The sequence below is a fragment of the Amblyomma mixtum genome, chromosome 1 (genome assembly GCF_055824585.1).
Source record: "Amblyomma mixtum isolate Tamu chromosome 1, ASM5582458v1, whole genome shotgun sequence".
Lineage (NCBI taxonomy): Eukaryota > Metazoa > Arthropoda > Arachnida > Ixodida > Ixodidae > Amblyomma > Amblyomma mixtum.
Window position 1 is genome coordinate 213,591,224 of NC_143012.1, and position 72,089 is coordinate 213,663,312.

Below are 72,089 nucleotides of genomic sequence, written 5' to 3' on the forward strand. Positions count from 1 at the left end.
AATCCCTTGTCATCGTCCTTTTCTTTGCTGGAATTTCTACTTACTACTTACAGTTGCTCGACAGAAGTCATCTTGGGCTCCGTGCAGAACTTGGGACCGTTGTTTAGGGCATTTTGCACTTCCCTGGGTACCGACGTACCTAGGCACAACACTTCCTCTTGCTGGCATCCCTTCTTTTGTTGGCGTCTCTTCCATGTACAAAGTTGTGATACACATTTTCCCCAAAAGGTGCTCTGTCTTAGGAGATGCTTCACGGTTCTACGACTTGATTATATCTTCTCTTGCTTCTGGGTATAGATCCAAAGCAAAGGACGATGACGAGGGATGGTGCATTTTTGAAACACTCGAATGCCTTATGAGGCAAAAAGGAACTCGGAAAAGTGTGAGTGAACCCGTCAAAGATGCTATATAGTATCTGAGCACTAACAGTCTTAAGCTACTAGTTGCGCATAAGGAGGAAGGATTTGTGGTGATGTCAAACAGTGTGTACAAAGAAAAGGTCTAGCGTCTGTCCTGTGTATTTGTGTTCTTGTCCCGTGTGTTCACTAAGCGCAAGCAATTATGATTCCAAACGCTTTCCAACTAGCCCAAGTTTTCGCCCTAATAAGTGTCATTTCTAGTACAGTCGGCCCTTTCTTTCATCCTGTCCTACCTCTGAATTTCTCACCTGTGCTCATCAACCACATCGCAGTAGCAACGTGCCGCGCAAGAATGTGTTCTTTCGCGCTCAAGAATCGGCTTATTCTTCCAGAGGTTTGGCCCTCCTTCTACCCGGCAACACCATCCACAAGACATGCGGTTAAGATTATGAAGATCATGCGAGGGGAATTGTGGAGGCAAGTACGTCACCTACAAGGTATTCTGCGAATGCAGGCGACAACAAAGCATATATACCCAGGAGCAAGAGAAGATATATTCAAGTAGTGGAACCGTGAAGAATCTACTAAGACAAAGCACCTTTGGGGAAAATGTGTAGCACAACCATGTGAATGGAAGAGACGCCAACAAAAGAAGGGATGCCAGCAAAGGCAGATGTTGTGCCTATGTACGTTGGCACCCAGGGAAGTGCAAAAGGTCCTAAACAACGGTTCTAAGTTCTGCACAGAGCCCAAGATGACTTCTGTCGAGCAACTGTCAGTAGTAAGTAGAATTTCTAGCAAAGCAAAGGACGATGACAAGGGATGGTGCATTTTTGAAGGCCAAGAATGCCTTATGAGGCAAAAAGGAACTCGGAAAAGTGCGAGTTAACCCGTGAAAGATGCTATTCAGTATCTGAGAACTAACAGTCTTAAGCTACTAGTTGCGGATAAGGAGGGAGGATTTGTGGTGTTGCCAAACAGTGTGTACAAAGAAAAGGTCTAGCGTCGGTCCTGTGTATTTGTGTTCCAAACGCTTTCCAACTAGCCCAAGTTTCCGCCTTAATAAGTGACATAGTTAGAGATTGTTGCAATTTCTTTTCGGCGCTTTATGTCGAAGGTTTGTTGCGAGCTTCCATCTCTGTTCTTTTCGACAACCGCCGGGCGCGCTTGTTTTTACAACTCCCGTGATGTTCAGTTACTTGTGGGCGTAACTCCACTTTATAAAGAGTTTGAATTTAAAAACACTCTGCTCGTCCATTGTCCACGGTGTAGACACCACTATTTGGCATCAGATGCAGGTGCTGTGTGGGCGCTCAATGTTCAGGACGCAACCTTCAAGAGATGAACGCAGGACGCAACCTTTAACATCTATGATGGCCCTGCCTATAGCGTCGAATGCCACCCATTTTTCACGGCACCCCACGAGATGGTGAAAAAGTTTGGTTGGACCAAGAGGGGTGAGTAGCTGCCTTCGACAATTACGACGATGGTTTGAAGCTCCAGAACACCTTTTCTGCACTCTATGAGGTTGCTCCTACGTGGTACGATAACCAGGCGACTTTCCTATCCAGGTGCGGCAGATTGAAGAGTGAGCTCCTGAGGACGTTCTTAAGAATCTCGCGAAAGTAAAGGGCTCAATGCCTGCTCCAGACTGGCAGTCAGCACCCAAACTGTGCGTCGAAGAAATCGGATGCTTGTGGAGAAACGATGCCAACAAGTGAAACCTCGGACTCAATACTCGACATCAACTCGATCCTAACACAGCACAGAAAGCTTTTATAGAACCTCTTACGAAAATAAGGCGACAGCTTTTCGTCCTGGAAATTGGGTAAACGCGCTAGAAAAGTACGAACAGAACCAGAAGCGAACAAGATGCGCCCAGCCTGAGCACTTCTGTTTCTATTGTCCGTGTTTTTTCTCGCACAGTTACTCCATTTTTAAGATGAACATCCACCACCTGGCCCAGCTTGCCGCTTTATTACAGACTTCTTTTCTGCCTCGTCAAAGGTCCGGAGAACGTCCGTCGCCAAACATTGAATTACATCATAGGACAAAGCCGCTTCCTTTTGTCGACACGCGGACGCCAAGCGACCATGACGAAGTCCAAGTAATGCTGCGCCGACGCAGTCAGTAAGCTTTTGAAGAGCCCCTGGGCAGTACCGGTCATCCTGGTGGAATAGAAAGACTGAAGTCCGGTTCAGCGTCGACTACCATGGACTTAACAGCATAACTAAACAGCACTCTGCCCTTTTACCCGGATCAACGTAATCATGCACCATCTTAGCGACGCGAAGTACTTCTCGTTGATGGATCTAAGGAGCGTATATAGGCAAATCGAAGTAAATAAAAGGGATCGAGAGATTACGGCATTCATCCCGCTGGTTGGGCTGGTCACGCTGCAAAATGTAAAGCGCGTCGCATAAATGAAGTATTCATATAATTGTTGGGGATGAGCCTTTCGTGCAAACATCGTCACAAATACAAAGAGTTCATATCTGAGTCTTTTTTCAAGACGCAGAGCTATATTGCTTTCCCAATTTGCAGAAAAGCACAACAGCTTTTTTAAGTTCCCACTTGCTACGGGGAACAGCGGCTGTGCAAGAACTATGTTGTAAAGTGCACAATTGCGAAACTAACTCGAAAACAAGATTTCCTTCCTCCGTATGCAAAGAGCAGTGAAAAGAGCAAAATAGAAGCCAGAAAAACATCTTTGTATCAAGTATACAGTTACGGTGTGATTGCATAGAGTGAAATTCCCTGAAAGTTCTCCGGCACCTCTTTTCAACCTTTTACAAATGAACTTGGAGGAGTGCATCGGAAACAACCGTAAGATGTTAAAACGCTGAAAGAAGACTGAGTGGTTCAATTTCAGTGATACAAATCAATAGTTTTCATCTGCTTTTTTCCGGCACGCAGGCACTTTGCGAGTTTCGAAAGCTAAGAATAAATGCTTGGTTTTTATTTCTGATGTGCTCTTTCAATATATATTCGCATCATTTACTGCGCACATTCACATCTTGCCTTTTCGCTTACTGACATTTCAATCGGTTGGTTGCAGCATGGCCGTTCATAAAATCCATAGGTCTCTATGAAGTGAGCGGTAGCCTCTAATATATGCTAACCCGTGTTCCTGCGCTAAGTGTACTAAAGGCTAAAAGAAAAGGGCTGCAAAACACAACGTAGAGGGGAACTTCAAATCAGAATCAACCACCTAGAAGCATATTTTTTTGTGTAGGAAGGTCTGCATGCATGTTTCTTTTTATTGTGCTCTGATTGAAACTGGACTACTACTGCTAATAACCAGGAGCGGGCGGTGTTAGTAGTTCACAACTCCGCCATAATTAAAAAAAAAAGATCACGAGACAAGTCAGAATGCATGACAGTTGGAAGCGTTGGAATTGTTACTAGGAGTTGCGGGTAAATAAAACCAATTAAATATAAGATAGGGGCGTGAATTACGACGATTACACTCCGCAGAACCAAAATGATAACAATGGAGGAAAGCCAACTAGGTATGGTCGGAAAGTAATCTCACGGCATCCACAGATATCAATTAAAAGTGTCTGGACCGAGAAATCTAAATCTCCACAGCGGATGTAAGAGCAGTTGATGTAAATGCCTACGTGAGGGCGCCCCGTGTGTCCTGATTAAGAGTCTATAGGCCATAAATTTTTCTTTCGCTGTTTTCCGGGGAAAAAAACGTTAACTGCAGAAATTTAGATGCATGAGCGAAGTACGACATTTTTCACTGGTCATTTAGAAACATTTTCTTCTTCGGACATTTATCACGTTACAAGTTTACCGGAAATGACTGGTTTCGAAAACTGGATATTGCCAGTTCTGCCGTATATCTAGTTTAATTATCGATCTGAGAAACATGTAATGGTGGAAAACGTGCGCCTAAAAAACGAACCTTTTCACAATTCTGTGGAAATGACAGTAGTCTACGCATCATCATCATCATCAGCCTGACTACGCCCACTGCAGTGCAAACGCCTCTCCCATGTCTCCGCAATTAACTCTGTTCATTGCCAGTTGCGGCCCCCGTATCCTCGCAAACTTCTTAATCTCATCCACCCACCTAACTTTCTGCCGCCCCCTGCTACGCTTGCCTTCTCTTGAAATCCACTTCGTTACCCTTAAAGAGCAGCGGTTATCTTGTTTTCACATTACATGCCTTGCCCAAGCCCATTTCTTCCTCTTGATTTCGATTAGGATGTCATTAACCCGCGTTTGTTCCCTCACCCACTCCTCCCGCTTACGATCTCTTAACGTTACACCTATCATTTTTCTTTCCATAGCTCGCTGCGTTCTCCTTAACTTAAACTGAGCCTTCTTTGTTAGCCCTTTAGGTGACTGCCGGTAAGATACAGCTGTTGTATTTATTTCTGTTCAGGGTTATTGGTAAACTGCCATTCATGATCTGAGAGAACCTGCCATATGCGCTCCACCCAATTCTTATTCTTCTAGTTATTTCCCTCTCATGATCCGGACCAGCGGTCACTACCTGCCCCAAAATAGACATATTCTCTTACTACTTCCAGCACGTTGCCACCAATTGCGAACTGCTGTTTCCTTGCTAAAGTGTTGAACCTTACTTTGGCTTTCTGCATGTTAATTTTTAGCCTCACGTTTCTGCTCTCCCTGTCTAAGTCATTGATCATGCTTTGCAGTTCATGTCTTGAGTGACTTAGCAAGGCAATCTCATCACCAAAATCATAGATTACTAAGGTATTCTCCATTATGTCTTGTCCCCAACTGTTCCAAATTTAGGCCCCGGAATACCTCCTGTAAACAGGTGGTGATTAACATTGGCGAGATCATGTCTCCTTGCCTGACATCTTTCTTTATTGGAATTTTATTGCTGACTTCATGGAGAGCTATGGTAGCTTTGCAATCGTTATAAATATCTTCCAATATTTTCACATAACACTCTGCTACACACTGATTTTGCAGTGCCTGCATGACAGCTGAGGTTTCCACTTTTTCAGATGCTTTCTCGTAATCAATGAAGGCTATTTATAGCAGTAGGTTATATTCTGCGCATTTCTCTATCAGCTGATTGACAGTGTGAATATGATCGATCGTTGAGTATCCTTTACGAAAACGTGGCTGATGATTTGGCTGATTGAAGTCAATGGTTGTTGTGACCCTATTAGCGATTACATTAGTAAATAACTTGTTGTCAACAGAAAGCAAGCTGATCGGTGTGTAATTGTTCAAGGCCCTGACGTCTCCTTTCTTAAGAATTAACCTAATGTTAGCGTCCTTCCATGCTCTTGGTGCGCTCTAGGTCACAAGCCATTGCGTATACAGGGTGGCTAGTTTTTCTAATACAATCTCTACTCCGCCCTTCAACAAATCTGCTGTTATCTGATCCTCACCAGCTGCTTTCCCCCGTTGCATTGCTCCTAAGGCTTTCTTTAATTTCTCCTTCGATACTGGCAGGATGTCCCATTGCTATGCTCTTTTGTGTAGATTTGTGTAGAACTCTTCGCCTACTTTACTAATACTATTATTAATATATCACTAATGACATTTCCCTCGATACTCTGCATTGTATTAAATAGTTTTAAAGCGGAGGGAGGCAGCTAGGCTGGCGATGCTACCCGATGGTACAGACCTCATTGTATCTTGTCCCCTTGCACATAACGGCGAAATCTTTTCACTGTTAACGACCACTACATAAAAAAATACACACATGGTCGGTCACTAGTCGCTCCAGCAAAGCTGTACAGAGGCTACGCCTCTATTTTTGCTTACACGTGCCAATCCTGGCAGGAATGTTTAAGTTCAGTTCATGCCGTCCGAGCAAGATCGATCACTTGTGCGCCTGTTTCTCCTTAGCTGGTGTCACAACGGAAATAGTTCGACAACAACGTAAACTTTTCAAATGCAGCTTTGCCTATCTGACTATTTCAGTAGAATTATCTGTGCTTTCCACAAGACAACTTCCCCTCTTTCTTGAATGCCTCCTTCCCTCTATTGTGGGAGATCTCTTTCGCCTTTTATCTTCTTTTTTTGTGCTTCCAAAGTCAACAACTAGCCTGCCTTTCTTTGTTTTATTGTCACGTAGCAGTTGGTACAGGTAGCGCCGCGTCTAGACTACAGAGGAACGCCAACACCGAGAAGATGCGACAGCACACCGAGACGGCCAGGGTGGAACGTCTAGTTTCGTCTTCTTCAGCAGCGAACAGCGTGGCGCACGAGCTGCGTGCCGAACAGCCGCCGAGTGGCTATTGTTGTACACGCGGCAATACGTGCTGGAGATGTATTTAAGGGCGAAGACCTCGATGTTTCCAGCCGCACTCCGCGCTTCAAAACCCGATTCACTATAATCTCTCATTTCTCTAATATATATAAGCCCGATGGCATAAATACGATGCCGAACATCCCGAAACTTTCAATGCTCAAGTAATACCAGTCCATTCTGACCCTCCTTCCAACCAGCTGCAGTGTGCATTATAAGCCATAGTATCTATATTGAGCACATAGTGAACTAGGGCAACAGTAAAATTTGTGGGATGATATTTCTTCCAAAAATGAGGATGTTGCTCAGCGTGCTAACGAACCAGAAAATACCCCAGTAAAAAACAAAAAAAACGAAAGGGGGCACGTAAGTCTGCTTACGTGCTATCGATGGGAAAACATTGTGCTCTACTGCTATTTTCGTTGTTGCGTTCGTGGTTTGTGCATTTCAGTAACTTAGCGGGCGCTGCACACCAAACCGCTCACTATTCAGAGCTCCATGGGTTAATGCCCATATATACAGAATTAGTCATTCCCTACTTGACATTCACAGATGGCGGCGAGTCCTAATGAAGTCCTAATGGGATATTTAATGAAGCGATCAAATAAACAGGTTGCGTTCGTTTTAAGAGAGACTTCATAGCCGGCTCTCCTCTCCCTCATATCATTGCTTCCCGATGTTTTTCTTTAAAAATTCAGTGTAAGTTGTTCACGGGTTAGCGCCATGTTTTAGAATTTAGTCTTTAGCCTAGGGGTTGAGACTCACTTAGAAAGGCCGACGAGCCAACATTTGCTTAGGATCACGGCTAGAGCTTGTCCAGAGCGTTTACTCTAGAGAGAGCGTTTACTGCAGCTGGAATGAACTGCATTTAGTGTTTTCAAACGCAGGGTTGCTTTGTTCACCAATTTCGCGCAAGAGGATTATGTTGAGTGAGATGCTGGGTTACATATAAGGTAAAAAGCTCTACATCTCTACATGGGTTGCACTTAATTGTGTCGGTGCAGATGGTTATTTTCTTTGTAAATTACTTGACTTTACTTACTTAGCTCTACTTATTTAGCAAGCCACCGCGGTGGGTCAGTGGTTAGGTTGCTCGGCTGCTCACCTGAAAGACGCGGGTTCGATCCCGACCGCTGCACTCGAATTTCGATGGAGGCGAAATTTTAGAGGCCCCTGTACTCTGCTATATCAGTTTCCTAAAAGAACTAACTCCAGGTGGTCGAAATTTCCGGAGCCCTTCACAACGACGTTCCTCATAGCCTGAGTCGCTTTGAGAAGTTAAACCCCCATAAACCATAAACCAAACTAATTATTTAGCTAACTAGGGCCTCGATTCTGGCAGTCTTCACGTCATAAGGAGCATAAAAGCGTTCTAGCAGTGCTTCCGCCCTCGCCATTCGATCGCGCTCCCACGCACCACATACGGTAACATAGGACGTACTATGTGCGTCGCTATAAATCAGGGTGACGATGGTGAGAGCTCTCGAGGTTTGGGTACACTAATCATAAATATCGCCGAAAGCAGGAGACTGGACAGCAGTCGTCGTAGCTCAGTTGGTGGAGAACCGGACGAGAAATTAGGAGGCCATGGGTTTGGACCCTACCCATTAATATGGTTATTTCTGTGCCTCCTAATCAATTACCCTTAAATAATTACCCTATTAATCGCGCATTGATGAACATACCATTCTAAGAATCTAACATCTCTATGCTCTTTGGTTACGGTGACTATTAGGTTCCGTCATGTTATTTCAACAAACACACAAAGTAAAAAAGCTGGTTGGTTGGTTTATGGGGTTTAACGTCCCAAAGCAACTAAGGCTATGAGAGACGCCGTAGTGGAGGGCTCCGGAAATTTCGACCACCTGGGGTTTTTTAACGTGCACTGACATCGCACAGTACACGGGCCTCGAATTTCTCCTCCAAAGAAATTCAGCCACCGCGGCCGGGATCGAACCCGCGTCTTTCGGGCCAGCAGCCGAGCACCATAGCCACTGAGCCACCACGGCGGAATAAAGTAAAAAAGCTAAGCCTGTGGCAATACGCATATACAATGTTTTCAGGAATAGATCCATGAGCAACGCAAGTTCATGTGGTAAATGCCTGTTACAAATGGAGCGTCAATGCTCTGTCTAGTGGGAACAGTAACATGGCTGCGACTGTGACACGGAAACCCCTGCTCAGTGCGCAAGCTTTGTAGACACTTGTTAAATTATGACGTTCATAACGTCGAGAAACTTGCAGCCCTTCTTCACAAAGACCGCGGCACATAACCTTCTCAGCAATAGAAGTAAGAATGCTACTTGCCCGTTCGTATGTAAGATTTAGATGAAGGGGAGGAATAAGTTCTCACAGTTCTACGCTTGCACCGCATAGCGTCGCTTCTTCCAAGGTAGTGCAAGACAGCGACTGCAAGATAACCACTGGAAAAAACTGTTATCCCTCTAAAGGTCGAGTCTTGTATAATTTTGACAGGTCTCAGTTAATACTCGAAATTTACAACTCAGTTAGCCATCACGTAAGGTCTAACGTAAAGGTAGTTTTTCTACTACGGCAACCTGCTAAGATTTTTGCTTTAAAGCATCGTACACGTGGGGAAAGCCCACTGGTCAAAAGACAAAAGTTTGCCAAAATTCGAGATCTTCCACAGCTCAAGGGATCCAAACACAAGGTCAGTTTCTCAATATCTCTCTCGAATCCCCGTTATGCCGGCTGCGTCGCGCATGACTGACTTTGTCGAATTGGGTCGTTAAGGCGGCTGATAAGCAGAGCTTTCGTAACACTCCACTTGAAGTACAAAGCCTCAGCTGAGCCTTTTAGACACGCGTCTTTTGAAGTGTGCTTTTTGTTTTTCGTATCCCTTTACGCAATATCGACATTTAGTTCACCTGACAGTCTGGTTTCCCTACCCCCCAAAAATGCTGTAATCCACGGGCGGCAGCACCAAGGAAACAGTTGGCCAAAAAAGCGTTGCAAGAAGGGGCGCCGCCACGATACGCGCTTTTAATTCTTAAAATCCATGCGGAAAAGCCCTCGCAACTACAGAACAGACCAGGAGTGAGTGTCTTACAAGATTTAGAACTGGAATCCTTGAAAGCACACTCGTCTTGAGATGGACACAGAAATACGCCATCCACTACACTGCTCCCCTTTTTAGCTTTTACAGTTCTTGATATTCAGACCGTTATTAGCGGTACTGAGCCGTGTATTATCCTATCTTCCAATCAGCCTGGTTTTCCATTAGTTTAGTGGGGTAACTTGTCTTCTTTCAGAACTATTTCCCGAGTTCACTACTTTCCCGTTTTGTACGGATGCAGCCAAGTCTCAAATAGCCTCATATTACTCTCGTTAAGTTGTTGTAGCATTTGAGTTGCAGTTGAGAGCATTTGAGTTGCAGCTAGAGATCAAAACCGTGTTTAGAAATGTAGCGATCGCTCGCGTCTATCGGAGATGGCTGGAGGTATCGTCTGCGCAGTTGCCAGCTGCATGAACGGTTCTTTTGTTGCTCAATAATCATGCCTTTCGAGAACTCTTTTCCATGGAGAGCTGTTTATTTTGAACGAGTTTATTAGTGTGCAAATGCAGCACATATCGACGAAATGTAACTCCGCTTGAAGCTTGTGCAGTTAAAAAGAACGCTCTCCTCATAGACGGCCTTATGGTATAAGCCCGGCTTCAAAACACACATTTATCCTTAGGCTTCAAAAATATAGCGTCAAATCGACATTGTATACTTAGTCACACTCTTCAAAGCACTCGGCAACTTCTCAGAAACGGTCGCCTCTATGTGTGCATGGTGAAAAGGAAAAAATATTTCTTAGTTTTGTGTTCATAAACGTGTGTAGATAGCGCTCCCTCGCGGTGACTTCAGCCCGGGTTCACTACAAAACGCACGTATCACACTGTTTAAAGTGTGTGTGTGTACATATATATATATATATATATATATATATATATATATATATATATATATATATATATATATATATATATATATATATATGCAGCACAGAAAGATAAACCTACTTGGCTGCTAGAGGAAAAATGCCAATTTGAGGAACGCTTCATTCAGCTAACTATTTATTAAGAGTCGACGTTTCGGACAGAGCCTGTCCCTTTTCAAGTCTGAGGACTTGAAAAAACAGTCTCTGTCCGAAACGTCCACTCGTAATCAATGTTTAGCTAAATGAAGTGTTTCTCTTTCTCTCTCTCTCTCTCTATATATATATATATATATATATATATATATATACACCCGAAGCACAGCACAGAAACCCACCGAAAGCAGCGCGAGGACTCCAGCAAGCCCCGGCGCAGCCTCAGGCCATTCAGACCAAGCACAGCGACAATTGCTCGAAACCGGAAATACCCAGCACTCCTCTGCCTCGCTACGATCTCCGAAAGCGCTATAGTTCCACACAACGGGTTCGTGAACACTGACAATCAGGCCGCGTGAGTACGCCAACTCTCTCTTTCTCAGCCTACCGACCGCCTTCCTCATATAACTCCAAATTTTTAAAGTTGAGAAAAATTGCGGATAAACGAATAAGGCACGAACTCCATATCCATAGTCTAAAGATCTATATGCAATCCAAAATCGCAACCAAAGGTTTAAAAATTTTACTAACACCATCAATGGGTAACCTGTGCGATGAGCAAAATGATAATTGGAATCGTGTACTAGAATCTGCCTCTTTGGATTTGCTTGGAGTTACGATTGGCCATTTTGAGACGAATTTGGCGTCTGTGAGAAAAGAACAGGGTCGGGCTCGTCAACACATTCCCCTAACCGCGCCTGAGGCCTTCGAACTTACGCTCTTTGAGGAAAAAAGAACCAGTGAGGTACGCGAGATAAAACGCAAGAAATTCATTAGGGACGGGATTCGACACCTCGCGTGGAAAAATCCAGCACCACGCGAAGAATCCGAAACGGAGGTAGCTACTAATAACAACCCCATTGTTACGCCAAGCTCCAGCAATAAATTCAACGCAATAACACAAACGACATTAATACCGAAAACACAAGCAAAACGATCTGGAACGGGAGCAGCCACTAATGATATTCCCGCTGCTACAAGCTGCGGCTCTGGCTTCCAGGGTACCATTATTAATCTATAATCCAGCGTCTTAACGACTGACGAAAGATCCGTCCTTTGTCGAGGCCTTACGTTCTGCCCCACGACAAGTAGATACAATGAATTCTCAGTTTTAAAAGATTTGGACAATTTTGCACGAACGCTGCGACTCAAAGAATACTTTTGCGATAGGCTCCAACTTACTGCGGACAGCAGAGAATTCTGTGTTAGAAACCAACACTGGGCTTTTAACAAGGAAAGAGACAAACACTTTGACATGTATATTAATGCGGTCCAGAACGACATAATTCACGCTTACAAAAGCCACAGTCCTGGGAGACCGAACCTGTCCAAAAAAGAAAGGGATGCATTGAAGGCTCTCAGCAGACGGACAGATGCAATCTTAAAGCCAGCAGATGAAGGAGGCGGCATAGTAGTCATGAATAGTGAAACATACATTGAGGAAGGCATGAGAAAACTCTCGAACACTTCCTTCTATCAACTTCTTGAAGGAGACCCAACTCCACAATACCAACAATATGTAGCAGAGACTCTGGATCAGCTTGCGAAAAATGGGGACATAACCCTGCGGTTATCTAAAGCCCACAGAGCACCACACCCGTCGCCAGGTCGATTCTACTTCCTACCGAAAATCCACAAATAGGATAATCCTGGCCGCCCTATAGTCTCTGGCATTGGCACGATTACGGAACAAATTTCCAGTTACATTGACACATTAATCAGGCATGTTCCAACAACACACCCATCCTACATACGAGACACAAACCAATTCCTTCTCGAAATAGCAGGCCTTATACTTCCGGGAGCAGCCATTCTGGTAACATTAGATGTAGTCTCGCTCTACAATAACATTCCTCATTCCGATGGCAAAAGCGCAGGTCTTTTACATAAAGCCCGGTACACTTGGCTCACGAGAGCTTGTAGAGGTCGATGTCGAGGTCACCTAGGAGGCCATCAGGGCCACGCTTATTTGAGGGCTCCTGGAGAAGAGATAGGGGCAGAACGGCGGCGGCAGCGTCCGGTCGAGACTTAGCTAAAAGCATTCTCCCTAGCGCGTGCTAACCGCTTCGTCTAAATTGCGCGTGCCGAAACGGTGCGCTACAGGGTGAATTGAAAAGCTCTCTAAGTAAACTGCGAGTTAATAAACAGAGTGGAAAAGCAAGACGTAAAAATCGTCGCTTATTGACTATGACTAAAACTAAAAACGAAAGGTGCACAGTTTTCTCATGCCTGCATTCCCGGGAGGTTTACTGTAAGATGGTAAAAACACTATATACTCCATGAGGCCGCAACCCGTGCTATATAACATTCTTAAACGTACAAATGAATGAAGAGAACGGACCGCTCCCGCATCGCTGTATGCCCTGCCGTTTTAATGAGCCGTAATCATGATCAGCCTAACTACGCTCACTGCATTACAAAGGCATTACCCATATCTCTCTAATTAACACTGTTTCATTGCCTGCGACAGCCCCCTTAACCCAGCAAGCACCTTTGTCTCATTCACTCAACCACCCTTCTGCCATCCGCTGCTGCGCTTGGCTTCCCTTGGAATCTAGTCCGTTACAGTGACAGACCGTCAGTTATCGAGCCTTCGGATTATGTGCGCAGCCCATGCTCGCTTCTTGATTTCGACTAGGATATTAACTCGCGTTGATTCCCTCTGACCAATTCTGCTCTATCTTCTTTCGGACAGCTCGCTGCGTGTCCCCAATTGTATACCGATCCTTTTTCTTAGCCCCATGTTTCTGCCCCATTCGCGAGTACCGGTAAGATTAGAGGCTCTACATTTTTCTGCAGACAGCAATCAACGCTAAACACGAGCAAATTCAGTGGATTCATGTCCAAGAATTCTCCTTAATCGTACACCTGCCGCAGAGTCTCTCCCGCGGCCGTGCGACTTTCCCTTCGCGCCTGTTGTAGCAGTTCAACTTTAGCATCGCGACTCTTACTTGCCTTCCATGGCTGACATTCCAATGTGCGAATAGATGAGATGCACGAAAAGCGTGGAGCGTGGTTATTACCTTATTAACCTTCATTTTTCCCCAACTGGAATACGCATGCGCTGTTTGAGACCCCTATCAAAGTCACCTAATTTTAACTTACTAGAAGCAACACAAAACCGCTCAGCAAGATTCTTCCACTTGGCCTACACTTATAACTTAAGTCCACGGAACTAAAACGTAAAGCTCATCTTACAGACTTAGCAGTCCGCCGTACTATAGCAATACTATGCCTATTTCATAAATTTTACTATCGTACCATGACCAAGTCCGTTATCAGCCCTGTCTACCGCATCTCCAGCCGCACTAGCCGCCAGAAGGCTGTTTACCCTCCCGCTTCCCGGACATGTGCTCATCTGTCGTCATTTTTTGTCCGTACTGCAAAGAACTGGAATGACTTGGCCAACGCCGTCGTACTTCATTCGGACCAACCATCATTCACATCATCCATCAAATCGCCTGTGTGCCCTCAACTCCACTCCCTCATGTAACACCCCTTTAATGTAGCCTTTGAGGCTGTAATGAATAATAAATAAATTTGTGTGTCCTCACCACGGAAGCTGCCTTCGGGAGTGCACCTCGTTTTTTTTAGGCTTAGTCCCGACTGCGCACAAAGCTGGAAAGTACCGTATATAAACCCCGAGCGGGCAAGTATCGGCCTCTAGAAGCGTAGTCGGGGGCGTCCTTCTAATCTCAACGTTGAATAGGATTTCGATGTACTCTGCTGGAGAATAGCGGTCAGGAAGCGAATTCAACTCCACAGCAGCATGCACGTGTTCCACGGGAAACTCTTGCGCAAGGATGTAGAGAACTGTGTCGCCCCCTCACGTAATCATGCTTTCATAACTTTGTGAAGCTTCAGATGGGAAGAGACAAAGTTGTTTTCCTGCAGAGCAGCACAAAATAGCGTGAGGGAACTTCTCTTTGCACAACGCTATGGCAGACCCGGCTTTCATTAGTCACTAATAGGTCGTTTGCCCACTCCGAGATCACGAGTGACATTCATCAGATCCGCAACTCTTGTGTGCGTGTTGAAACACCGGATCTGTCGGCCACCCTCTCTCATGCAGCCCACGGAGCCATGCATGTGTTTTTATTTCCCCCAGGTCTGAAAAAGGCCTTCCGGAGGTTATACTGAGAGCCTGTGGATAACCTCGTTGCGGCGCCGGAGGGCATGCACGCAACTCAGAACGCCTACGTTGCTTCGTTTTAGGCCTTCGTTTTTGGTAGGACATTCCATGGACTTCTTTCTTTTTGTGACTCCCGCTGCTGAGCATCAGCAGAGTTCCGATCGATCGCATTGGAGATGTAATAACTTGCGTGTTCTGGCGAAAAAGCCTCGTTAGCCTTGATCGCTGCTTTCTCGCGTCTTTAGAAGTAATCTCAATTAGAGACTAAGGAGGAAACGGACAATAACAACGTAGACTTGGTAACGATCACAAAAACAACCTAAATTGAAGAACATAAATATACTTAGGCGTGCTGTTGGTAAGCAGTTCAGGTTTATAGCGTCTGGAGTATTAGCGCAGAGATGGTGGTGGTGGTAGTGGTTTATTTAAACATAAAAAGTGAAGCAAAAGAGTGTTGCCGGCTGCGGCAATTGCTATCTAATATCTTAAGCACCCGAGCTGCAGCCGGCGGAAATGAAAGGGAAAGGGAGAGGGCAGTGAGGAGAAGTATAGACGGGAGCGACAGCAAGAAAGGACAGGGGAGAGATTTGTACACTATTTACAAAATACAAAAGTAATCAAGTTCGCGCCGCTCGCGCGCTAATGTCCAAGCATTGTCCGAAAGCATAAAATAAGTCGGTGATCGCACATAAAGCCTGTCTATACACAACTTGTTATACCTAAGACTGTACATAATATTTAAAAATAGACTTTTTGAGTAGAATAGCGCCCTTTTTGGCATAGCTTTGTCAGCGATGTAGTACATCAGAGACTTGACAAGGCGTCCTAACTAGCAGGCTGCTTAACTCGCAATAAATAGTAAACTTTTTAACTATTACTTCTAGGCTCTTAATTTTTGATAGGCGTGTAGCCATCGTAATATCCATATCAGTTTTTATAATTCAGAAAACGCGGTTACTCTCCACGCTGTGGCCCAACATATTTTGGCTACATCCCTCCAAAAGACACGTGCTTTCGAGAAGCTTGCATGCAAATAAACCCCTGCAGTGCACGTAAATCAGCGAAATAGCCCAAACTTGCTGCGTAGAAGCGCAGATGGTAGCCTCGTTTTTGAAATTCTGCAAACTTATATCAATGCTACTTACGATGGACTACGTGCGTTTAAATAATTAAGAGCCTAACAACAATAGTTAAAAGTAACTATTCGATATAAGCAAACCAGCCTACTACTTAGCATGTCTTATCTTCTTTCTAATGTACTGAACCGCTGACAGTGCTATGCTCAAAAAAGCGGTCTTAAAACTCAAAAAGCCTATGTTTAAAAATTGTGTGACATCTTAGGAGAGAACATGCCGCATATTTATGCGGCACGTGCACTGTTTTACCCGTGTTGCAAAGGTTCTTCCGGCCTTTGCATGTCACCTTCACTTGCTAATGACGGCGAGTTTTAAGGCTGAATGGCTCCATTTCTTATTTTCTATTTGTTCGGCTTGCTTCACAGTGAAAGAATTTCAGAATAGCGCTGTCTTAGTATTGTGAACGCAATAGCGGCGGAGCACCAGGTTGCGCTGGATTGTTTCCCTTTTAAGAATTTAGCCTCGCCTGACCTGAAATCCCACACACCTGAAATAAGACGCTTATCATGGCTCCTATGCAGACATAGATTTTGTTTTGTTTTCTTTATTTCTGTCAAACTCCAATTCTTTTAATTTTGCTTGTTACATGGTACACATTATTTGACGTCGCTACTTCCAAGCAAATGCTTCCTTTCGAGTGCACAGAAATCTTTAATCCGCTCTCATGGCCCGCGCCACATGTGTACCCTATTGAAAAAACTCTGCGTGAGTTTGCACGAGAACAGTGATTTTTGTACGATCACGTTCATTTTGCACACGAATGCGCAGAAATTGTGCGTTACCTGTACGCATTCTGTGCGTCCTGTGTGTACATATGCGCGTACTGTGAGCTGATAGACGTTCACGCACACTCTTTGCGTGTAAAAAATCGTGGACTCTCGTGGAGAACTCTCTGTACGTGGACATCTGCGTGCTGAGAGGGGCTTGCCGAAGCTGTGCGTGCTTATGTGCATACTGAGCAAGCTCAGTGAGGCTGCGTGTGGCCATGTGTGCGTTTGCTTGCTTAGTAGCAACTTGTCGAGACTGTAAAGGCCCATTTAGGTTGAAAACAAAAAAAGTTCGAGCATTAAGTTAATGATTACTTCTCAATAATGAGCAATAAGCTCACGTTTTGCTGTTTTATAATTTTCGTCTTGGCGTAAGTACCCATTAATCATTTTCAACTTCAGGAAACAAATAACCAAAAAATTATCTTTTAGTGCAAAATGGTTCCCTTCGATACTGCAGGGACCTGTACATGACAACATGCACACTGAGCAAGAACTTGTCAACATTGCAAGTTCATTGTAAAATAATGTAAAAAACAAGCTGCTAATGACTCTTACAGCATCCTTCAGTTCTTCCTTTAACCAATTCTGAAAGTTACAGATATCTTATAGATGCATGATGAAAGCCATCCAGAGCACTTATGTTGTTGCCCGTCATGCAGACAGCCATATTTCGAAATCAGAAGCAACACAACCATTTGTTGCTTGCACTCAAAAGGAGTCAATCAATGGAATAACTCTGAAAGGACAACAGTGTTTGTTAGGTGCAACAAACAAGCTTGGGGATATAATCAGGTTCAATCAAACATGACGTGCAGAAAGCGAATTGTGAGCTGTAACAGGAATGTTACGAGGCAATTTCCAAAACCATTTCCAAAGCAATTTCCAAAGTCATTAGCATAAATTTACATACACGTAAAAAGGCCATGTAAGCCTACACGAAAAGACAGTTTTGAATTCACAGTTGGTGTCAAAAGTTCAGAAATTAGTGCCCTCTTTCAATTTCAGTGACAAATCACAGATCGATTAATTAATTCCCAGTATGGCTCCAGAACAAATCCAATGAATCTCAAATGTGCGAAGTATATATACCACACATGTTGCCTCATTAGCACCAGCATTGCATGATGCATGACGAAGTATCACACTCTTCATTCTTCTTCAATCTGTTTTGAAATTTGCACTACCACAAAGACCATCTGGATGGACTATGATTCCATCATATTGCTGAGAGCACATTCGGAGACCAAGAGCAACACAACAGTGTGCTGCACATGAGTGGATATAATGCACTGGGACAACTGTGCACAGTAAGGAACGCTTGTAAGGCGTCAGGTATTTGCTTGGGGAATGTAATCAAGTTCAGTCATGTTTCATGTGTAGAAAGGAAGATAAAAGTTGTAGCAGAACTATGAAATCCAACATCCAATACTGAACTTCCCCAGGTGATCTACACACACATAAAAAGCACGAAAGGATAAGCTCAGGGGTACTGTTAAGTTTGATGCCCTTTGAGGTTTGACTTGCGCGTCTGTATGCAACCATCAGATACCATCTTGAAGTTACCAGAATGCCCAAAACAACTTTGTTGAACTGTTCTACTCTAAACTGAAATACTTTTCCTTAAAACATTTTTTTTGCGACATGCTGTGTAGCTAATTATAAAATAAAGAAAAGAAGCTGATAAAATTTTCTCATCTCAAACGTACTGATAAGTACACAAATCTGAGTGCTTTCAAGAGAGGTGACGCACCCGGTATTCAGTGTCCAGAAGCATACATAATGCTGCAGAATCCTATAGCAAGAACATTTCTTTTAGTTGACAGATGGCTATGTCTGGTTACAAAGTCAATACCATGTAAGGCGCATATCCTAACCTGCAATTACATGAAGCTGCACGTGCTTCATAGGCTGTAACTCCGCCAATAACTGCTACATATTTCCCACCTCTAGCACGAGTGCGGAATCAATATACAGCATGGAAACAGCAGTTTTATTGCTTTAGCTTCTTTACTATGCTGTTTAGGCAAGAGACGAGTTGAAATATTTGCATGGGCAGTTCTCGATTGAAGTAACGTAAAAAACATCCGCACTCCTTTCTGCTGAAGCGACTGGTGGACCACTTTTGCATGTCGCATCTCGTATGACTTGCTAAGGGTCCAGACTGACACACGCACTTCGTCAAACCTTCACACAAAACACTCTTCGCTTTTGCTATAAGCTCCGGCCACAGGCAGTAAGTGTCCCGACACCGTTCACATCGCAAAAGAAGGCAGCGCTCGCAGGCGGTCAGTTTGAGCTGACAGCGATAGGCGTTGCAGGCACACCGCCGAATAAGTTTCCAAGGAAGCCACACTGTAGAAGGGCGCCGTCTTGTAATCGAAACACACCACAGAAACAATGGCCACTGTCGCTGCTTATGAGCCAGGCATTTTTGCAACGAAGTTAGCAGTGCAATAGGCCGAAAGGTTCGACTCATCAAACGACGGCACCGCACTGCTGACCTCATTACCGTTGTCGACCAGACATCCATAACACATATGCCCCGACGGATCGCTTAATTGGGAGCTGCTACCACTCTTGGATGAGAGCGCGCCCACCGGCAGCACACACCGGTAATCCTTCTTCTTTTGCGATTCCAGCACAGTAACAGCGGCGCGCAAGACCGCCCAGCAGCAGCACAAGAAAACAAGCGAAGCTCACGGCGGTGATCTCAGAAACCATGCAGCATGTCGGATAGGCTTTGGATTTGACGCGCTAGACCATGCCCACTCACGCACGCACGCACGAACGCACGCACGAATGTACCGACACGCATATTAATGCGTCCATGCGTCACAAATTTCTCAAGTTTTTAATGCTAATATGTGCACAAGAACTTAATTATTTTTGTAACGAAAGTTTCATTTGGTTTTAGTCCTTTGCTATCGCACTGCCCAAAAGCATAGAGCCCGAAAGAGACGACCTGGAGGAATGCCTGGAGGCGATGCCTTTCTAAACGGGCCGAAGGAAGCCGGAACTGGCCGAAGCGCTAGCCAACGAACGCAGCGTCTGGGGAGGGACAGCATTATAGACAGCATGGCGGTCAGCGTTACTACGTTTGTCGTGGTCCTTTGTGGTGCCGAGGGCATGAACCATCGCTGGAATGAGCATTTGTCACTCTTCCGATATGTGATGTGCCGACAGCAGTGAAATTCGCTGGTGCGATGTACGAAAACGTGGTAAGGTGCTGAGTAAACCTGTGTTTATAGCGGGCTTGACGGATAGCGCGTCGTCCTTTGCGCGCCTTCACTGGAAACGCTATGCTGACGGTGGGGCTCATTTCCTCCATGGCGGAGCAGCTGGTGGGAGACCACTACCCGGATAACATCTCGCATCTTGGGGGTAAGTTAATTTTCTTCGAACCTGTTCATTATTTTAAAGCCTTTGCGCACAACTGGCCACGTCAACACAGCTAGTACAGAGACGCGAAGACGCAGTGCCTATCGCGGCAGCACGCAGCGCTGAAAGGTTGTTTGCTGGCGGCACACGGGCATGAATGCGCGTGTAGTGTCAGTGGTCACACGGTCATGGTCAGTATGCCATGCAAATATGCACAGCTGATCCGATCGCGGGGTGCACGATATCGGCGCCGTACTGCCATTCATCTCTCGCCGAGAATGGAATATGTGCCCACCAATAGATCTTCGGCCCAGGCTTTACATTCTCGCCGCATGTTACGCTGTAATTGAAGTAACAGCGCTCGAGCAGTTTAACTACGTAGACTGCGATTCAGCTGTATGCGTTAGGATTGAGCTTCCTCCTCTTTCACTTGTATTTCACTTGTACTTTTATAAATTGTGTATTTAAGGTACGAAGCTGCATATGATCCAGCTGCGTTCGTACTTATAGTCGAGCCTTGAATAGCAGAACGGTGAGATAAAAACAAATTGCTCTGAAGTTTTCCGCCTCTATTTTGGCATTCGCTTTTTCATACTTTGGCTCGGAGCTGAAATGGTACAAACAACTGCAAAATGCACACAGGTGCCCTAGCTCCATTTGCCCTAAATCCCGAAGTTGCAGTGAAATTTAAGGGTAATTGAGCCTTTAACAGGTACGAAGAATAAACTTGATTGTTTCATGATTATAACCAATGGCGCAAATAAATCTGACTTTGACTTAAATATGCTGAGGTACCTCTCCAATACCTTATTTGATGTTAAAGGAAAAAGTGTGGTTTTTCTGCAATTGGCACTATTAATTCATCATACCTGTGAGAATGTGAAATCAGTGCTAATCATGCCAGATTTCAAATTGAGGGACGCATGCAGAATTTGAAGCAAACCAGCCTTCTACTGAAAATATCGTTCTGCTGTGGTCTGTTCTTTTGAATGGTGGCATGTATTGTAGAAACGATGCTGGATATCGATATGCAAGTGATGTCTCGTCTGAGGCTAGCTTGTGAATGACTGCCGTGGTTATGAATTTCTTGTTGCCTGGCCCACTTCGAAATGTGGTTAAACAGTTGTGTTCCATTCTGCGACCGGCTCCTTTTTGTGCCTTGCATTTTGCCTTACATGCTTGATTCTAGTCCATTTTTTGCACTGTGCTGCTGTTAAATGTGTCTTTTTACCTTGCAGCAATCTCCACATAGCTTTACCAGCAATGCCTCTTCCAAGCTCTCCAGTATGGCTGTGCCAGCCTTTCACTTGGTGCTAGGATGCCCAGCAAGCAAGCAGGCTTTTGAGGTAAGCACTGAAGACATCTTCTGACACAAGTAGCTTTTATTTTCCTAGTCCACTGCTACTAGTGTGACCCCTCGTTATGTTGATTTTCGCAAGTTAGGTTGCCTATTAAGGGCTCTCTTTTGTTTTTCACCTGCTGCTGTGGCCTACTGCATTGGTGTTCGGCTACTGAGCCCAAAGACGCGGGATTGAATTGTGGTGGCTTCGTTTCGACAAGGCGAAATGCATATTTGCTCGTGTGTTATGCAATGTCAGTGCATGTTAAAGAATCTTTGGTGGTCGAAATTTATGCACAGCCCTCCTCTATGAATGGAGCTATTGTTCAACTTTGAGGCATTAAAGGGACACTGATGGCAAGCTGAAGTTGGCCTGTGATGATGAAGTTCCGCATCCTAACCACAAAGACGACACTTTTTCTGAAAGTGGAGCTTTATAAGCCAGAGAAAGCAAAACATGCAATTTTCATCAGCACCGGCTGATTTCGGAAGTAAATTGCGATGCGCTGACTCCGTTTTTTTTTGGCACAGATTCCAGAGGCTAGGCTGAACTGCCATTCACCTCAGAACGGTTATCATGGAGTCCTTTGTGTAGACTTCATGAGTTCAAATCGAGTGGCGGGAAAATTTTTAAATGTAATTTTTGCGCCAATCATTGTGTTGATGGCCTTTGCGCTGCTGTTAAAACCGGGATAGCAGTATGGTATCCCATAAAACTAGGTTCAGGACTTGCAGGAAGTGGTTTATCACATTCCGCTAGCTTGTGCAAGAAACTACTTCAGGGATATGTGCAGGTGTCTTTAATGTGTTCCTGAGTGAGCACTAACTTGTTAGGGGGAAGGCAGCTTCTAATCTGGCACTACAGTGCCAATGTCGTGAGTGTAAATCATAAGATGACCCATCAGTGTGTACGCCTGATTTCTGTGACACTTCAGTGGTGTATAGAAGTGGTAAACAAATCTGTAAGGTATTTGATGCATATCTCCAAGGCAACGGCTGTATGAGTAGCGAAGCCATTAGTCAATCTTCAACGGAAAGAATTTCCTCTTTTAGATGACGTGCTTGTATATCAGTGACAGTTATTTGTTGTCCTGCCTTTCGCTGGTGTGGGTCATGTGTGGCGCATCTTCATGCGAGCCTTCTTTTCCTTCACAAAAAATTCAATTGATAGTCCAACCTGTTTTCTTCTCTTTTCCTGTGTTGCATCTTTTGGCTGGTTTTAAATCTGTAACTGAGCTCAGACCGTGATAATTACAGCCGGTAAACAGAGCTACTGAATGTGAGCTTGGCATACATGCGTACTGTATGTGTGAAAGTGCAGTTTACAATATTCAGAAATGCTTGATAGCCTTACAAGAATCTAAAATTTTGTTGGAATTTCTATTTGTTCTCTGTTCAAGTGTCGAGAGTTTTTCCGCTTCATCGTGTGATTAGAGCCACTTTGGTACTTAAGCTGAAATCTTTTCTTTAGCCTGCATGTTTCTCACTTTTGGGACAGAAACTTGGAGGCTAATGAAGAGAGTTCAGCTTAAAAGAGTATAGACACCTAATCTTGGTGGCATGTTTTCTTCTCTATAATGGTGCGGAAGACACTACTATGCATGAATCACCATCTGGTATTCGCGTGAGACCGCTAAATAATTTATAATCAACTTTTTCTGCCATCCTGTTTCGGTGAACAATGTGACTATGGCTATGACATCAAATAGAGGTTATAGGTCATGTGAGGCGTGGGAAAACTGCACTTATAATCGCTGCTTCGTCATTTTAATTCGCTACAGCGCTGACGCCAGTATTCCTTAAGAGCCAGAAGTACCAATTGTATTGCAGTTTTTCATGCCTCGCGTGACCAATAACCTCGCTTTGACGTCACAGCCATCATTCAGCTGTTGAAACCGAAACAAATACAGCAGGAGAAAGAAATTTGATTATAAATTATTTAGCGGTCATAGGAGGATGCCATGTGGTAATCCGTGTATAATACTTTATGCCTTATTACAAAGAAAAAAACACGTGCCAAACGATAAGGACAGCAAAGTGAGCTATGGAAAGAAAAATGATAAGTCTAACATTAAGAGACCAAAAGGGGGCGGAGTGGGTGAGGGAACAAACGCGGGTTAATGACATGCTACTTGAAATTAAGAGGAAGAAACGGGCCTGGGCGGGGCTTGTAATGGGAAGACAACATAACCGCTGGTCCTTAAGGGTAATGGAGTGGATTCCAAGAGAAGTCAAGCTTAGCAGGGGGCGGCAGAAAGTTAGATGGGCGGATGAGATTAAGAAGTTTGCGGGGATATGGTGGCCACACCTAGCAAAGGACAGGGTTAATGTGGAGACATGGGTGAGTCCTTTGCCCTGCAGTGGGCCTAGTCAGGCTGATGATGATGGTATGTGTCGCACCTGCTGCTTCGTGCTATCAGCTGGCCCATGCTTGGCCGACCAGACTAGCCAAATTTGTGATGTGGGTTTTCTATTGCACCTGCATTTGTGTACACAGAGGACTTGAATGGTAGCAGGCGATGCTGTGCATGTGTTCACGCCACAGCACACATGACCCACACTGAAAGCTTCTCTGCCTTTAGTAAGACAGCTGCATCAGTCTGGGGCATAACGTATCCCAGTGCTAGAGTATGAGTAAATTGCTCTGGAATTTTAATCTGGTATCAGGTAGCATAGCACAAAAGAAGGCTAGCGCGGCTGCCTATATTCTCTTGGGCAGCTGTGTTGGATTTTCAGTGCCTGTTAGTGTAATCCGTGAAAGTTCACTGGAACCCATTCGTTTCGATGTAAATTAGGAAGTCCTTAGAGCCCTGTACTTTTTAATGATAATAACAAGGTAATGCAGTAATTCAATTGTACCTGTTCTCTTTCAACACAGTAAAGTGCTGCTGGGTCGAGATCACAGTTTTACTTTGTAGGTGTGCTCAGGCTGTCATCATCATCATCAGCAGCAGCAGCAGCAGCAGCAGCAGCAGCAGCCTGACTACACCCACTATAGGGCAAAGGCCTCTCCCATGTCTCTCCAATTAACCCTGTCCTTTGCCACTTGCGGCCACTGTATCCCCACAAACTTCTTAATCTCATCCACCCACCATTTTTTCCTGTGTGTGTGTCTTTTTCGCCATTCTGAAATTCAATCATACAAATTGATTGATGCATGTAGTGTCAGGTGCGTAATGTGATACCACCAGCTCACCCCAAGCTGTGCTCAGATTTGCCTCATTGCTGCAGGAGCAAGAAGGCAGGCTTGAGGCTGAGTGGTGCAAAAACATGATTTTTCAAGAATGTCTCTGTGGAAATTGCAATTAATAATGTGAATTTGCTTTCATTTTAGGAGCTGCACACAAGCTGGGCGCCTTTCCATGCTGATCATGCTGGCCAGGTACGCTTATGGTTACATTCCTAGGTTGTTTTCATAATGGCAGTTGTGGATTTCTGTGTGGTTTTAAAACATAAATTGTATAAGTATTTGGCCTGCCACAAAAGTATAGTGGTGCATTCAAGGCCAGTGTTACAAAGGGATGTTTTGATTGCTGCAAGAACTTGAAGGCCCCTATGTGGTCACTGTGGAAGGCCCCCTCCCTACTTAGAAATTGCTATTTGGGTTACTCAGTCATTTGGCAGAGGAATAGTGTATAGACATAAGGGATGGAAGAATGCTTCCAACTAAAGAAAAAAATCCAGCAAGCAGTCATAGAAGCAGAAGTACAAAAATGGCAAGGCTTTCTCTATTTACATCGAATCTTTTTCACTTAGACTTCTTATTGCATACAACGGCTGATGCTTGCCTTACACACATATTTTCTTTAGGTATGCAGTAGGTCTCACATTCTTGTATGATATGGTCACGGTGCCAAAAAATGATGGTGGTGTTAGAAAACTCGGAATATAGAGGAATTTTATTGCTGACCTTATGGAGAACTATGGTAGCTGTGCAGTCGTTATAAATATCTTCCAATATTTTCACATAACACTCTTCTACACCCTGATTCCACAATGCCTGCATGGCAGCTGTGGTTCCACCGAGTCAATTGCTGTCTGGTAGTCAATGAAGGCTATATATTGGGGTTGGTTATATTCTGCCAATTTCTCTATCACCTGATTGATTGCATGAATGTGGTCTCTTGTTGAGTATCCTTTACGAAAGCCTGCCTGATCATTTGGTTGATTGAATTCGAAAGTTGTCCTGACTCTATTAGTGATTACCTTAGTAAATACCTTGTAGGCAATCGATAGTAAGCTGATCGGTCTGTAAATCTTCAAGTCCTTGACATCTTCTTTCTTATGAATTAAAATAATGTTCGCATTCTTCCAAGCTCCTGATACGCTCGTGGTCACGAGGCAAGCGTGTACAGGGTGGCTAGTTTCTCTAGCACAATCTCTCCTCCGTCCTTCAACAAATCTGCTGTTACCTGATCCTAACCAGCTGCTTTGCCCCTTTGCATTGCTCCTGAGGCTTTCTTTACTTCCTCCCTCGTTACTGGCGGGATGTCCCATTGCTATGCTCTACTGCCTCTCTCCGTAACATTCTGATTACATTCACTACTGTAGAGATTTGTGCAGAACTCTTCGGCTACTTTAACTATCTTATCCATATTGCTTATGACATTGCCCTCTTTGTCTTTTAGCGCATACATCTGGTTTTTACCTTTGATTAGTTTTCTCTTCACTGATTTTAGGCTACCTCCATGCTTTAGAGCATGCTAGGTTTTCTGCATGTTAAACTTTCTTATGTTGGCTACCTTGCACTTATAAATAACTTCGATAGATCTCCTAGTTCTATTCTATCTCTGAAGTTAGACGTCCTCATGCTTTGGCGTTTCTTCATCAGATCTTTCGTCTCCTGAGATAGCTTGCAGGTATCCTCTCGAATGATCTGACCACCTACTTCTGCAGCACGCTCCAATGAATTTAAATATGTATTTAAAGATAACAGTTGAGGTGGGAGATTGAGCTTCGAGATTTGCACTTCAACTCGGGAGTTATGCCACTGCTACACAGAATACTTGATCGCCGTAGAGATATTTCATCATCTGGCACCAAGCTGCTGTGGCGCCACTGTCACAGTTGATAATTTTGCTGGGAAGCTGTTGTAGCGCTCACACAGTTTTGAAAAGGTGGTATTCATTGTTTTTGTGCTATTGGCAACAGTAATAATATGCTTGCTGCAGTGTTTTGTGGCTAGCCTTCTTTTTTTTTTTTTAGTGAAATAAGTTGTACATTTCATGTTGAGTATTCTTTGAGCGATTAAATTGCTTTGATTTTATTCCTTCGTGTATAGTTGCGAGTGCTCCATGTCTGAGTGCAAATTTCTACCACTGAAAAGCCTTCAAAATCTTAATAGATGTCCACACTGTTCTAGGGACTCAGTGGCTATTGGAAATGCCCATTTAGCTGTATTCAAGTGCCACTGAGTTAATAGCCATTTGAAAGCCTTCAAAATGCCTGTGTGACACGGTTATTAGATTTTGTGCAGGTTTGATGCTGAGCAGTCTGCGTGCTTGAGTCGGGTTTTCCAGTGTCTGTATTTCAAACCTGAAACTTTTCGAAATCATCATTAGTTCATTAATGGAAGAAGTACTTGTGCCCTTTTCTGGAATTTCCAGAAAACAGATTAACTGAATTTTTTTGCATATACTCCTACCTTTTTGCAGGTGCTGCATAGTGAGAACCTGTATCAAGACGCCAACCTGCTGGACTTGGAGAAACTGAAGAAATTGTTTAGCCACTGTGTGGCACCCATCATGAGGGATGTGGCATTAATAAAGCCAGTTAAGGTGACCTTATCTATGTCCTTTTGCAAGCATGCTACACACATGAGAACCATCCCACGAAGCACCGTTTCTGCAAAGCTTGTTATCTCACAACATGCATGCTGAATGAGGCAGTGACAGACAGATGAGGAGGCCTTAATGCAGTACATTAGCGTACCGTGTTGAGCAGTGATGTAGGAGCCTTGCAGCCATGCAAGGTATTATCGGCATCATGATGGTAACTCCATTAGACACTGTCTAGTGCTCTGTGAGCCAGACTCGGCTCTTGAACATTCTGGGACTCACCCTTGGCTCTCGGACATTCTGGAAGCCTCACCCGGCTTGCGCATATTACGCGAGGATGTCTCCTGCTGTACGAGCCTTACGCGGCTTGCGCACTTATGTGAGAGATGTCTCGCGTTTGCGAGCTTGCTCAGCTTGCGCAAATTATGTGAAATATGTCTCGCCTTCTGCGACCTCGTTCAATCGTCGCATTTTGCGTGGCAATAAACACGCAAAGATAGGCACGCAGAATTCACGCTCAATATTTTCAATAGGGTAAGCAACAGTGTATTAGTGACCGCAACTGCACATGGTACCCGTTGTGAAGCAAATGTGAGGCTATTGACAGAATGAAAGTGCACATGGTTAGCTTCGTTATTGATCTCGTCGTGCCGTTCTTTACATACATAAACAACCTAGCCTTGTCTATCGGTGTATTTCTTGAGCAATTAAGGATCGCTCAAGTGACAATTGTGTACAAAAGTGGAAAGAACGATAACCTAGCAAATTATAGGCCTATGTTAATGTTACCAATACTTTTAAATCCTTTAAACGCCCTTTGACGCAAAAACGTATTGTACCATCGCAGTATGGCTTCCGGACAGGCCGATCTACCGAAACGCTCTACTCAATCAAAAAGAGTTAATTTTTATAATGCAGAAGCGAGAAAACTAATGTTAAGTGTCTTTGTTGTTTTTTCCAAGCCGTTATAAGTACCTTACCTACGCCGACGCCTATAGCCAATACCCCGAACGTGGTTTATGTAGACGCCGCAGCATAACCGGACCATGAGAAGCACGCAGAGGCGGCAGTGGACCATCGCTTCTCCACTCTATTCACTGCTTCTGTAAGAGCCGAAACACCAGCGGCCGCGGGGACCACCGCCATGGCCACTGCCATTACGCATTACGGGTCCCAACTCCAAAGGGCTCATGGGATAACAGACTCACTTTACGCATGTCGAAACTTCCTGACAGGTCGACTTCCCAGGCAAGTCAGCTGGATCATGGGCACTACACCCCTCACCAAGCACCACCAAATCACCTAGACCCCAGGTCACGAGGGACTGGAGGGAAACGAGAGGGCACATGCTCTAGCTCGAGGCATCACCAACTGAGCGGGGCCGCAAAGCGTGCTCGCTTTTACACCTCTACCTTCCAGGTATGACGAAACGCCTCTAGTTTCAACGTCATCAACGTAGGCACTCCCCCCCCCACCTCCTAGGAAATTAGACACCCCAGATGCCGTCTCTTGGCGGCAGATACAGACGAACACATTTCCAAACCTCCATAGACTACATCTCATGCACCCAACATGCATGACTTCTGTCCCTGGTGCGAGGCCCGCTCTACACTCTTCCACATATCGTGGGGATGTGGGGCCAAACCAAACACTTTACAGACGGAAAACCCGTTTTTTGAGCTTTGGGAGGCGCTGTTGACCAGTGGCTCTGATACAACCTCAGGACCAACGGGCCCTCATACAACAGGACCGCAGAACAGCTGAAGCCAGTTCAGCCTTGGAATGAGGGCCCCACCCATAAGCTCGCACAGCTCGCCTTCACTTTAATAAAGTTTTTACTCCTCCTCCTACATGGCGTTCGACAGACTCAATCACGATATCTTACTACAAAAATTTACTTGCTACGGTGTTCGTGGAGTTGTTTTTAGTCTGGTTAAAAGCTATGTGACAAATTGTCATCAAAAAAGATGTATTAACAATGGAATGTCTTCGCTACAAAAAATAACGCGGCGTGCCTCAGGGGAGTATTCTGGGACCGTTGTTTCTTCATGTTTACACCAATGACCTTGTATCTTTAGACAACATCTTAAGTTATATTACTTATGCCAACGGCCCAAGAAAACTTCTTACAGGAACCAATGCAAATGACCTTCTGGAAATATTTCTGTACATATTTGGGAAATCATCAAGCTTAAATAGTCTACAAATAGACTGCCTATGCAAGATTGCCCGAGGTCAGCGCTCACCCGAGTTTTTCCAGAATTTTCACGACGACAGTCAATGACTGAATATAAAATGGAATGTGCAAAACCAGCTGACAATAAAATAGCGATCGAAAGCAAAATACGTCCACACACGCGCGCGCCCCACGCGGGCAGCATCCGCATTTTAAACACAGCAGACTTCGCAATGCAAAGTGCCAGCGGCGATTAATCTTTTCAAAGCGTCTGTCCAACATTCTCAGACAGAAACATTGAAAAGAAGAAAATCTAGGACAGTGTTGTGGAAATATTGAAGGTAATTGTCCTTTCTTTTGATATGGAGCAAAGTCTTTCTTTTGAAGTGTTTCCACCGATCGCATGGAACAGTTAATGGTGCATAAACTGCTTTCTCACTCAAACTGTGACAAACAAAGTTTAGCAAAACATTTTGCTCTTTCTGGCAGCGTTTTGTGCGCAACTTGCAGCTTTCATTCCAGACTGAATAGCCCACCACATTTTCCTTCTCTTAACTCCCCTCGTATAAGGGGAGCTACAAACTTTTTGTTAAAACTCGTTCATGGCCATATTCTACAATGCCCTCAGCAGCTGGCTGTTTATTCAATACTGAATCCCACGAAAAAGTTCAAGGAAGTGCAGGAGATTTCAAGTTTCTGCAGGTCCCAGCTCCCACTTCTTTCTGCGCAGAATAAGAAAATTTTTTAATTGTTCTTGACTTCCTCCGAGTATTTTTGGAAACTCGCTGTCCTCGGTTAAGTTTGACCTTCAGGGGTTACTTTATGAGCGCTTTTTTTCTATGACGTAACTTCTCCTCCCTAGCATATAACTTCACTGATGTTATATTTGTCCTGTTTAGGTTCATCTTTGTCTAGTTATTTTCTACGTCCCCTCAATGTGTTTGCATCCTAATTTCTACTCTAAAAGCAGTGTGGTTGCTTCGTATAATTATTATCGCAATTGTTAATTCTTTTTTGGTGTATACACAAATTAGCCTTCATACTCAGACGTCTTTTACTTCGGCTATTGTTCCTTCCTGGGAGTACTGCATGTGGTGCGTACCTGTAAATTAAACTTTTTAGGGATTTAATTCTCTAGGAGGCTCCTGTCCCAGGCAGCACAAGTAATACTGGAAACTTATTGGCATATTAAGGTCCTACAGAAGACCAGACTGAAACCGTTCATTTCCAATATTGGGCCAAGGAGCTCTGCTGCTTGGGTTCTTACTGACATCCTATCTTGATGTTATGGATGTCTTGTATTAGGTGTCATCTTTCTGTAACGTATATGTGTATATACATTTATTTGATAATTTCTACTTTAGTATCAGACCCGCATAGTTGTTGCTGTGTCGTTAAAGAAAGTTTGTGTGATTGATATTATCATTCACGCCTAAATAATTAGTAGAAAGATGCAAATCCTGTGCTATATGACATGTGAAAACAAAAGCATCTGAAAAGTTTAGCAGTCATTTCCTGCGAAGGGCATCTTTAGGCTCGTATGCAAGCTATTGTCCTTATTCACAAGTGTATGCTTTATCATTCGCGGTATTTGACAGCATGTATGTCGGGCCGCCGGTAGAGAGACACGCAGCGACTTGTGTCAGTTGAAAATGGAACATCTTTTTCAAAGTATGATGCCGCTAAACAGGATTATTAGGAGAAATAAAGGGAGTAGGATCGAAGATTAATGTATTCATTCCGGAAGCTGACTCTCCAATAGAAGCAATTGCTCTCCACTAATTGTATCCAACAGGGAATAAAATGAACGGCAGCGATAGATATGTGCCGCAAGCTCAAGCGTATTTCTTGCCATATAGTCACTTGTCATGCCATTTTCTTTCTCGTTAAAAGAATAAACAGGTAGGGCATGTAGTTGTCATGATCCTTTCATATTCTCAGAGCAATGCAAAGGTGTGCTTGGGAGCCTCAGGCTGCGTCGAAAGTTTTGTTGGAAAGTTCTGAAAGGAATTATGCAGCAAAATAATGCCTTAGAACTGAATGACTATCATGCACACTATGTCCTTTCATCGGATAACAAAACTCCGTCTTCTTTTTAGATTATTCATTTGTGGGAGGAAAGGGGGAGAGGGCGCCGCAAGATCACGACATGCGGCAGCCAAAATCGAAAGTGCAGTGATGACCAGACATGGAGATCTTAAGGGCTTAACCTCTCGGCGTTCAATCTATAGTGACACGGACCATGTCGCTTTGAAGACATTCAATTCTTCAACTAATACGGGGACCTGCAGCTAAAGAAAGAAAAGGCAGATAGGCACAATGCCCATACTTTCGTCCTCTGGCCGCGACATAGTGATGTTGCCGGATGTTTCTCTCAATGAGACTCAGTCTCTGCAACTTCTAAGTGGAAAGCCGCGTCCATACAATTACGATAACAAGCACTTGAGATGTTCTGAAGGATTAGGCAACAAAATATCTTTTAGAAAATTGCCACTTTCCAATCCCTTTGATGCGTTGAGGTTCTTCAAGCCTACAACAATCTGGAAATATTTAATACGTAAAACGTGGATGGCCTCGTTTTCAAACTAAGCGCTCCCGATGATCGAGACGCATGCGACATGAGTAACGCATGCATGATTAATGAGTGAAAGGAGTTCCTAAATTCTTGTGTGGGAATTAGAGCCAGAGATATTGAATGCTCTGTTGCTCTGCGTTGAGTGGAAGCGCCTAGCGCGTTTATATGAGCTGATATGTACATATCCGGTATATAACGGTTTCAGCCCGGGACATTGTGGCCACGACGCTGCCACAATGTCCCGGGCCACGACGCTGCCACAATGTCTCGTCGCTCATCATCTGTATTTCTACAGGTTTTGCTGCTGCCACTCCTGGGACAGCTGTTGTCGCTGCCCGCAGTACAGCTAGCTGATACCCGGGACGAAGAACTGTGCGTGAGCAAATTCCGTGGTCTGGATGAACCGCCAATCTGCTGCGACTTATCTTCGAGTCTGCTGCTTCGACCGCCGCCGTTTCTGGACACGTTCACTTTGCTCGTCGGGCAACGTGGGACGATGCTACCTACTCCGCCCCTTGAAAAGCGCGCACATTTGGACGACGCTCTGGGCCACGACGCTGCCACAATGTCTCGTCTCTCATCATCTGTATTTCTACAGGTTTTGCTGCTGCCACTCCTGGGACAGCTGTTGTCGCTGCCCGCAGTACAGCTAGCTGATACCCGGGACGAAGAACCGTGCGTGAGCAAATTCCGTGGCCTGGATGAACCGCCAATCTGCTGCGACTTATCTTCGAGTCTACTGCTTCGACCGCCGCCGTTTCTGGACACGTTCACTTTGCTCGTCGGGCAACGTGGGACGATGCTACCTACTCCGCCCCTTGAAAAGCGCGCACATTTGGACGATGCTCTGGGCCACGACGCTGCCACAATGTCTCGTCGCTCATCGTCTGTATTTCTACAGGTTAGTTATCTTCAAACTCGGTGTTACCGAAGCAATGATGTTTGCCTTTTGGCAGTGTCGTGGCCGCCCAGCCCTTTCAAGCGTGCTTGCTCTGCTATTGTTTATGTTTTGCGCTTGTTGCTTGTCAGTGGGGACGTAGAAGTAAACCCAGGGCCCATGACAAAGGCGCAGGAAGAGAAATTAGACACCGTGGCAGAAACCGTATTGCGACTTGAAGCAAGCAACGCCACTCTTATTGAAGCAGTAACAGAAGTGCTAAATATTCATGCGACACTGAAAACAGACCTTGAAAATCTAACCAAACGTGTTCAAGAACTTGAAACAAAACTTGAATTGGCTTCATCTGTTAGTACTTCGGCAAATCATGAAAGTGGGTTATCTAACATCGTTAATAAAATTGATGACCTAGAAAACCGGTCGCGCCGTTCAAATGTTCTGTTTTATGGTATCGCCGATAGTGACTCGTCTGAAAGTTGGGAGACGTCAGAGCAACTTGTCAACGACTTCTGCAGCGATAAGCTTGGAGTCACTGTTACTTCCGTTGCTAGGGCGCATCGTGTGGGCCGTTTCTCGACCGAGAAGGCACGGCCAATTATAGCGAAGTTTATCAACGATAAAGAAATCGAAGCCATTCTAAGTAACGGCCGCAAGCTAAAGGAAACAAATTTTAGCATCGGACGTGATTATTCGCTTGCTGTCCGTAACAAACGCCGCCAGCTGCTGCAGTTCTCAAAAACGATTAAAAAAGATGGTGACCGCGTGCGCTTGGCTTTCGATAAATTGCATATCAATAAGGATACGTATCTGTGGGATGTCGCCAGTGGCCGAGCGGTGCCAGTTAGTGTTTCCACGACAGATTGACCGGTTCCAACAGCCACCTCATCTTTTCCAGCGTCTTCATGGTCGTCGAACACTAGTCTTAATTCAGTGAATAGCAGTAGTTTCCTTTTCACTAATATCCAAAGTGTACTTTCAAAATCTGTTGCCCTTTCTTCCCTCCTAGATTCAACAGGCGCTTCACTTCTGATATTAACTGAAACTTGGTTGGACGATACTATTCCGGATGCTAACATTCTTCTCAGTGAATCCGAATTTTGCTTTTTTCGTTGTGATAGGAAAAATAGAAAAGGGGGTGGCGTCCTTATTGCTACAAAGAAACAAATATCTGCTGTCCCGATCACTGTCACTACTTTTCTTGAATGTGTTTGGATACGATGCAAAATTGGTATTGCTGATGTTGTTATTGCTGCCTTCTACCGACCGCCAGATATGACTGCCACATTTTCAGGTGAATTTCATAGAATATTGAGTGACTTATACGTGCGTTTTCCTAACTCCATTTTCCTTGTATTTGGTGATTTTAACTTCCCAAACATTGATTGGCCTAATCTTACGGTTAACCCCAGTGACCAGGAAGCCCGCATGTTCCTTCATACCTGCTTAGATTTTTCGCTTGTTCAACTTATCACTGATCCTAACCGCCACTCCGCAACAACGGCAAATATTCTTGATCTCGTCCTAACAAATAACCCTGAGGTTTGTTCCGATATCTTGCATTTACAAGGCCTATCCGATCATGACTTCATCACCGGGTACATCACTCGTCCATTCGGTAGAAAGAAAGCATCCACTAAGCGAATTCATTGCTACAACCGCGCTAATTTCGATGGGATTAACTCTGCACTGCAATCATTTTCGGAGCACTTCCTAGCTCACTCTTCATCTCGCTCAGTCGAAACAAATTGGAAATCACTTAAAGACACATTGACTAATCTTGTCGACAAGTTTGTGCCAGTCATCACCATCAGATATCATAAAAATGTACCATGGTTCACAAATCGCCTTCGTCGTCTTAATAATAAGAAAAAACGCTTGTACCGCCAAGCAGTCAAAACAGGTCTTCCATCATCATGGACAAAGTACAGACATTGCGATCACGAATATCAGTCACTGCTTAAAACAACTCGTCATCATTTCTTCAGTCACGACCTGTCCACCATGTTAACCAATAACTCTCATAGATTCTGGCGCGTCATCAATCCGAGTTCCCACCCCGAAATCGTACTAACTAATCCTGATGGTGATCCAGTAACAGAAACTGAGTGTGCACAGCTTCTTAACGACGCATTCGTCTCAGTGTTCACCCATGAAGACACCACTTCCTCGCCCATGTTAGTCATTTTCCGTCACTTCCATGCCAGAAATTATCATTAATGAATCAGGCATTCTTGCCCTTTTGAATAACCTCAAAGTTACTACTAGCTCTGATCACCTTGGATTTAATAACAAAATACTAAAGAATGCCTCTCTAAACCTCTATCAAGTATTGACATCACTTTTTTCACAATCATTATCATCTGGTACAATTCCTGACGACTGGCGTACAGCGAAAGTAATAACAATTTTCAAATCCGGAGACCGCACCATTCCACTTAACTATCGCCCTATCTCATTAACCAGCAACATCTGTAAACTCCTGGAACACATAATTCATACTCAAGTGATTAATTATCTAGAGGAGCACGATATCATTTTCAAATACCAGCACGGTTTTCGCAGGGGTTATTCATGCGACACACAACTCGCTGGATTTACTAACGACATATTTTCCGCAGTAGACGCTGGGTTACAGGTTGACGCAGTATTTTTAGACTATTCTAAAGCTTTTGATCGCGTTCCCCATCACAGGCTCCTAACCAAATTGACAAACTTAAATCTCCATCCCAACGTTATTTCATGGATAAAACAATTCCTCGATAACAGAAAACAATTCACCTCTGTCAACGGCTTTAACTCGTCTTCTGTCCCCGTAACATCTGGAGTCCCCCAGGGAAGTGTACTTGGCCCTCTGCTTTTTTAATTTTTATTAACGATCTACCCAAGTGTGTATCGTCTCAAATTAGGTTATTCGCGGATGATTGTGTAATATATCGTAATATTACTAATGAAACCGACCGCCATTCACTTCAAACTGATCTTGACGCTGTAACGGCTTGGTGTTCTTCCTGGCTAATGTCTCTAAATGCATCTAAAACAAAGTTAATGTCGTTTACTAACCGTTCCACTCGAATTGCTACAACCTACTTCCTCAATAACGATACAGTTGAACTTACAACAACTTACAAGTACCTAGGAGTTCACTTTCAGTCTGACCTAACTTGGCATTACCATATTAACACAATCTTAGCATCAGAAAATCGCGCACTCGGCCTTCTTAGGCATAATCTCAAACACGCGCCTTCACATTTAAAAAAACTTGCTTACATCACGCTAATCCGCCCGAAAGTTGAGTATGCTTCTGCCATATGGGACCCTCACCAAGCTTTCATCATAAACAACCTTGAATCCCTGCAAAACCGTGCTGTTCGCTTCATCTTTTCAGATTATTCACGCTTCACCAGTGTCACAGCATTAAAACAACGTGCCGAGTTGGAACCGCTATCATGTCGACGCCATTTCGCTCGCCTAACCTTGCTTCACAAACTGTATCACCATCCCACCCTCCACGACGACTTCTTTTTGCCACACCCTGCAGTCTTTCCTCGCCGTGACCACGTTAACAAAATAAAACGCATCACATGCCGTTCATTGCTCTACGCGAAATCATTCATTCCTCGCACTATAATAGATTGGAATAACTTGCCATCACCCATAGCTATTGAGGTTAACCCACAATCGTTTCAGCATTCGTTAAAACAAACCATGGACTAATAGATTTGGTTTTTTTGTTGTATTATGTGCATTTACTGAGTATTTTATTCTGCGTTGTTTGTTATTATTTGTGTACATTACTAGTTTTAGTTCATTATTACGTGTATTTTGTTCAAATTCCTGTGTCATATTTTTATGATTGTATCGCCCCCCCCCCCCTATGTAATACCCTCGCACGAGGGCTCTTAGGGGTATTGTAAATAAATAAATAAATAAACGTTATTCTCGCTGGAGTAGGAATATCTCTTCTGCCATTGGGAGGCCTTCAAGTGGCACTTTGAAAAAAACTCTCCTGAGTTAGCTAAATCCGTTACAGACTGGAGCTTAAGGCTAACATCGCTCTGAGGACAGAAAAAAGCTATTATTTAAGCCAAGTGATTTTAACCCATTGCAGAAAGTTTATCCCATTGCATTTTATTTCACGAGCGGCCAGCTTTGTATACTACAGCTTGACTTGTGAATTTAGAAAAACCGCTTAGGTATTCCTGAAAGTTTGTGTAGTCGGTATTAATGATGCCGTAGCAGTTATTAGGGCGCGAGTAATACGGAAGAAAGATATATTGTGAAATGACCAAGAAAGGCCTATTGAACGAATAACGAATTGTCAAGCGTGAATATCGACAGGGTCATAAGCGCGCATCAATTCATTCGCTCGTTCTGCACCTCACAAAGGCAAACTCCTCCCTTTCATTAACTTTGAAGTAACATTTGCAACAGCGGTACATGATGCTACGATAACTGATGTTTGGTCAATGCGGCTTTTCAGGCACGGTTAAGCAGTTAGTCCTTGTCGGCAATCACGTTTCTTGCCCATGATTATCAGTCATTTAGTCCATTGCTTCTTTTGTGTGATTTCAAGTCGTCACGCTTTCTGCATTTATTCACATCTTTTGGCGCTATGGACAAGACGTGCTCGTGACGTTTAAGGCTGTATTGCACGCGAACACTGTTTTCACGAGTTATCATCACTACCACGAACAATGTGGGATACTCTGCCGTCATCACAGTGTCTAGTACAGCTTTGATTTGGAGTGAGTTCGTCCAATATTTTTCGGCACACTTCGACACCTAACAATGAAAATAAAAAGCAATCAAATAACGACGACAACTGAAGCTGCTTAAAACATGCGCTAAGTAAAATTATCAGGGGATGAGAAAAGACTCTTTCTCGGGAATATTCACTTGAAGAAAATTACAGCAGAGGTTATTTTGCATGACAGCTATATAAATCAAACAAGAAACTTCGTCAATGCCGTAACTTCCAATATTCTACAAATATAGAAGCCCATGCACAGGGTGAAAAAGCACTGCTGTGTCCACCAAGATTTAAACGTCAATCTTGTGGCCTTACCACAGGAGAAATAAATTGCGCTAGGAACTCATTCATCAGACGGCAAATCAGAGCAGCGAAGAAAAAAGTGAAAACGTCAAGGGGCAATTTTACCTGCTGGCCGCAGGTCCTTCCATTCACAGCTTTTGTGTTTGATATATGACAATTTTGTGCTGGAAAGGCTATACATCATTTTAATTGTTCGGAAGAGCTCACCCAAAAACGGTCCCTTCAGAGCTAGTGCCCATCTTTTACGAAAAACGAGGGTGCCGAGTTTAAATAAAGAGAAGTGCCAGAGACCAGAGACAAGGCAACTATCCGTTAGGGAACGTATTTTTCACGAGCGGTGTATTTAATTGCGGCACACAAGCGGGCCTCAGAGGTAATGAATTTACGCTTCAGAGCACTACCTCTAGGGTGAAGGCGCTCGAGCACGGCGCAGTTTTGTTTGTAGATGGAAAGTGCCCAAGGTGAATACGACAGACTGTGGCAAGCGCGCCTTCTCCACCACTGTGCCCGTGTTGTAAAGAAACAGAACTGCCAGCAAACGCTACAAGATGGCTTCTGGTGGAAAAGAATGACAAAACAACTGACCAAAAAGCGGAAACGAAAGGCATAAAACGCTCCTGGTACGCTCGGAGTATGGATGCCGTGGTATCGACAGCGAGATCCTCGATTTCGAATTGGCCGCCCCCTACAGCAGCGCGTGAGGAGAATCACGGCCGCATAACGCCAACCGCGACAGTGTAGCATAGACGCGGCCACGCGTAGATAGGCCTCCGCGGGAGTGGGATTAGAGAGATGTAAAGGAGGAAGACATTAGCCACTTCTCCCGAACTTAAGAACTCGTAGCTGTTTGCCCTGCTGTCTTCAGTTTGCGCTTGCTGGTTTTCGTTGAATTCGGACGCACCGAGAAGGGGAGATTGACAGAAGTTCGCAATAGTCACAACTGTCAAACAATATGTCGGTTCATAATGTCCTGATTATCACTACTGACAACGAATGATTTGTATCGATCGGCGATCAATAGATGGGACTCAAACGTTCGTTGTCTCCGTGGCTAGTGCTTACTCACCGCAGTCACCACGCATGTAGACGCCACTGATTATTATCGTTATTTGTAGATAACTTCAGTAAATTTAAACGATGCCAGTAATGTACTCCCATTTTTATCATTATTAGAGTATTTCTGAGAAACCGGTAGCAATGCCGAAAGCCCTCATTTCACTGCCCCTCTAAACAAGTGAGCTGCACCGATAAAATTGTAGGATTATTTAAAGAAACAGCAAGGGTATCATAATTAGGTTATATTGTAAATTATCACTTTTCTTATTGAACATTGTTAGATGGCATGCTCTCTCCTCTCTCTGCAACGAGAGGGATATATGAACCAATCTTCGTCGTAAAGGTAGAACACACTATGCGCGTGTTGTTGTTTTCAGCCCTACCGCATCCGGCGCACAAACGACGAAATCGTGACACTATTGTTCAAGTGAGTATTATCAAACGATATGTGTGAGATGTCCTGCACACAAAAGCGCAAAATCTGCCTAAAAATGGATTTCGCACTTGTAGAAAATGCATGCTTTCAATATTCAGCTCACATCGGCTGATTGAGTGAGGTGGCTGCGCAGCCGAGTAATTGATCTTAACTCCGCGGTTCAGGGAAGGTGAATTCAAGTAGGCAAAGGCAAAAATATTCTGCAGTGTTCGTCTTCGGTTTTGGCATGATTTCCACTTATAGCCACCATTTGACCACGCTTCAAGAAGACGATGCGGTGATTATGGGCGACAATCTCACTACTCAGGCGATCTATATTTTTTTATAACTATGATGTGGATTATAGCTTCATATTATTTCCTGTTTTGTATTAATACTGTCTTGAAACAACTTATACAAAATTTTCTTCATTCTTAAAGTCGGGGGAGTGGCGAGCATGGGTGCGTTCAATTAATAAACTGCACAGCAAAGTACAGTTCACCGCATTACATAAGAACGAAGTTTCCAAAACTTTGCAAGACAGTGCTCTCTCGATTTAACATATCGTTAATTTGAGGAAAAGACAGGAGCTAAACGTGATGACTGCATTTTATGTTTCGCCAAGTAATGTGTTAAATGACGGAAGCCAACAGTAATGGGAATTAAGCAGCATAGGGTATGCCTTTTTTATTTTAAAGCGAAAGCTTTACTAGGCTAGTCAAGTTGATCGGCGCCGCAATTTGACCTTAAGAGGAGAAGAGGGGTTCGTTCACTTGCTAGCTGGGTCACTAGTGAGAAAACCGGGATGTCCAGTCGAAGCTCGGAGTAATTCTGGTCGGTTCGTAGGTGAGTCGCGCCACATGCGGCCAATGAGAGGAAGGTGTCACTCCATCTACAGCTGACTGAAGAGAGGGTGTCAAGAAGAAGAGCTAGAAATTGCGTCCGTATGAAGATACTACGTTTTGATCTTAACCACGGGGGGTGGTACACGGCTACAGTCGTACACAACAAAAACACAGTTAACTGGCTCACTTTCAAAGTCTACTGCGCAAGAGATGCGGAGGAGAATGCCATTGCTCTGGGTCTGACTAATTCCGAAGTCTAAACACATCATGACCGACTCGCGAGAGGGCCTGTCGCAGCTACCAGATGAGATGGGCTCCCCCGCTTGCCCGGCGCATACTGCAGTCTAGCTGCCGATACGAAGTTCCAACTCCACATAACCTTATTTCGGCCGCCGGTCACTAGGGACTCCAGGGAAACGAACAGGCCGATCAGGCCGCCCGCGCACTCATTACCTGGGCTATCTCCATGTCCTTGGAAGTGTGCTCCCAAACAGACAGTCTGGCCCTTACAATCAAACACATCACCGATTACTGGAACAAGAAGCAACAGCGCTACTCAGACCCTTGTAAGGGACTGCATCACGCTGACAAGCGCCTCCTCATCAAAGTTCTCACCAAGACTGTGCTGTGCCCGGCAGTGCTTAAGCATTTCAACACATCCTTTAATGGCGCGTGCCAGTTTTGTAAGGAGGTCAATGACACCATCCACATGGGTTGGGCGTGCCAATCAAACCCAACTGTCGACCACAATCACAGCCCCACCAGAGAGGACTAGCAGGCGGCCCTGCTCGGCTGTCAAGACCTCCAGACCCAAAAGGCCTTGGTTCAATGGACGCGGACGGCGTTGCTTGCCAACGGGGCCCCGGAATAGGGGCTCGACCTAGTATTGTGAGGCGAACGGGCCAGTAGGGCCCTACCCCAATCACTTCTTTGTAAATATTTATTCAATGATAAATGTTTTTCACTGCCACCACCTCCCCACGCAGAAGCCAGAAACAAGAGGCGAAAGATGAAGTCGCCGCTGGAACCTGAAGTGGAGAGGCGAGTGCAAAAGGACTACAACGACCCGAATCGCAACGAGCTGCTCAGGCCGCTTATCACAAAAGTAAATGCGTGGAAGGAGTGCAAGAAGATATTGGTGCAATTAAAACTTTCAAGCTTATAAAAAGGTAAACAAAAATGAAAGAAATAAACAAGGGTGGATGTGCTAGCCCAAGAAAGTCGCTTTTACCGTAAGGATGCAAATCGGAGCAATTTTTTTTAACGAAGCTACATTTTTTATGTGATCCGAAAGAAGACATCTACCCTTCAAGCAACACTGCTGTGAGCACGCAAGGCGGTGAAAGCCTTGTAAGCGTCTCCGAAGTGTTTCGCTAGGATCAGCCGGCTTACGGGTTTGTCTCGCATACCGAATGAATTAAAGGCAAGTGGCCACTAGCAACTGGAAATGAACACTTATGTTTTATTCTTTTCAGCTAGGACTAATTCGTGCTAGATCTCCATGGTAGCGCGTCCATTTCTGTAATGTATTTTCTGTTTAGGCTCTGAAATTTTTACGTCATCTGTTTTTCGCTTCACATATATGAGACCTGGCTGAAGTGCTTGAGTGCTTCCTTTCTTAATGAAACCAAATATATTGTATAAAAATCAAACTCACGCTGTTTAGTGTAATTGGTCATAATCGTTGTAACTATAACCAAAGCGCTGCTTTGTAAAATCATTAAATCCACTGACTAATAGCTTACCTTCCCAATGCATGATTGAAAAAATTGAAAAAGTATAAAATGTATGCACATAACAAATGTTTCCAAAATGCAATCAGTAAATGATCATTGTGTATTATTTCGACTGGAAGCATAAACATCAGTTAAATGTGCACTGGGGCACTGTGAAGAACACATCCAAGCACAAATACAGGGTTCTACCATATACGAATACAGCCCGCTTATGTGGGAATATAACCTTTTTACTGAAGATATTTTGCTCACTTGCAGATTACGCGAGTTGACTCGGTATTCTGCTTAGTGCACCAGGGCACAAAGAATACAGGTCTATTGAGACTTGTTTGAGCTAGTTGGTGATACGTAACACATGAAGAAATTCGGCAATGCAAGAAAACCTGTCTACTGTGTGTTTTCTTTCTTATTTTCTTACGCCTTGGCCTTTCACCAGCCTGGTTCCTTTAGCCTGGTTCCTTTCTCCAGTCTCGTTCCTTTTCGAATTGTGCCTAATTAACCTTGGTGACAGCCCCCCCCCCCCCCCCTGCTCTGTCTGCTCCGACGCTTCACCTGAGCTGGTGAAAGAAATGGCAAAAGATTGAACAAATAATGGACATAAAATGCATGACGGAAATGAAAATTGCATTAAACTGACACTAACACAATCCTATGTGATTTTTGTTCCCCACAAAAATTGTTTCATTCTGTAATTCTGGGTGTACTGGCGTTTGTCCAGGAGCAAAGCGCACATATATTGCTGAAAAAGCTGCATTTAAAAACGTATCCGCCACTAAGTTGAAACTTGTGACGTGTATACCGTGGCAGACTCCGCGACTACCGTCTTGAAAAGAATGGTGCTGTAACATATACTCTGGGATCAGCGCCAAAAACTGTCGGCGCATGCAGTCTACTCGAGGAACCGGTGAGCAGTGCGGCACCTGTATTCGGCTGATGGATCTTTTCTTTCTTAACAAAAAGCTCTGTTTTCAATTAAAGTCGCGTCTTTGTCGAGAGAATGTGGGAGCCTGTCGACGCAGGCCGTCTTCAATTTCTCCTCAGTGTTCCATTAAGGTTGGTGATCTGTCACCCTGGGCACGTGTCAGTCGATGGCAACAGCGTGATTGCAGTATAGTGAGCCGTGCCACCATAAACAATACAACTCTGCCGTGTTTTGCTCAGAAGTCACGGAGAGTAGGGCAGCGCGCCGGTTTTTTTTTTTTTATGGCAGAGATAACATGCGTCTGTAGTTGCAGAAAGCAAAGAGTCATTGAAACCCACTAGCACAAAGGTGAGTGTTTGAATTTCTTTTTACTTCAGGCATTAATAAAGAAAAAAAATAGAAGTGTAACCATTTTTAGCTGAAAGACAATTATTAGGAAGTGAAAGGAAAGACAACCACGAGACGCCGGTGAGATTTGAGATGCCGGTGAAACGCTGAGAGAAGATCGGACAAACTTAGCCTCAGCAAAGTTGGAAGGACACCGCAATGCGACATGTGGAGGTCCTGGGTTTGAATCCAACCAGCCGCATGCTGTTATTTTTCCTTCTACTTTATACTATATTATCTTTTAAATAAAAAATGGTTGCATACGCTTATATTTCATTCATCACCACCTTAAATTAAAAAAAGAAATGAACACACTTCCTTTTCCGCTTCCTCTTCTGTTGGATACCTTCGGACGTGCGTTCTTTCAAAGCCCTCTGTTTTCTGTTCTCGTCTGCTAATACATGTAAAATTGTCTGCTTTTGTAGTTCCTCGTAATATTATAAACAGAAGCCCTCTATTAAGGTGACGCATAAGTTCCGCAAGGCCACCCAATAGCAAATATAGATAGATTCACAAGTAGTGCAAACACAGTAGAGCGCGCTTTCAGCGCCACAGTAATGGCGAAGAGGGCGGTTTTTGGTGATGATGATTATTTCAACTTATTGCGCAGGGGAATCTCCGGCCAAAGAGCGCCGAGGCACTAGGATGCTTCTTCTATTCAAGGTGGGAGGAAAGACCCATTTAACAAGCAGTTCACCCTTAACAAGCCGAGCAACAGGCAGGGGAAAGCTTGCACTCATTGTGTCACCGGTGGTTACCCGGCGGAACTGAGGTTCGAACCCCGCACTTCCCGCATGCGAGGCGGAGTTCAAGCGACAAGGCCACCGCTGCGGTCCACGAGCGTGGTGTTGCCGACAAAATATGTATTAAGCTATGGCACTGCGTCCCGGATACAACGAACAACCGGGGACACACAGCCCTTTTATAAAGAAACAGGAGGTGGCGTGAATGGGCCCCCGAAGTCTAAAACACGCTCTTCCAGGGCCAAGATCCCTTTATCTGCCCAGCAGAATGTGTCAATTCCCCCACCTCCCCTAGAAAAAAAAAGATAAAAAAGGCGGTATTGAAATTGCAGTTTAAGGCGGGCCAAAAGCCAAGTCAGACTAAAATGTTAATCAGAGACTACAATGTCAATTGGGGACTGGAAGGCAAAGCGTGATGAAAGGGCGGCAGGGAGAGCGTTGAAAGCGAAACTCTACTCCCCATTGCTGGTGATCAACCAATGGTAGCAATAAGGGAAATGTGAATACCTGTCATGAGCTATGTCTGCTGGCACATCCGCTCACGTGGCATGTGTCGCTACCCAACTGGGCCTCCGCCTTCTCTGCTGCTGCTGCTGCTGTGCGCAGACAACACGCACACGGCAGCGAGCCTGCATCGCCCTCGTTTGGGGGTTGTCGAGCAGTGTTCACCGATCAATGAAAAGCGAAATCGGACGTTAGGCGATGGTTTCGTTTAAAGCGCTGGTTGTCACATGGCTTGCAGGTGAATGCAACTCTACCTCACATAACCAGTAACTGCACTCACATGCTCACATTATCAGATTCATATACCCAGTAACTGCGGCGCGGTGTCGCTTCAGTTGCAGTCCAATGGGCTGCTCGAGTGCTTTGCACATGTGTGGTGCATACTGCACATTCTGCGCGCCCATGCGCGGCGGTCCCTTCGTATAGCTCTGCATCCTTACAACTTTGTCAACGATTCAAGACAATAATGGCGACCTGCCACTAGATGCCTTGAACGCCTCAATCGCTATAGGTATTACAGAGCTTTAGTATCGCGGGCTTTGTGTAATAGCGTGCATAGAAGAATACTGTGTCCATTGTGCGCATACGAAGGACGCTAACGGAGGAATAGCGTTAGCTTGCACACGCAATTTTCAGAAGTTAGCGTTGCGGCAGTTGCGCCTTCTGCGCCCTTAGCGTGAAAACATGGCGGCGTCCTTCCAAGCGAGAGCCGCCCGCTTCAGCCGATTCAGCGGTCCTTGCGATTCCGGTCGACATGTTTACCGGCAACTACTAGAGTTTTTGCTTTTCGCTATGACTTACCTCTCTTCACGATAAAGTTTAAGCTGCAATTCATATTAGTTTTTGAGATACGCTCTCGATTCTTGAGCGATCAAGCCTAATGGGGCCTCAAGCTGCATTGCTACGCACTGCAACTGCCCGAAACATAACTAACGTCGGGAACAAAACAAAAATAGATTTAGAACTTTGTCGCGGTGTTTTATGTACTTAAATGATGTTAGACAACAATTTATTTAAATTTTATCAAAGTTTTTTGAACATTAGACGCGGAGTGAGGGAAAATATTCTTGTCGAACGCTTTTTAGTTAACACTGATTTGAATAGATGGCGCTACTGTAACACGTTTCTTATTATACTTTATTTCAATTTTTTGACCATTTTGCTTGGAAAATAAGCGGTGCTGTAATAATTCTTTAAACAGACTCTGAAAATTATATTTTCACAAGTTAGCGTCAGTGGCGACCATTTTAGAATGACCTTCCGCCTCCATGTCAAACTGGTCGCGTTTAAAGTTTTCAAGACGCTATACTAAAACTGTCTGCGAAGATAAGTAGTTTACGGCCCGCTAAAGTAATCTCCCTTTGGAGCACTATCACGGTAAAACTCTCTATTATCGCGTCCCTAAGGCGGCTGGCCCGCAGCAAGGGTCACGGTCAGGAGCGCATGACTGCGCTAGCGAGCTTAGAAAGTTGCCTGATAGAGCTTCCTTTGAAGAAACACACGCGCTAAACGAATTCTGTTAGTAAATAAACGCCAATTGTTTTCTGACTGCATGTTTAGGCCAAAAATAGGGCACGTGCATTTACTACTAACTTTGGATACAACGAACGCAATCTGCGTGACCATCAGGTTCGCTGTAAGTGGCCTCGGCTGCATTCATTTGTACAGACTTCTGTGAGGCACAAATTACGGTAACTAGAATTTGCAGCCCACAACCCCTGGCATAATCGAGGTAGCAAAATTCTAGAAACAGATATGGTCATTGGAAACATTAAGCTAGAGATCTCATTACAAGCGGGCACCGAGCTGCAGTAGGTGAAGAGTAACTTTTAAAATCCACCTAAGCTGCATCCTATTTAATTCGACTGTGCTCTTCTCTGACCATACTGGAAGAGCCCTCAGTGTACATGAAAAGCCTGCTCTAAAGAATTACTGGCTCGCGAAACTGAAACGATTAACACATACACGGCTAAGAAACGTAAAACATAAACGGCGGGCATACAGTGCTGATTTGGAGTGGTGGTGGTGGTGAAAACATTTTTTAATACTCAGAGAGAGTTTGGGGGTCAGAAGACCGCGAAGCATGGTAGGTATTATTTGTCCCGGACACCGCACGACGTGGCCCCCTCTAGAGCCAGCTTTACAATAGCCCTTTGGGAATCCAGTGTGGAGCAGTTGAGGAGGGCCGCCTCCCATGCCTCTCGGGTGGGGGTGGGGGAAGGTGAGGATACTGAGTACGTGCCCACACCATGTGAAAGATGTCGCAGATTCCTCCACAGTGCGGGAGCTTTTGAGCCAGGAGAGCTAGAATGAGGAGCCCGGTTTGTGAGCGCTCGGGCGGCCGCATCAGCGGCTTTATTTCCTCGTAGACCCTGGTGGCCAGGAGCCCAGACTACATTTGTGCGACTTGGACCGGCGGGAGCCTGTCTTAGACTCTGGGAGGCAAGAGGTGATATTTTTCTTGCAAGAGAGTGCGCACAGGCCCGGCGAAAGTCTGTGATATCCGTTCTCAATGTTAGATTGGCGGCAGCGAGAGCTAGTGCAAATTCCTCCGCTCGCGTTTAATTTGGGGCCAGAAAAGATAGCCCATGCACATTAATTCCTCGGTCGACTACGGCAGCCGTGCAGAATCACGCGGGGCATTCCCTATTTATATCTATATCGCCTCTCAGGCGAGCGAACCCGCGCTTGTCGTCTGCCTTCATGTGAAGTCATGTCCATGTTACACGGCAGCGGAGAGACCCAGAGCATATGGCGCCACAAAGCTGGGATGTTCTCCCTCCCCTCTGGTATACATGTGTGTTGGATGTGTAAGCGGTTTAGCAGGCGGCGCCCAGGGACCGTCTGCGACAACTGCGTATATTTTCACGAGGTGAGCCTCCCGCAACTCCTGAAACTCCTGATAGGAGTTTACCATCCCCAACGCCTTCAGTTTGGTGTTGGAGGTAGCCACCGGGAGGTCCATGCGCGCTTTGTTGCCTTCCTGATAATGGCGTCAATACGCTAGTCTTCTTGTTTGGTGTTGTGTAGGTACGGCACGACGTAGTGGATCCGGCTGGTCACAAAGGCATGGGCGAGCCGTAGCGTGTCCCTGCCCCGTAGACCACCCCTCTTGTTGCAAGCGCGATGGACCATGCAACCTACCTGTTCACCTATGCGCTTGAGTTTCGCTATTGTAGAGTCCGGTCTGAGCCTGTAATTGATGAACAGACCCAGGATCCGGAGTTCTGCCACTTCTCTGATTGGACCGCCCGACAGAGATATTTGTAGAGACACGCGGTCCTTGTGATTTGCCCTGACATGTAGAAGCTCTGATTTTGCGGGAGCACATTGGAGACCACAGTCGGCGGCATATGCATCGACTATGGAGGCGGCCTGCTGAAGGCCCTCAAGGGCCTTCTATCTACTCAAGGCTCCCCTAGGTGGTCCAGACTGCAATATCGTCTGCGTAGAGCGCGCGTTTGATGCCCTCCACTTGAGCCAGTTGGCCGGAGAGGTGCACCATTGCGATGTTGAAAAGGAGCGGCGACAACACCGCCCCTGTGGCGTACCCCCTGTACCCATAGCGAACGGGCCGTATTCCTCGTCCTCGATCCGGAGGAGTGCCTTACGCACAGACATAGGCGAAGACCTTCGTCCCGCAGTTAGTGGTGTTCAAGTTAGACAATATGCTACCATGTTTAACATTATCAAACGCCCCCTTAAGATCGAGGGCGAGGATGGCTTGTCGTTTTTTTTCATGCCTGTTGGTGATATTATGTCACTCTTTAGCTGGAGTAGGATATTCTATGCAGACATGCGGGCGGAACCCGAACATAGTGCCTACATAGAGGCCCTTACTTTCATGTATGGAGAGAGGCGATCCCGTACCGTCGTCTCCATGAGCTTTCCCACACACGAGGGGAGGGAGATGGGTCTCAAGTTCTCCATAGTCACGGATTTACCTGCTTTGGAGATGAACGTTACAAACCATGTATTCCATTCGGGAGAGAGTGGACACCCATCCCAGATCCGATTTATGTATTGTAGTAAATGGAGGTAGGCGAGTACGAGAGGTTCGCCAACAGTTTTACTGTTATGAGATCCCGACCCGGTGCCCCACCTGGGTGTATTTTAGCCAGGGCCACCTTAAGGTGATGCAACGCAAAAGGGTGTCTGAATCCTTATTTGGCTTGCCGGAACGCGTGCACTTGCGCCCAACCGTGTCATTTGTGCGGCAGAGATACCTGTCGCTCAAAGTGTGCGCACGTTGCGCCGTCGTACTTTTGTACCCATGGAGAGCCCGCTGGAGCTGTTTTTGCACCCCCCCTTTCGTTTGAGAAGTGTCCAAGAGGCTGCGCAAGAGACGCCAATTCCCCTTCAAGCTCGTTTGACGCGCTGCCGAGTTGCAGCATTCTATCCATTTGGATTCTGTGAGCTGTGCGGCATAGGCTGCCGCCTGCTCCGTAAGTTGTGTAATGCGAGTAGTGGTATTACTAGCTGATATATAACCTCACATCTTACAGATTCTACAGAATCCTATGCCCCAAATATTTGTTTCTGTCATCTCTAACTTCAGAGACGGGCAGAAATAAACATTGCTGAGGGATCAATAGAGTTGCTTCTAATGAACGCTGCTTCAGAAAGTGTGACCTTTATTTTAAGCTTATAAAGCGCGAAGCGCGAAAGAGCGAAAGAGCCTGTATCGCGTCCGTTTCACTACTGCAAACAGACGCAACACAGGAGAGAAGCTATGGCGACAGCACCGCGCCTGGCCTAATGATTGCTGTAGGATGCTTAGGTATTTCTATGTTCATGCTACTTCAAAAATGGACATACAAACTTTAGGGTCAATTCACTCTTTGCTAAGCGTTTCGCTACTACTGCTCAAAAAATCAGAGGAGTACGCACATCAAGAGGCAACTGAACTCCCGATACGGCCTCTACCTGCATTTAAACTGGACTAGCATATTTTGCGCAAGATTTTACGGCTTCGAACTTCGCTGAAGCCATCGGCCATGGTGTTTAATAGAAATTTTAACAAAGTTTAGCTGCATTAGACGGGAAGCTATTGGATGACCTTAAAGGGTTTTCAGTTGTCTTGGTGCCTTAACCACAAGACAAATTTATGCACAGGTAACATAGGAACGCGGTGAGACTAGTGGTGTGCAAAAGTTTCTCTGAAATTTCGACACTGTTGTGGCCGTTGCCACACACCACTTATATAAACTTGTGAGGCAGCAGGTGCCGACAGTGGAAACGGAGGATGCAATCTTCATGAATGAGATTCCAGTTTGTGCAGCGTCACCGTTAACAAAGAGAAAAAGTTGATTTAATCTACGTTCATTCGCCAACTCGTTTACTGTCGCAACGGGTTTCCCTTGTGTAAGAATGCATGAGAAATATTTTGCAATGTAACCTGGCGCCTGTTCGCGCCAGCATAAAGATTTGCAATTTCCTATGCCAGAGCCTTGAGTGATCGATATTTCCTTGATGGTTGGAAACAATATACGATGGTTTTAGACTGAGAAAGAAGTGCATTGATGGATAAAATAGCTCTGTTTCTTTCAGGATAGTTCGTCAATAGATACAAAAGTTGACAGCGAGAAAGCTTTAAATAACATTCCGGAATAATTGCCAGAAAAAAATTTTGTTTTTTGGGATTTATTCATTCTTCTCTATAGCAACATCACTTTTGTTCTCAAAAGAATTCTCGACCTTCCCTGCCTTTCTTGGTCTACATTTAACTTTCAACACTGATCCTGGTCACGGCAGCAGTCAAGTTTTTCCGTAGAACTTCGGATTGGGCTCGTCAGATGTCCATCGATGGCGACGAATCACAATGGCAGGTTGGTCGATGTCGTATGCGGACAGCAGTACGAAGGGAACTTCGTCCGCTCCTCCGGCGACACGTTGCCGGTTGGGGCAGCCACTCCAAACTTCTTCACACACACGAAAAAAAACTGGTTGATTAAAGACGGCAAAAAATAAAAGCAGGAAGAGAAAAAGGCTGTTTAAAAGAGGGCTGTATAAAAGCGGCCGAGACAGAGACTCGGCGCGCTCCTTTTTTTCGCTCTTTGCTTCCAGCGGGTTTTATTCCCTTCGATAATTTGGCGGAGCTTTATTAAACCTGCTCTATCCCAATTTCTTCCAATACCGGTGCGATGGATCTGTACATACAAGTGGGCGAACAGGCGGACCACGCACTTTTCCTGGAGCATGCAACCTAACGAGGCGCCAGGCTTAGCTCGACAGTCGGGTGGTTTTAAGAGTCGCCGAACTTATCGACCCCCCCCCCCCCCCCCTCACTTGAGAGTTCATCTCTTTTCAATGGGAAACGGTCGTCGGCCCGTTGCGACCCTGACAAGCCTATTCGCGGTCTTGGTGCCCGTTTCCCGCGGCCTTGGACAGCGTCCGAAGTATGCGACGCGCAATCGCCATCCTTAAGCCCTCCAGACTTGCAACGGACACGGCAGTTACAGGCGAAAGGAGGGAACGGAGCTACTGGCGCCGTGGGCTTCTTGCTTAACAATCTAGTGAGAGCTAAGTGCAGCGTAGTTACTCATTATATGTACCATATGCGCTGTGTGCTTGGTGCTCTTTTTATCGTCTGTATCACTGGAAAATACGTCCGCTTTTTTTTTTCCTTTAGTGTGAATTCTAACTTGACTAACAGCATTCACTCATCATTTTGAAGGCTCTCACGGACTGTTACGCTATCAGAAAGTAACGTTACATCTACTGAGGTTGCTAGCTATTCACCTTTTCTCTTTGGTTGAATGCCTGATGAAACGCCGGGGACCTTTTCTGAATAAAACTCAGCTTGAAATCAAACGTCAGTACTGGTTGGTTGAAGTCTTCAGTACCTACAATTCGGCATTTGTTCCGCTGTGGTGTCTCGGTGCTTAGAATGCTCAGCTACTGAGCCGGAGTACCCGGGCTACGAACACGACCGCGGCGGCCGTGTTTTAAGGGAGACGAATGCAAAGTGCACCCGAGTGTTGTGCGATGTCGATGCACGTTAGAGATCCTCACGTGAGCCCTCTACTACGGCACCTTTTTCTCTCTTTGTTTCACTCCCACGTCCCCCCCCCCCGCCTTCCTTACAGCGTGGTTCGGGTGTCCAACGAAACATGGCAGACAATTATTGCGCCATCTCCTTTGCTCAAAAACGAATTTTCATTTTCAATTTTTAAGCTTAAAAGTAGAGTAACCTATTGAAGAAACTTGCATTCTATACCAAGATATATAAAACATGCCAAGGCCTCTTATCGCCACGTTGAAGAGAAGCGGTGCTGTGAGAGGAGATGGAACAACCCGCATGAAGGAACAACAGCAACAACAACAACAAAAAGAACTGCGGAAGGAGCGCACGGCGACAGCATTGAACCCTAGCCATAAAAAGTAAAACACAGTAAAACTGAGTGAGTCGGTTCGACCCCCCCCCCCCCCCGCCGTGATCACGTCACGAGACGCTCTGCGTGCGCGCTCCCTTCTCAGTTTTTTTTCTTCCATGCAGGCCCCCAAAACAAGGTTTTAATTACTTGTGCAGTAGAGCCTTTCCCTCGCTCGCCCACTTGACCGCTCCGCACACACACCGCTTATCCTTCGTACAATTTGCCTACCCCTTGACTCCAATGAACGACATGAGCTTAGGAGCGGAGAAAAGACACAAACACACAGAACACAAACACACATGGAGAAAAGCAAACGGGCGTTTGCCTGGTCCACGCTTCGCCGCGTGTTTCGAACAAAACCGACTTCCGCCCCTCCGGTCGTGAAACGATGGGGAGGCGCAAAAAAAATGAAAAGGTGGCTCGCTAACTGGGGTTGACAAACACATGTATGAAAGGATGCGCTCGCTAACAAGTTTAGGTGGTCGAGCCGATCACGCCTCTCGATCGTTTAGTGTGCGGAGAAAATGCAACGACGCTGTTTCGTCGTTGGATACGCAAGCAGTGACTGGAGTCGAACCACGATCCAGCACAGATTTCCAGGAGATTATGAGTTGAGTCGTGTCTGGCTCAAACCCATCGGCCTTTCCGACACAACTGTATAGAATGTGCCGGTTTCCGGAAGACACTTCGCGCCGGACGACTATGTCCACGACCCAAGCAAGTGGGGAGAGGAAGGACAGAGAAAAACAAACGCGACAAAATACTGCGAGGAAACCCAAAGAGAAAAATAGAGAGAGCTTTGGGGGACCCGCCGCTCTCCCGCACCCCTCAAATTGACCGGGTAGCAAGCAAAAACCAAGAAAAGAATTCTATTCAAGGTGGGGCCGTGACGTAGACTTGTGACGCACTCCACAAGACACCACGCCTCCGGCTAACATCGGATGAGGAAGGGTGATTTTGCCTTGCGGAGCCTACTCGATGAGGCGCGGGAGAGAAAAATCTCGAGGAGGGAGCGGAAGGAGAGGAGGCTCGCTCCAAGAGAGGTAGAGAGTGTTTTCGACCAGAGGGTGGTCAGGGGCCCTTTAAAGTGGAAAATCTGTTCTGCAGCGACACCCTAAATTCCTATAGTTTCCCTCGTGACACTATCTCGTTAATAGCCTTCCGCTTCACCAGTTTCCTCCGTTCCTTCTTCAAACCTAAGACCAGTCCTTACCATTCTGTGGTCGCTACAATGGACCTTTACGAGAACCTCCACATTTACGATGCCAGAATGAGCGCAGAGTATGAAGACTATTCCATTTTTAGTCTCACCATTGGGGCTCTTCCACGTGCACTTCTTGTTTGCTCACTTGCGGAAGAAGGTATTCATGATCTGTAAATTATTTTTATCTGCCAACTCCACTAATAAGTCCCCTCTGCTATTCCTAGAACCTACGCTATAGTCACCTACCGCCTGGTCTCTAGCCTGCTTTTTGCCTACCTTCGCATTGAAGTTGCCCATCAGTACAGTGTACTGTGATTTTACTTTCGTCACTGCCAATTCCACATCTTCATAGAAGCTTTCAATGACCTGGTCATCATGGCTTGGTGTAGGCGCGTAGGCCTGCACCACCTTGAGCTTGTACCTCTTATTAAGACTAATTACGATAGCTTGCACCCTCTCGTTAATGGTATGACTCCTGTATGTTGCCTGCTATATGTTGATTGATGAGAAATCCCACACCTAGTTCTCGCCTCTCCACTAATTCACGATAGCGTACGTGCCCGCCCTCTAGTACTGTATACGCCTTATCTGTCCTCCAAGCCTCACTAAGCACCATGACATCCCATTTAGTGCCCGCTAATTCCTCCAGAAGCACTGCTAAGCTAGCCTGACTGGATAAGGTTCTAGCGTTACACGTTGCCAGGTTCAGTTTCCAGTCGCTCCCTGTTCACAGCAAGCGATTCTTAGCACCCTCGGCTGCGACGCAGATCTCATCGCCGCCATGGCCAGTTGCTCCGCAGCGGCTGGGGACTGAGGTCCGAGGTTTCTTCATAGAAGGTTGCGGCCAAGTACTCCACCAGGGTGGCCAAATTCTGTTCTGGTGAGGAAGTGGTGGTCGGTTCTGGCCACCGAGATCGGGCCGCATTCCAGGCCTAGTTGTGCAATTCCATCGACACACGGAGTTTTTTTTATAAACCCGGTAGAGAATTGCGTGGCACCGGGATTCGAACCCCGGTCCTCTTGCACATGAGGCGGATGCTTTACCTCTCCGCCATCTCGGAAGAGACATGGGAGAGGCCTTTGCCCTGCAGTGGGCGTAGTCAGGCTGATGATGATGATGGTGAATGAAGCCTGGCAGACCCTGTTAAGAAGCCCGGAGCCTGAGCTCCAGAACACTACCATCCATCTGGCGGAAAAGGCCGCTACCAGTTAAGGACTGCAAGCCAACCTATAACCGCGGACGCGCAACTCCTCGTCTCCCAGGTCTCCGTGCCGGGGGCGGGGATAAACGTCTTTCATGATGGAAATAAAAGCTGCTCAATCAATCAATATAGCATGCCAAGTCGGTGATGGGGTACATGCATGTACACCAAATGCTGGAAATTAAATGTCTGCACAATATTTCTGCTTTATTACATCATGAACATAATCATTATAGAGCACCTTATAGTGGCTCAGTCGCATTGTCTTTCGACTGCTGATCCCAAAGTATTTTGTATTTTTATGGAGACTAATTCAGAAAGCGCCTCTGTGCTGTGTGATGAAACGTTATTGAAGCCCAACTGATCTAAATAATCTGGAAACCTCCCCCGTACGGCACCCGCATAAGCCATGTGTCTCTTCAGAAAGTTAGTCTGCGGGGTTTTAAATTAAATTATGTAATAATTATACCCCTCATGTTACAACGGCGCAAAAAGTTGCCGCTGCGCCAAAATAACTCGAAGAAAAACACTTTGTCCAAGCCTGCGCTTCTTGTCTCTCTCTCAACGATGCAAGCTGGAAAGAATAGCTCCCCTGTATTGATTCTCAGCGAAATCATTAAATATGCATTCGAGAGGGGGCGTCTGTGTGCTAAGTTGAACAGAATCTAAGATGCTGCGAACTGACTGAATAAAAGTCGGACACAAAGGATGTCCGGCATCATATTATCCCGCGGAGCACGAGGGATTTTGTTCAGAAAATCTACAAAATATCCTGCAACATCAGAGAGATAATTAGGAGCGAGCAGTAAGAACAAAATATGATGAATGAAGAGATATGTGAAACGCGAGCAACAATTCATAATTTTTGGTCGGGTCAAAATTCTTTCTTGCTGGTCGCGACAGCAGTCGCTGCTTTCCGAGCCTCACTGAAGGTACCAGACATGATCTCAATGAATTTGTGGCCCGATCAGTGTAGTGGATCGAGTTTTCTCCAAGACGGCCCTTGCGAATCTTGATGTTGCACTGCAGAGTAGCCCAAAGCTCCTCACGCGAGCAAGTGGTTGCTGTTTTTTTTTTTTTACTGGTGAAAGCTTAGGATAAAGAACTTTTTAACCTAGAATACTCATTTACGACATAGCAGCGCATAAAACGTATATTCAAGGTTTCTTATTCTCCTAATATATATTTAAATTTATTTTTTATTCTTGCGATTTTAATCCAACAGCATTAAGAGGTCGTGCTGTCAAAAGCATCTCGCTTCTCTGTAACGAAATTATCTTTCTGGTCGAGTGGGTAGTGTTGTCAGCAGCGCCACAAATTGAAAATCAAGAGGCTAGGATGTTAGAGTACGTTCCACTATGTTTTGTTTTAGGATTATACTTAACCGGCTGACCGACTTACAACCTTAATCCACGCGCTAGTACAAAATAATACAACTTGTTCCAATCGCTAATTCTCAGTAATTAAGCTTAATTCATTTTCTGCAGTTTACTTTAAACATTTGGTAGGTGGTTTGGAATATTTGTGGTTGGGTAACTTCGAAATGCTATCCGATTTTCTTTAAGAATGTGGTTAAGAAGGAAACATTTTAATTGTGCGGGTCTCTTAAGTTTTGCCACTCAAACTACTTTTTTTCTTCATGAGTAATTCTAATTGCCTTCTTTCTTTACGTCATTAAAATGAAGATTGTTTAGCTGATTTATGGATTTATGGATTTATGAACTTCAACAAAACTTGGGTAGGGCCTAGTTGGTACATGATGTTGTGAAGGTAAAGGATGCGCAATCAAAGGACGAACCACGAAGAAAGACACAGACGCAATCAAGACGCAATCAAAGTTCGTCCTTTGATTGCGCATCCTTTACCTTCACAACAATATGGATTTATGGATAGCTGATTAGGAGTAGATTAAAACGTTCATATTTTTATGTAAATAAATATGTGAAGAAAATTACCCTAAAACTGCATTTTTTTACGCTGTAAGAAAAGTGTTAATATGGCTACAATCGCTCTCAAGAAGCTGCATTTATTCATTTCTTTCTTTGATACTAATTTCGCGTATTAATTCCTTTTCTCTCTCTGGGTCGATAAAAGGTTGAGCAAAGACTAATAGCGGACAGCACATGGGCAATTTCGCTTTGGCGCGGTCGATATGCGGCCCGGAACTAAACGAAAGAAGCATACAAATATATTAATTACGACTGCATGCGAAGCACGGGCCGGCATGACATGTGCGCAAGTTTTAAACGGGGGGACAGGGTAGGACAAATACGAAAGCCGCTTAGTGATGTGTTTCCCGTGTTGGGCCCGGCAAACAACGAGAACACTGCAGTCACCGTTACGACAGCCACGCAGGGAACGCACGCCCCAGCCCATAGAAGCTCCACGAAACTCTAAGCGAGTTTCGCCCTTTCCATGTCACGTGGTCGTGTCTTATCACCACAGCGATGACGAGGGCAATAGAAGACGTAATACCGGGTAGAGAGAAAGAACGAACAGCGACCGTTCCAGACGCGTTCTTATTGATTCTTGTTTCTGCATGGAAGCTTCTCGTTTCCTCACGCAGAACAGACGCACCTCCCAACTATGGTACCCTCAAGGACCCTACTGCTCTGCTCGAGCATTAAAGACGACCGCGAGGCGAGTGGTAGCGATGGCCTACTCATGTCAGGCGGACGTCATAGGAAATGAGATGCATAAGCTCCCATCATCCTTTTCCCCGCAGCATCTGATATGACAAGGATTCTTTCCTCATCAGCGCATGCACTAATTGCTTCGAACTACGACTATGTCCTGAAACAGCGTTGGCTCATTCTGTTTTTCATTGCAATTAGGGCGTTCTCGGGAGCGAAGCGTAACGCTAAGTTGAGATTCAAGTGCTGGTATCTATTTTCACCATCGGAAGGCGAGTCTACCTCACAGTCATAGTTATTTTTATAAGTGAAATACGCTTTCTTGCTTATTAACGCAAAACCTCATTAGTTTGTTTACATTGCGCCCTCTTTAGAAGTTAGAAAAAGATGTGCAGCTTTTACATCTTCCTGAGGTATAAATTTATTCGGTATAGATTTTCTTTTAAACTGTGAAAGGTACTTCTGTGCTGTCTGTGCATGTGGAGCGTGCATCAAGGCGGACATTATTTGCTGATAAAGTGTCATAAATAATGATTACTTTTATTAAATTTAATCATAAACACTCATTTTTCAGTTCGGCGCTCGATATTATGGTGCGATATTAAAGGCCACCAGCATAAAATCAGAGCTCCGATTGTAAATTGGAGGATTTGGGGTTGTTTCGAGATACCGAAGAAAACGTGCTTTAGAAAGATGATAGGTTGGCTATCATACACTGCACATTAAAAAAAATGGTGTCATTCGAAGTTTCAGTCTCTAAATACATGTGCAGTTTGTCTTTTATCACTGTAAAGTGTTATCGCAATTTCCGTGTCGACACCACGTTCAGCGACGTCCTTTAATGGATGTGCAGCGAGAGAAAGGCAACTTAGGAAGCTTTCCAGGCCGTCTTTTTAAGCTTCTATATCTCGAACAAGGTTCCCAATTCAGTAGTCTCACTTTTCATGTAGCCGCCGCGGTGGCTCAGTGGCTATGGTGCTCGGCTGCTGGCCCGAAAGACGCGGGTTCAATTCAATTCAAAACTTTATTTCCAACGACTCGTTGGGGGTCATCAGGCAAAAAAGCTGCCATTGGCAGCTTGAGGGTGCCTGATGCCCGTACAAGGCAGCAGCATATAGCCAACACAAAATTCTGAACACATGTTCAGTTACACTTTCACACAAATTGACTCATCGGAACACATTCGAAACACATCAAAACACAGCACAAGAAAGTATACAGTACGAAAAACAAAGGCAATGAAAATACATTGAATACGATTAGCTGCACAAAAACTGGGATGAGAAAAAAATTTCACGCGTCTGTTTTCTATTACATGCGCTTACGTCAAAATTTGCAGACAGTAATTTGTTAAGCAAGCACGGCAAGTTGTGCGTGAGCGACTGTAGCATATAATTTGTGCGTCTGCGTGGTATCAGCCATTTCTCAGATCCACGGGTGCGACAATCACTTTTCTGTTTCTGCAAATGCGAAAGGAATTTTATGAGGCTCTTAAACTTTTCATCGGAAAATAAGTATGAGTACAGTAGACGGAACTCGTAAATTTTTTCGACGCTTATTATGTTATACCGTGTGAACAATGGTGCAGATGAATGTAAATAGGACACATTTGCAATGCAACGAAGTGCTTTCTTTTGAAGAAGGAGCAGTGTTTGAATATTTGTTTGTGTGGTTGTGGCCCAAACCAATGTGCAGTAATTTATGTGAGAGGAAAACAGTGCATGATAAATTTGAAGTTTTGCTCTATCTGGAAGAAAATGACGGCACCGTGCTAGTGCGCCGACTGACGTAGATAGTGTCCTTGATAATGATTGAATGTGATGATTCCACGACATGTCAGCAGCAAAGGTTACGCCAAGAATTTTATGTTTCTTAACAATTTCTATGGGTGCACCCCCAAGAACCAACCTTTCTTCTATCTGTGCTTGCTTCCCTCTGGCCATGAATAATATGGCCTTAGATTTATTGCCATTTATTTTTAAACAGTTCTTACTTGACCAATCCCAAATTATTGCAAGCTCTTTTTTGGCTTCTATTATTAGTTCGTCTACATTTTTACCGGTGAAAAAGATGCTCGTGTCATCTGCGTAGAGCACGTATATTGCATTGCTTTCCTTTTGCACGATATCGTTCACATAGATGTTAAAAAGAAACGGCCCTAAAATACTTCCTTGTGGCACGCCGGAAGTTAGTAATCTGTGTGATGAGTCACTTTGAGCGATAGAGACGCGCTGCTGACGATTCAAAAGAAAAGATTTAAGTAAAGCGAAACCAACTCCTCGGACACCATAACTGAACAGTTTGTCTAGTAATATTTCATGGTTTAGGCGATCAAATGCTTTGCTGTAGTCAATGAAAATTCCGAGGGTAAGTCTGCCTTCATCAATATTAGGCCGTCTTTTTAAGCTTCTATATCTCGAACAAGGTTCCCAATTCAGTAGTCTCACTTTTCATGTAGCCGCCGCGGTGGCTCAGTGGCTATGGTGCTCGGCTGCTGGCCCGAAAGACGCGGGTTCGATCCCGGCCGCGCCGGCTGAATTTCTTTGGAGGAGAAATTCGAGGCCTGTGTACTGTGCGATGTCAGTGCACGTTAAAGAACCCCAGGTGGTCGAAATTTCCGGAGCCCTCCACTACGGCGTCTCTCATAGCCTTAGTCGCTTTGGGACGTTAAACCCCATAAACAAACAAACAAACAAACAATCACTTTTCATGTCGACGTTTTTTCATTTCGTAATAATCTTTTGCAGTCACACCAAATATAAATGTTGCTTTGTTGATTCTAATTCCTAGTTTTCGTTTATTTGTGCTCTATCACGTAAAGGCAACAATGAAAGGATATACACGGATGTTTGGAAAAGCTCATGATTCATCAGTATTCCGTCACTCGTCATTACAGCGCAAAAAGTTTTGAGCTGGATTCATTGTTGCCGTAGATACCGGTGGTTAAAAGTGCCGCTCCGCCAATCTGCCGCAATGGCTCAGTGGTTATGGTGCTCGGCTGCTAACCCGAAAGGCATGGGTTCGATCCCAGCCCCATCGGTCGCATTTCGATGGAGGCAAAATGCAAGAGGCCCATGCACTGTGCAATTTTAGTGCTGGTTAAATAACCACCGGTGGTCGAAATTTCCGGAGTCCTTCAGTACGACATCCCTCAGAGCCTGGGTCGCTTTGCGGCCTTAAACCCCTCAAACAAAACCAAACCATGATCCTCCCCTCCCCGTCAACCCATTAAGAGCAGCGCACCGAAAAAAAAGAATAAAAATCGGGTCTGCACCCTGCCGCGCCACATCTCACCTATGTCACTTGGATACGCCAAATGCGAACGCTCACCCAGTTTTCCCATTCTCGCCATCGACACAGGGGCGGCTAATAAGGTGCGGTTACGTGTCGCCGTAATCAGTTGCGAGCAGAAATTTTCAGTCTTTATTTTTTTTGTAAATTATAGGGTCCACGCAGTGCAAATAAATTTTATTCGAATACGCGCTAAGGCCACCTGTAGAGAATATTTGTATTAGAATATGACCACCACAGTCTTTTCAGGGTACTTTTGTTAATGTCACCTCGCCTACAATCCACATTGCACAGACACTGCCTACATACCTTCACCCGGCTCATAAAATGATCTGCACAGAATAACTTCAAAAAAACCCACGTAAATTCACCTGCTGTGTTTCTTCCGGAGTTACCGAAAGAAAATAACGAACGATAAGGGCTTGTTGAGGAGCATCGTGATTTAAGTGCAGTGAAATTAAAGCAAAATTATATATTGCGTTAAGGCTAACTTCTAGGAACTTGTAGCTAATGTAGTCACGATAATTAAGACTTGCTCCGGTCGTACACAGCAACCCCGCTTTTTGTGTTGCAAGCCTATCTTTATTACAGAACACTTGTTTTAGTGATTAGACACGCAAGGAAAATGAAATGACAGGCTGGTAGTGATAAACGTATTAAGGAAGCACACAGTCACCGAAACAAAGGATCACTAGGGAGTGTTTGTCTTTCTTTTTTACCTCCTTTGTTCTTTTAAGTCAATAAAAAAATTAATAGTGTATTTCATCGCTTCATTAAACCTGTTAAGAAAACAGAAGAAAAAACAACGAAATGCCACCGGTGGCATCCGATTCCGCGACCTAAAGATTTCGCGTCCGGTGCTCTACCAACTGAGCTACTGCGAAGGCTGTCCAATGTTCTACTTTTTGGGGTGTTTATGTTTGCGTGTAGCATAAGAGTTCACCAGCTCCATAATCGTCCACACCAGCGGACGTTATACGTTCTGTACTACTGCGAGTGCTCTCAAGGCGGCAAGTTCTCAGTGACGTCATCGCGCGCTTGCATGACGTTAGCTGTAGAGCTTATAATATTGAAGTCTAGAGCAAACAAGAAGAAATAAAATATCTTCCGAACCTGAGCGGAATTGAGCGAAGGACCTTAAAACTGCAAGGCCAACACACAGCCCATCGACCACAAAACGTTTCTTTTTCTTTATTGATACAGGCCACAAAAGCGCCCAATGCCCTATTTCGTGGCGAATAATATGAACCTAGTGTATGCGTGTTCTTACGACGGTATGCTAATAAGTAGGTGTGGCATTAGAAAGGACGGAATCATTGATGGATCTCACAACAGAGCTCACGATGAGACAAAACATGCTTACATGCTTTCGCATGTAAGCATGTTTACATGTTTACATGTTTACATATTTACAGCATGTTTACATGCTTTCGCATGTAAGTAGTCTCAAGTGCCCTCCGTAATTGTTTGTCGACGCCTGTTCTGGACACTGACATCTGGAGTTAGTTCAAGTCTTTGACCGCATAGGATTCAAAACTTTACCATCACACTCACCTGACCAACACTAATTGGGTCAGTGTTAACATAAGCAGCAACGTACAGTTCTTCACCGAATATACTTTGACATGCTAACCTGGTCGCATTGTGAACTTCCAAATCTGGTCGAGGCCCAGTGATCCTCATACACCAGAGAGAAAAAAAACAGCAACTGCTGCAACCCTAATATCCTTGCAGCTAGCTTTTTCAAATGAATAGTAGAGAGCCAGAGAACGAGAGAAACGCTTTATTGAAAAGCACATATTTTAGCCGTCGTCAAAAATTCGCTTACATGCTACTCTGCGAGGGGAATGGAATTGGGGATGGAAAGGAGGAAAGAGAGGAGCGCGCAAAATTTTTAAGTAAAGCTGCAAAAGAAGTGAAAAGTAAAAAAGGTAATAAAAATATTAAAAAACAATTGGGCATTGATTTTGGGCTCAGGTGCATCAAAGAGTAATGCTGCAAGATATGGGCAATGGAGTGCGATGCTACCATTTCGTATCTTGAATAGGGATTGGCAAAAAAGGAGCAGGGCATAGGGGATGACAAAGTTAAATGAATGTAGAAAGCTTAATACTGAGATTTACTGATTTATTAGAGCTTTTTTTTAGTTTACCGACCCCATGCCTCGGCTGTGTAAAGCAGGCTAAGCAACCTAACACAGGGTCCACTTTCAGAGGTACTTGGGAGTGAAGCTTCATACAATGATTATAGCACGAACGCTGATCACCATACCCTAGGCATTCAACCATAACATGTTGTAGTGCTTGTATTGAGCCAGGGTTGTCAGAACGCGGTCCGTTGGATTGCAGAAGAATGCACCTCAAACTGTTTGCAAATGCTGCGCTCACATGTCCAACATTTGGGAAAAATGTTTTGGAGAGTTGAAAATTATACGATGCTGTTATGAAAATACTTAAGGTAACGGTGCATTCTGCTGAATCGTATCAGAATCGTTCTCTTAGAGTGCTTCCATCGATTGCATCGAACAGAGAAGGCTGCCATCAAAAGGAACGCTTTTGACTATGGCAAAAACGTTAATAGAGAACAATACATGACTTGAGTCGCATGATCTGCGGATATATTTATTGCTATAGGGAAATCTTACATTGTACAAAAAAATTGCGCTTAAAAATAGTTTTTCGCTCAAGCTGCTTCATGCTGATGTCCGGAAATGTTGGGTGTGGACGGAGACGGTAATAAACATTTTCCAAATGACGTGGAAGACTGGGTGCTTGTATAGATATGTGATGTGGGTCGATTCAGTGAAGAAATGTATAATAGTGTGAAGGCGAGCTCGAGAGTCGATCCTTTTCTTCATGGACATATCTGTGAGCTAGGTGGGGCGGAGTTGATTTGTTGAAGAACATCGTCTTGAATTTCTCGCGCAGTAGGCCTTCGCCGGCCGCTGCATTTGCTTTTTCGTTTGCTAGAAAGCCGCAATGAGTGGTACTCACTGAAATTATATGTAGTGGCCTGCAGCTATTGCCAAGCGATCTATGTATGCGGTGTTGCCAGAAACTGGGTAGATACAGGTTTACATCAAACGGTTAGACAATGTTCGTAGCGCTGCTTCAGAGCCCATGAAAATCACTTATCGGCAAGGGGAGTCAGCGTATGATATAGGGCACAGCTTCTTTAACACCCTGAAGCTCTGCTATTGTGGTTGATGTCTTTTGCTGAAGGCGATAAGACAGGATTTGGCTGGTTAAGGGCAGTGAAGTCCACAGAAGGATTTAACTTCCAACGCTAGAGGAGGAGATCTGCTCAGCAGCTGAGGCATCTATGAAGTTGTAGGTATCCTATAATATTTCTCGGGCGGGTAGGTTAGAGCAGCTCGCACTAGCAAACTTGTCGCGTACGGCGCTTCTCCTTCACATCTTGTGTAAAGTGTTTCATCATTAGAAGCAAGAGTGTCTATGGAGGAAATTACGGAGGGAGTGAATTCTGTGGCTGAGTGATAGCATGCACCTGCAGAAATTGCACAACTTGGGCGAAAGCAGAGTTACTATGTGTTATGTAGTCATGATGTCGGAAGTGCTTATTCTTTTCGAGTACATGCCGGAGATGGGTACGCAAATATCCTTAGAGGCGATGATATCTAACGGGAAACATCCTGCTTGCGCTACTGTTCTTGACGAACAGGATTGCTTGGGAAGGCCAAGACCGATCCGGAGGCCATTATTCCGCGCGGTTTCCAGAGTCTTTTTGCTTGCTGTCGATTATCTATTAATACCGGCAGATAATATCGTAATGTTCCACCAACATAGGCTTTTTGAAGCAAAACCACTGAGCTACAGTTGCTACCGCCTCGGGCTCCCTTTATGCGCCTTAAAATTTTTCATGCTGTGGCAATTCAGTCACGGAGTTTTTTTTTTTAATCTGTGTTGTCCCAGAGAGATTATTCTCCATCAAAACGCCTAAGAATTGCTGGAACCATGCCTAAGGTAACTCCTGTTAACCTTGGAGGAGTACATATTTGATCGATATTTTTCTGTGAAAGCCATGGAAACACTCTTTTCTGGCAAAAGATCAAGACCTCCAGAAGCAAAATGCATTCAGATGCTCGTTAACGCTTTCTGAAAACGTTGCTCGATGATTCAACCTGAGAGCGACGTGCTCCAGATGCAGATGTCTGCATAAATCGTGAGGCCTCGCGGCTAGTGCCGTGTTCTTTGCATCAAGGTAATATTAATTACGAGAGGGCTGAGGTAAGCTCCCTTAGGAAGCCAATTGGAATAGTCATAATGATTTCCCGCTCTTGTGAACAGACTTAATTTTACTTCCAGAGCTTTACTCCGAGGCCAAGACTTTCTAAGGCTTGCAGAAGAACATGGGGGTAAAACGCTGTCAAAGCGGCCTTAATGTCAAGGAGAACAACTGCCGGGACGCAATCAGCAGGAAGTCTTCTTCATGTGACTAAATGAGGGCGATGAAATTTTGATTCGCGGACCTGATTTGGCGGAACCTGTTCATCGCTTCGGGGTACTAATTGCAGCAATCAGGGAAACATGTGAAGCATTTATAGATCATCCGCTCGTTAAGCTTACCTACACAACTCAATAGCGCGATAAACAGAAAAGGTGCGTAGCTTGTTGGCTGCTTCCGAGGTTTCAGAACGGTGACAATTTTGGTCTGTTTCCGCTCTTTGGGGCTTCAACAGTTAGCAGGGAAGAACTGTAATATCCCCGGTGACAAATCCGAGAGTTGTTGGGTATCATAGCGAGAGCTCTCTTGGTAGTGGGCCGGTGGCGTGTGCCTGTTCGATTGGGCGATGGCTGTGGTAAGTTCTTTAATAGGTAAGGGCCGGTCCAATGTAGACACAGTCGCCTGTGGGAGGCCCGATTGACCATCTGCACAGTAGTCAAGGGCCCTCAGCCCGCTGTGAGCAGTCTGCAGTACTCTCCGAAACATCTTTTAGGGATTTTCGTTCATGCAGAGACAGGGCACCCCGAAGCGGTGCAGCTGTTGGAATGGCATCTGCAAACCTATAACGATCCGCTAAACTTTGGCTACCTGTTGGCGCACATCCACGAGGATCAAGATGCCCGCCATCATTGGCGGCTAAGTTTATCCAGGTAAGGCTGAATGCATCTCTGTGCCTTCCGACACGCGCGAGGGTCGTCAAAGTTTTTTGAGCGCAAAACTTTCCTTTCAGCTCACCTGCGAATAGCACACAACCTTTCACATTCCGCATCATTTGACGCTAACCTGTAACTTTTGTTGAGATGTGATGTGTTTGTTGTCTGAACTAATAGACAGCAAATCATGTCTTCCAGCTAGCTCCGCCGTCAAACACGGCTGAGGCAGGTCGCAACAACGTAAAGCCAGGGAGTGTTACATAATCCAGCTTTTATGCGAAGCCTATTCAATAGGTAACCCAAGCCCTTCGTGACGGTTACACACCGTGCACACCACGTGACACGATGACGTCACGACAGATGAGAGACGGGGCTCCAACTCGTGCCGTCGCTGCGGTTGCACGCCCTGCAGACCACGTGGTATGGTGACGTCACACCACGTGACACAATGACGTCACGACAGATGAGAGACTGGGCTCCAACTTGTGCCGTCGCTGCGGTTGCACGCCGTGTGAATCACGTGGTATGGTGACGTCACACTCCCGCGCATTTCGAACGCGCGTTCACACTCGGTGTAGGTGAAACGCTCGCTCCACCGGGCAGGCGGACGCGGCTTCCGTGGCAATCCAGGCGCTCACCCAACGCGCGTCTGGGGGTTAGTCGGCGTTCCGCTGAAGCCATGCCGTTGTCTTCCCCACGACGAAGGCTTCTAGTGGTTGTATTAAAATGACCAAGCATTCAACCAAGGAAAGCCATGTATTACCAAGCCTAGCCATCAATATGCCTCGCATCTGACTAGGCTTAACCTTAGCTAAGCCTGAGCCATTTTTTATTAGTTACGTTTTCTTTATCTTCTAGAGCGATGAATGGTTTTTCTACCGTGGTGGCCTTGTGATACACTGTTGAACGGCACATAAAAAAACCACCTCCACATAATTAAGTGCTTGACAGAAAATTCCTGCTGTGACTCAAAAGATCGTTCGAGGCGGTGGCTTCAATGCACGAAATACGCACGTTAATTTCCCAGGAGTACGATGGCAGTCAGCGCCTCCGCGAATTTTCTCCTTTTCAGAAAAACTCCGCAAGATTCGAGCCTGCAGAACTGCTTAAATCAGAAGAGAGGAATAAAGAGAACCAGACACGAAAACAAAATAGGCACTTAAAGTTCTCATCTTCGCTTTTGCACGTAGTTTCCACTTGGTTTCGTGAGACATTGTGAACCGGTATCTTTAAAAAGCACAAGCTTAGTTTTTTTTTTTTTTCGCGGATCTACGCAATTTTCTTTTCAAAGTGCATCGATCCACAAGTGAAAGCCACGCCGCATGAAAACAATAAAATACTTGTCTTTTAAAATGTTCTCGCAGTGTGGATATGCGTAAGTAAAAACACTTTTGTTTCTCGTTAAAATTTTGACAGCCTTCGTCTGAGTCCATGGGGAAATTTTCTTTGGAATTAGACGTGTCAGGAGACCTCTGCAGTCCTCGCCGGGCTGTGGCGCACAATATTAGTGCTCTTTTAATGCGAGTGGACACTTCTAAGCTCCAAAAAATGTAGGGAAATTCTAGAAGAATATGTTTTCGACGAGCCGCAATCTATCTATATTGCAGAAAGAGCAGAGATAAAAGTCACGCAAATTTTGAACCGTGTATCGCTTCACACTGATATTATTTACCTCAAAGGATAGGGAGTGCGAAAAGGCGAAGATAAACACGGGCGCTACTGACAAGTGATTTATTGAAGGCTTATATATGCGTAAATATATTCATAGGCCAGCGCAGGCGCAACCTTACAAGGAATCTTAATGACTGGCAGAAAGGAAGTTATCATACCTGGCGTGGAAGAACCCTGACGTATGAATTCCAGAGCTCAATTTATTTCTTACAAACACAATCTTGTCCCACTTTTCTGATTAAAAAACGATTGCTTTTCCCCTGTTATGATCGCTGCCGGGAGGAGGAGGTGTAGGAGGTAGAAGAGGAAAGTCAGGGAGGTTACCCGAAGAATAATCGGTTTGCTTACACGGGGGGAACGGGGTGAGGGGATAAAAAATGGAACAGAAAGGGGAGTAACAGAGATGATGTCATATGTATATTTTACTGTTACAGGTATTGAAGGCGAATTTCTGTGGCTCATACAAGCATAATTTGAGCACATACTTCAGGCATATGAGAGCTTCTATTTTAGGCTAATGAAAGTAGTTAGGAGCAAATATTCTTTAAGGAAGCTGACGGCAGTTGTTTTCAGACATGATAATAAATACCAGCAGCAGGATCAAGCATCCTCTCCTGTAGCACAGCATTTTTCCAGCACCCTCATATGCACTTTAATGCATCGAAATTCCGCACTAAGAATCTAGGAATATTTTATTGCTCTTCGAGGACTTAATACCAAAAAAAATTCTGTCCGCAGTTAGCCTACATACATCATTAAGAGCACATGCATTAACATGCATTGATCCTGTCTTACCGGAAATTGCATCCATGACCTGTCCGCGCTCTTTCTGCGATTGAAGCTTATCGTCAGAAAGATACTACTCAGAAAAAATAAAACATTTCTGCGCGCAGAAATGAAATTCGTGCATGAAATTTTTTCCTGACTTGCCAGGAATAGGTAATGTGTCATCCACTTCGGGAAAGTAAGTTACAGTTGTGTTCAATATTATTGGCAACAAGCCAGATGTCGCAACTTCCTTCACAATGCAATGAGAGCCTAGAGTGAGTCGAGTTCTCTTTAGCGAGCTACCGCTGAATACCTCTGCGTTGTAGATCATACTGAGCGCGAAAATTAGGTTTTCCAGAACTTTCCACAACGACCATATTTAACCTTACTCCATAAGTTTTCCTCTCCTTTTTTATGTTTCATCTAATTATGTTTTCTAAGCTATTGCCGTTTGGCTGCAGTCTGATCTGCAGGTTATATGTATTGAAATTTCTTTGCCACCTCTCCAAGGAGAGCTTGAGGGCCCCTACAGGCGGGTCCTGCTTCGTTCAAGGCTTCGTCAGGAAATAACTCTCATCAGTAAATTCATCACCTTCAGGCAGTGCATATTGAGGCGCATAACGCCTAAATTGGACAGCCTACCTACAGAATTCTGACATGCAGAGCAAGGCAGCCAATGATATATTCACGAGAAGACCACAATTAATCAAAATTCCTGCTGCACCGGCGTCATATAGATCGTCCAGTAATGATAGTGCAGCCTGCATATCCAGAGAAATCCTGTCCAACCAGTAGGTAGTGTCATTGCTTGTATCAGCGAACCGGTGATGTGCAGCGCACCAAACGGTACCGGCATTGATCTGATCAGTGGATGCTTCTTGAAGTCAAGTGGACTCGGCCACTTGCTAAAGTCACAACACGTGAAACCCGAGCGAATGCAGGCAGAGCACGTAAGTGGACGCTTGCGAATATAGTAGCACGCGTACACAAGCGGACAATGACCAGAACAGCGGCATTCGCAGAACGCGAACGCGCGATCGAAGCAGTGCAAGCCAAACACGCGGCGCGCTATGTTACGCCATAGCATTGACCTAGGACACAGAATTGACAGGATTGACAGGAAGGCCTCAGAAACGTGACGGAAATATTCCCAGATGCTTCAAATGAAAACAAAAATCGCCGCATTGGATTTCGAAACAAAAGATTCCGCTTGCGAAGCCGGCACGAAACGCTTATGCCACAAAGGGTTTGTTTCCTTTCTAAACATGCTGTTTATTACAGTGAAGCAATGTCCTATGTACATGAACTATGTACAAAGCGCCAAGATAATAATAGCAAATAAAAAGAGAGAATAATAGGAAACACCTAAGCCAAGGTCAGGAAAAGACTCAACAAACGTCACCTCACTACTGCATGAAAATACTACGCACCTGAGCAACCATGCCCTAGAAAAAGGTCATTGAAGGGCGCAGCACTAAGCGAGGTTGCCACTCCGGTACATACTTGGCCTGGGCATACAATTCCTTTAGTGGAATAATCATTCTATTGAGGCAAACTTGTCAAGAAACAACATATTCGCACTACCGGTCCATCATACATGTTTTCCAGAGGCTGTGTAGTCAAATCGGAAAGAGAATGTCTAGCCGCCGCGGTGGATCAGTGTTATGGCGCTCGGCTCCTGACCCGAAAGACGCGGATTTGATCCCGGCCGCGGCGGTCGAATTTTGATAAAGGCAAAATTCTAGAGGCCCATGTACTTTGTGATTTCGGTGCACGTTAAAGAATCCCAGCTGGTCGAATTTTCGGGAGCCCTTCACTACGGCGTCCCTCATAGGCTGAATCTCTTTGTGGATTTAAATCTCCATAAGCTAAAACGAGAAAGAGCATGCCTATGGGTTCATCAACAAAAGGTGGTGCAGTAAGATATCGTACAGAATGCTGTTTCAAGTCTTTTTTTCAATGTCAGTTGGAAGATCTCCAGAACAGTATTCCATCTTTGCAATCGATGAAACAATGCTCAATCTTTTAAGGAAAATCACAAATGCGGCAGTTTACCGTGGACACAAAAATGCCATTTTTTGGAACCATATTTTAACAGGCAACGATTCACTATGTAGCTAATAAAAAAATGTCATTGCATGGCGGGAGAAGCATTTTACATTTTACCGAAGCAATGCGATGTCAGCGCACGTTAAAGAACCCCAGGTTGTCGAAATTTCCGGATCCCTTCACTACGGCGTCCCTCATAGCCTGAGTTGCTTCGGGACGTTAAGCCCCAATAAACCAAACCAAACCGAAGTTTCTTTTAATCTGTATAACGGCGGCAGTAGAACTTCTACGAACGAGGAATAACTTCTCACCCGAGCAAGGTTGCACTTTAGAGATGCATACCGGTTCAACATTTGCAGTGAAATGTAACAGGAATATATATAAGATTAAAAGCGCTAAGCCACCGCTGCTTTTCACTGCTTTGCGAATTGGCTTTTTAAGGCTTTTTTTTTTGCCCCCATAGTCATTCCGAAAGGCTTTCTTTGCAATTATTTACGAAGCCCTACGGATATTTCCAAATCGCTGTTACAAGTCCCTATAAGCAAAGAGGCAAGACCTATAAGCCCCTTAAGAGCATATAGGTCGAATTATCTAAAGTACTCGTATAGCACTTCACGCGGCTTACTATGTTGCAGGCTTTGCGAAACATCTCATTTTCAGCGGCCCCTTCCGGAAGACAATGAAGCGCGATCTTTACAGTGGGAGGATTGAGTTTACTTCATTATTTTTTTTTGTTTTCGTTGCACACGAGGCTTTTTTTCTGCCTTCTTTGGGATGCCAATAGAAAAGCAGCGCAGTAATATTGAGTCCAGAAATGCGCACAAAATGACATAAAATAAATGGTTAGGTTTCCGTACCATGTCATTCGCTTTTTCAAGCTTGTTGGTTCGCGGCAGCTGGAAATACCGGAAAAAAAACGCTGTGGTTTGCAACTTTAGCTATTCGCTTTTTCCAATTTCTGTTTTCGAGGCTTTTCGAGAAACTGGAGTTAATATCACATTGTTTAGGAACTCTGAAACGTTGGTTTGTTTATTTATACTACTTAGTTGAAGCGCAACAAAGGCAAGAGATAGCAAATGAGATGTACAAATATTAAAAATTTATTGTACCTTACGCATTTAACCGAGGTTGTGCTGCAGACCTAGTAAAAGCTCGCCTTCTCATCTGAAGTACTGGCCCCCATGCAACTTTTTCCATCGCTATGCTGGTTGCTTGTCAAAGCACTATGATGAATTACCTGTCGATGGTGGAACATATCTGAAGCTCCAGGCTCTTTTATTCTACCATAAGGGAAGATATCTCAAAAAATCTTATAATTACTGAAGGCCTACACTAAAAGAACGAGGTTTTGGAATAGTGTGAGACTATCCTCGAAAAATGTCAACGCACCTTCTGCACAGAAGGGCAGTAGGCATGTGCAGAGGATGCAGACTAATGCTCCACCCTTTGGAAACAAAAGTTCATGGTTTATAGTTTATGGGGGTTTAACGTTCCAAAGCGACTCAGGATATGAGGGACGCCTTAATGAATGGCTCCGGGAATTTCAACCACCTGGGGTTCGTTAACGGGCACTGACAACGCACAGTACTCGGGACTCTAGAATTTCGCCTACATCGAAATTCGACCTCAGCGGCCGGATTCAAAACCGCGTTTTCGGGTCAGCAGCCGAGCAAGCAAAAACAAATGTTTCCAAATTAACAGTTTCAAAGCCACTCTGTGCAATCACTAATATATTACGCACCAAAACAAATACAGAACAAGAGCTTCAGCAAAAAAAGAAAACAGAGTTCCTTATTTTTGTCAGCCGCCACACCCGTGTGCGAAAACCTTTGCTCCCTACACCTGTGCATACTCACAGATTAAGCTGCATAATACGTTTGTACTAAACCACATTTAAGAGAGCTTCACTAACTTTGATGGCAAAATAGTTGTCAAGCATGTGAATTACAATGGTTCCGCTTATACCATTCTACGATCAAGTTGCCAACGCACCCCGCCGTGAAAAACAACCTTCCTACACCGGTTGCTGCAAGAGCTTCTCAATAAACGTCGAAGTAGGGAGTGATAGATTTGGGTGCGAATAAGACAAGGTGTTTCTTCAGTAGAGGCAGCGTCACAAAGCTGGCTCATTGGAGAAGCTTTAGCGAATAGCGCGCAAACAGCATTGAGAGAAATACCGGATAAAGTCTGCTTGCTGCTTGCATTGCTGTCACTTCTGTGACATGCTCTT

At 44.8% G+C, this 72,089-nt stretch overlaps 1 protein-coding gene across 1 annotated transcript; it reads left to right on the forward strand.

The window, feature by feature from the left end:
* Nucleotides 1-20,898: 20,898 nt before the first annotated feature.
* Nucleotides 20,899-27,605, forward strand: LOC149370793 (uncharacterized). The gene is made up of 3 exons (XM_089584067.1): nt 20,899-21,468; nt 24,796-24,843; nt 27,116-27,605. Exons 1-3 carry the CDS (start codon nt 21,340-21,342, stop codon nt 27,338-27,340), a joined length of 402 nt encoding a protein of 133 aa, XP_089440193.1. The 5' UTR covers nt 20,899-21,339; the 3' UTR covers nt 27,341-27,605.
* Nucleotides 27,606-72,089: the final 44,484 nt, after the last annotated feature.

Excerpts from the sequence above, each read along its gene's own strand:
- LOC149370793 (XM_089584067.1), top strand. The coding sequence starts at position 21,340 with ATGTGTCTTTTTACCTTGCAGCAATCTCCACATAGCTTTACCAGCAAT. Across the intron at positions 21,469-24,795 it reads CAAGCAAGCAGGCTTTTGAG|GAGCTGCACACAAGCTGGGC; the intron begins GTAAGCACTGAA and ends CTTTCATTTTAG. Across the intron at positions 24,844-27,115 it reads ATGCTGATCATGCTGGCCAG|GTGCTGCATAGTGAGAACCT; the intron begins GTACGCTTATGG and ends ACCTTTTTGCAG.